A 66,364-nucleotide genomic window follows, 5' to 3' on the forward strand; every position below is an offset into this window, starting at 1 on the left:
AGCAGATGCATGGATGTGTGGCATACATGGGCACATCCTACATTAGCATATGATAGTAAGTAGACTGCCAAATCCATATGGAAAAGCAGCCACAGATGTGCCAACACAGAATCAGACCCAAAATACCAACTTTTTCTACACTATGTAAACAGAAGTGACTGGACTCTGACAGAAAATAGATCAATGAGATTGTATTGATGTCAGTACTTTGTAGATCCACCACGTGCAGATTACTGCAGACACCCTTCTTGGCAAACTGTCCACAACTTCCTGGACAACAGCAGGCGGTATGTTTAGCCATTCTGCCTTAAGTACAATGACCAACTGTGACACTGAAGAAGGTTGAGTCGGCCTAGAATGCACCCGTCGCTCCAATTCGTCCCAGAAGTTCTCAGTGGGTTTAAGATCTGGGGCCATATGTAAAAGGGTGAAAGTTTAAACTCGGCCAATGTAATAGAGTCCGAGAACGTGCAAACTCACATGTTTTTCAGCCTTAAAAAACTCTCATGATTTAAACTCTCATCTAGATGTTTTCCCATTTTGAAATACAACTCGACCAATGTAATAGTGTGAGAGTTTACTCCTAAACTCTCACATTTTCTAAACTCTCACTGTTTACATTTGGCCCCCTGGACTCTGAGCAGGCCAGTCCATCCGGGTTACCACATTCTCTGGTTACCAGTCCAGAGTCGCCCTGGAAACAGGACAGGTGGCACTGTTGTCCTGATAAAAAACATTTGTTGTTTCCATAGAACTGCAAGTGCATTGGCCTCCCTACGTAGTGTTCTTGTTAAACACACCACATTAGTGGCCATTTGGAACTCGTGTGCAATGATATGTATTTCGCTTGCGTGGCGGTGTCCAATCACTTTTGTCTACATAGTGTATAATGTCTGTTTCTTGCATTCTTGAAATGTTTTTTTTTTATTTATTTATTTTTTATAAAAATAAAACAGATAATAAACCGTGTCTGTGTCTGATTGTTGAATCGAATGTGTGGAGCAGTGGTGTAATCTGTACCCATTACAATGCATGACCCAGTCGCTGCCCATGCCAAGTTTTCCGCAGGAGATAACAAAGGCACTGGCACTGGAGAAGTTTACACAAATAAAAGTAATGATTTTTTTATCAGATAAAAACAGAATATCAAATAAACTAAATATTTGTTACTCTCAGTCCTATTCTGAAAAGAAAATCATTACTGTTATTTGAGGAAACAGGATGTAGTTAATAGACCGGCGGACGCAATGCCGCCGGTCTAAATCCCGACACTACCTGCCCGACACGGTACTTAAGATAGGTAGGCATCTTAATCCCGACTCCGGACAATGGCAAATGCAGGATATCTAGAGGGGGGTTTCAAAAGGCCATGAAGAGGGTATAACTAGCACTTCAGCAGCATTAATATGCATCATTCAAAGTGTATTGTGCAGTGGCGTAACTTCATCCCAGGTGTCCGGAGGCAAGATAAATGTTGGTGCCCCCCCCCCCAAACTAAAATGTACCACCCCACAGCACCTATGCCAGCCCCAGCTGCCGCCGCCCCCCTTATGTAGTTCCTTTTATATATGCCCCCAGTAGTGGTCCCCCTATGCAGTGCCCGACTATGTAGTGCTCCCCAGTAATGGTCCCCCTATGCAGTACCTCCAGTAGTGAGCCCCCGGTAGTGAGCCCCCTGTAGTTGCCGCCAGTAGTGAGCCCCTGTAGTTGCCCCCAGTAGTGAGGCCCCTATAGTTGCCCCCAGTAGTGAGCACCCTGTAGTTGCCCCCAGTAGTGATGGCCCCCACCGCGCGCGCACACACACAAAAAAAAAAAACACTTACCTTTATCCCCGCTCCAGTGCTGCTGCCGTCCATCCCCGGCGTCCGCTCCTCGGCACTATGGGAGTGACGTCATTACGTCACCCCCATAGTGCACTGCAGGACCCGGAAGACGGAGCTCACTCCTGAGCTCCGTCCCCGGCGTCCGCTCCTCGGCACTATGGGAGTAACGTTATGACGTCACTCCCATAGTACACTGCGGGACCCGGAAGACGGAGGGAGCTCCGTCCACCGGCTGCCGCCGGGGGTTTGAATAGGAGCCGGGCGCCTGCTGGTAACACACTCAGCAGGCGCCCGGCAAATGCACCCTCCGTAGTTACGCCAATGGAGGTGGAGCGCCGATCAGCGGCGCTCCTTCTCCATGCAGCTCCCGGGGACAATGGAGCCAGGTGCCGCCTTCAGGGCTGACGCCCGGCAGCAAATGACTCCATTGTCTCCGGGAGTTCCGCCACTGGTATTGTGTGTCATAATTCCAGCGTATACAAGACCAGCGATCACAATAAGCCATTATATGCGGTAGGGCCATTCTGCCTGAGCTGAGTGTTTTTATTTCAGATGTGGGCATCATTCCAGAGCATCGGATCAAGTCTGGGAGTCTTGGGGAGCAGCAGAAGAACCTAGCACTGCTCTGGACATATATGTACGTATTGGCCTTGTTATGCACTGGATAGTGTATTATTATATAGTATTAATAATTAGCCCTATTGATGGTCTATTGCAGTGCACCTCTAACTGTGCATGTTTTCCAGATCTCCTAGTTGGAGCACAGGTGTATTTATTACTGACTGACACATGTTAAAAGATCCAGAGGAGGTGCTAATTATTTAATTTGTGATACTGGGAAAAACATGCAGCACTAGTAAAATTCTACTATGTTACTATTTCTATTGTTGTCATGGTGTAGGCTGAGGAGGGGGATTTCCAGGCAACCGGAAACCACCCCTGTGTATGCCTATGCCGGAAGACCGACCCCCGCCATCCCGATCGTTGTGTGCCGGGTAAGTATAACACTTAGCCCGGGGATGGGGGCTTAGGTTTAGGGACCCCCAGGGGGGACTTAGGGTTAGGCTAGGAAATGGGGGGGTTAGGTGCCACTAGGGGGAGGTTAGGTTTAGGCACCCACCCGGAAGGGTTAAGTTTAGGCACCCCTCGGGGGGAGGTTAGGGTTAGGTACTAGGGGGGCAGGTTAGGGTTAGGCACCCCTAAGGGAGGGATAGGGGGCAGGAAGGGATGTTTAGGATACTTACCACCGGGCGTTGGGATCTTCTATTGTCGGCCTTCCACTGTCTGGATTTGAACCGGCAGCTGTTGAGCCATCGTTATTTCAATCCCATTCCGTGGAAACTTGTATATAAATGATATATGAACTTTCTATTCAGAATATCATGTAAAACTCCCTCTGTTGGTGTAACAGTCCGCTTTTATAGGAACCAACAGCACCATCTAGTGGTATATCAGTTTGTTTAACACTATTTTGGTTTTACAACTTGTGTTTTGATTATATCTATGTTTTCTTGTCTGTCACTACAAGTTTTATTTGAAATAATATTATTAACAATTATTAACATACTGTAACACATACATATTCTGTAGTGCTTAATATTAGATAAAAGTATTGAACTGGTGGTGCACCCCTGGGGGCAAAGGCAAGTATTGTAAGAGCGAAGGGAGAGGAGGATGTATACTATCTGGTGGGGGCATTCTTATCTACATAAACTGTAACTTTTAATAATATATCTAAAATAAATAGAGCCAAAATAAGACACACAAACATAAAGCACAAATAATAATGATGACTAACACAGTGACATCGGAATAAGTCAGAGGACCTCATTCAGAGTCGGTCGGAAGCGGCGCTCGGTCGTACGCCGAACGACCGCAAAACTGAAAAAGGAAGCAATCGGCCGGTCGGTCGCAACCAAAGTGACGCCCATACGTGAACAATGCACCTCCTCTAGCTAGCGAGTGATAGCAGCTAGCGATCGAGTCAATCGTTGTCAGTCGCTGTATGTTAATTTTCTTCTGGTGGTTTCGGGCGCTTGTGTTGTGTGCAAATTACACCAAAAATTAACAAAAAACGCATAGAATAAGCCATCCCCATGAAATATATTTATTCTTATTATTCGCTAATGCAAACGCAGCTGAATCAATAACATGCCAATTAGCAGTGTTATTAGCTACAACAAACGATTATTAGCTGCTTGCATTGTGTGGCTCAAAATAGAAACATCAAACATAACATCAGTCACATTCGATAGTATCGATTGTACTCTGGGGCTTGAGAGAGCACGTACCAACCTCAAGCTGTACGATCAGCCAGGCCTCGAACCTGCTCACAGAGTGACGTTTTACTACTTCCTGCCTTCTATGTCGGTCTCGTACGCACAAGCGCACAACTAACCGTATGCATGCGTGCTTTGGAAACATCGGATGCGTACGACCGAGCGGCCGCTTACGACCGACTCTAAATGAGGTCCAGTGTCTCCACTTGTAATGTCTGTACATCAAGCTTGTCACCATCCTATCACTTGATGTTTAAAAAACACTGAAAGAAATGCATATTAAAACATGTATATTGTATTTCCCATTCCTGCATGATTAAAAGAAAAATCTCTGAAAAAGGTGAAATACAGTAAACAACAGAATGAATATCTATTGAAAATTCAAAACATTATGCATACTGGTCCCAAAGTATAATGTGATAATTCAAATATTACATCAAATATTGCTCATTAGATCCTTGTATTTCTTACAAGATAATGGCAGACTTGAGAAGTCACATTGGACATATATAATTTCTCAATAAAGAATAAAATATACATAGTGGGTTTATAAATATAATGAAACTTATGCATGTACAGATAGATACATAGATGGAAAATAAAGTTTGGAAAAGAGCCCGGTCACCAGGACACAACTTCTACTGTGCCCTGTTTGTCCCTAACAATATACATGTTTAAATCATACTACTACTCTCCCAGTCACCCGCAAGAGAGGTCAAGTTTCCCGGACTGGCCGCCACCTGCGCAAAGTTCCCGCAAAAGTCGGCAAGTATGGTTTAATTATGCTTCTTTCAGTGTCTTTTAAACATCAAGTGATACGATGGTGACAAGCTTGATGTACAAACCTTACAAGTGGAGACACTGTCTTATTCCGATGTCACTGTGTTAGTCATCATTATATGTGCTTTATGTTTGTGTGTCTTATTTTGGCTCTATTTATTTTATGTGTATTATTGAAAGCAAAATTTTATGTAGATAAGAATGCCCCCGCCAGAGAGCATACTTTCTCCTCTCCCTTCGCTCTTACATCTATGGCCCTGATTCAGAGCCGGACGCTCTGACAGAGCGCTCGCTCTGAATCAGGGCGTCCCTGCTCCTTTTTGGAGCGACCTCCTGGCCGCTCGCACAGCTATAGCGAGCGGCCAGGAAGATGGTCGCGATGGTCAAGACCATCGTGACCATCGGGCTTGCGACGAGACCCTGCGGTAGGGTCTCGCTGCCGCAAGCCCAGGAGTGCTTTTGGCTCTATCAGAGCCAAAAGCACTCCCACTGACATCACTAGTGATGTCAGTGGGGTCAGACCCAGAGGGTAGACGTTCCCATGGGAACGCCTCCTTCTGGGCAGCCACACCCCGGCATGCACACCAAAGGGGGCGTGCTGTCAATCACCATCGACAGCACGCCCCCTTTGGTGCGAGACCCTTAACGACGGCTTGGCCGTCGTTATTCGGGTCTCGCGCATGCGCACGACAGAGCTGCCTCCGTCGTGGCCATGCGCACTTGGGCACCATCGACCCGCTTGCGAGCGCTCAGCGCTCGTGAGCGGGTCAGAATCAGGCCCAATATCCCCTACCAACTGTACACAAATCCTCAGTGCTGTGAGGCAGCAATGCTAACCATTACATCAACTGTGCTTCCTTAAATAAATGTCATTGCAATCATTCTTAAAATGCATAATTCTGCACTTTATGTTCAATCAAACTTGAATACAATTATTCAATAGGTGTTTCTTCTCTTTATAACACATTTCTTTAATATGACAGTGCTGACTAAATATTTAATTATATTTAAGTGTTGTTTATTTATTACCACTATTAATCTATTAATATGAAAAATTATTTTTGATATGCATATAAGTCTATATTAAAATAGTCATTCACCATGTTATCTATGGTACATATTATGTATTATAGATAACAAAGATAATATTGGTTCCTGAGTCAATAGGAGTTTCTTCCCTTCATTATAACATATTTCTTTAATATGAAAGAAACTCAGTTTTCCTATACATTTATTTACATTCAAGTGTCGTTTATTTACTATCCTATTAATCTATTGATATGGAAAATTGTTCTGGATATACATATAAGTCTATATTAAAATAGCCTTCTACCATATTACTAATTATAGGGATTTTATACACTGTCCTACTATATGTTATTATTGCTTTTTCATTCCATTATATGTTATTATTTATTTACTTGTTTATTATTATCAGGATTTGCACATTAATGTATACATTATTGTTATTTTTAATTTATTGGTTTATACCCTTTCCACATCGCTATAGCCTCTTTCTTTCTTACCTGTTTATAATGACATATGTTATATATAAATGGTTAAATCGTTCTACTCATGTCTTCTATAATTAAGAGAGCTTCTGATTATGTCTGCATCTAATTTATCAATTAAAGTCATTCTGGGGGTTATATAAATCCATCTTAAACCTCAATAGAGACTGTATACCTTCTGATGAAACCGGGAACACCACAAGCCCGGAGAAACGTGTCAAGGAGTTTATCGTATTGGACACGGACACTTTGTTCCTTTTCCCCTGGAAGCCTGTGGCACTTAAGGGGCGGAATTCAATTGTTTCCAGCCCCCATCGTGCCCGATGGAGCTATTCAATTGTTGCTCCTGTCGGGTGCAATCAGCTGCTAGCGCTCCATTTCAGCTCGCAGCCCCAGAGGGGTGAGAGCTGAAATTGGCGAAAAGTGACCTGTTTGGGCACCCAAACAGCACTTGTCGTGATCGCGCCCAGCACTTTGGTCGGGGCTAGACAATTTACGCGGCTAAACCCAACCACTTTGGGCGCGATCAGCGCAAAAAGCTGGCACAATTGAATAGCGGCCCGCGATCTCCCGTCACTTTAGATGGGAGATCCGGGCTGCAAAAGCAATTGAATAACGCCCAAGGAGTGTGAGCAGACAGAGCGATGGAACACAGCTTTGCCGCAAAGGACACAGGCACACACGGAGCTTTCAACCTGTTCAGCCAGACGGAGTTCACCTTCAGCCGCATGGACTTTTAAAAGCGGCCTCCGTTGCTTTGTTAGGAATCAGCTACACCAGCGTGGTACGCCTGGTCCCCGTCTGGCACGGATCCCGGTGTACAACCGGGTTCTAGTCTGACCTATAACACACAACATAACAACTGGCAACTAGAATACAGGAGACATTATACTCCGATGTATGTGGACTTTCATTACATGCTCTATGTCACGGCCAGGGTTTCTCGGCATGGTAGTCACCGGGTATTACCTGTGAGGTCGATATGGCGGGGGGTCTCTGGCAGCGGTGCTGGTGTTTGGCGAGGGGCATTGGCTGCGTGTGGTTCTGTGCGGGCACATTGTCACTAGGCTTGGTGAGGTCTGGCGGTGTTTCCGTTCCGTTGGCATGGGCACCGCCATCTTGCCTGCTGCCATGTGATTCCGGCTGTCCAATCCTGGTAGGTCATGTGCTCATTCCAACCAGTCACAGCGCGTCACTGAGTATTTAGGAAGGTCCAGAGCCTTCCTTCCTTTGCCAGTGCAACGTGTTTATCAGCTGCGGCTGAGAGAGAGTACCTGTACCTTACCTGCCTGTTTGTTATACGCTTCTAGCCTGAACCTTGCCTGCTCCAACCTGCTGGACGTACCCTGCACCCTCCATATACCTTCTTACCTGCCTGAGTACCTGAACCTGCTGTTTCCCTGCACCATGCTTCATTTCACTCCCAGCTGGACTTCACTACCTCTGCCTGCATCAGTTACAGCTCACCAAACCTGCATTCAGTTACAGCTCATCATACCTGCATTCAGTTACAGCTCATCATACCTGCATTCTGTTTTCAGCTCACCATACTTATTTACTGGATTGTTCCTGCCTGTCACTATCTGGACATTTCCCCATTAACCCCCACTACAGTTATCAAGTGCAGTTTAGTGCTATACCTGGACTTTTTCATTTGCCTTTCCCATGTCTTCTAAGTCACTTATTAAAAACTCCACTTTTCCATTTAAGTCTGCTTCTGTGTCTGCTCCTATCACCCGGGTCAACAACAAATTCAGAACCTCACAGTTTGCACTGGCCCCATGGATCCGGCCACGGAACAGGAGTCAGGAGTGGATTTATTTAGCTGTATTGCTGGTCGTTTAGAAAACCTGGAAGCTATGCAACATCAAATGGCCCAGTTACTACAGGAGATGTGTAAACAGTAAACACCAAGATAATCTGCAAACCTTGTTAAATACCCCTGGGGTATCAGCAACTACACCTCCTCCTGTGCCTGGTAATACAGGGACCAGGGTGCCCCCTCGTCTACATCTACCCATGCCAAGCAAGTTTGACGGCAATCCTAAGCTCTGTCGTGGTTTTTTAAATCAGTGTGATATACACTTTACGTTACAGCCTGATAACTTCCCCACCGCTAGAACTAATGTGGCATACATCGTATCCTTGCTGACCGGCTCGGCTTTGGATTGGGCCTCCCCACTCTGGGAGCGTTCAGACTTGCTGCTGGATAACTATACAGATTTTGTATCTTCATTCAGGAGGATTTTCGATGAACCTGGATGCACAGTGTCCGCATCGTCCAGCATCATGACCCTGAGACAAGGAACCCGTCCTGCCAGCCAATATGCCGTACAGTTTCAAATCTTGGCATCAGAGCTTAAGTGGAATGAGGAGGCCCTCACCTCAGCTTTTTGGCATGGTCTGTCCGACCAATTAAAAGATGATCTGATTACCCGTGAGCTTCCTACCAATTTAAATGATATGATCTCACTCTGCAACAAAATTGACCTTCAGAGAATGTCAGGCTGAAAAGCACAGAACTGACTGGCAAAGGTCATTTACGTCTCCCTTGCCTACCCGTCCACCCCATCCTCCTATAGATGAGGAGCCCATGCAGGTGAACCAAACACATCTCTCTAAAGAGGAATGTCAGAGAAGGATGCTAAAAAACCTCTGTCTGTACTGCGGAGATTCGGGTCACCTGGTAGCCTCCTGCATCCGCAAGTCGGGAAACGCCCGTTCCTAACTGACCTTGGGGACATCAACTTAGTAGTTATTTGCCCATCCCCAAACACTAAAGATTTCAAGATTTCCTTAGCTTTAGATCTCAAGCCCAGCCCTGTCTTCATCTCTGCTCTATTAGACTCTGGAGCAGCCGGAAACTTCATGACTTCCAGCCTAGTTGATAAACTACAGATTCCTTGTTCATCTCTCAGCAAGCAATTTCCCTGACTTCTGTAGATGGACGTCCTCTAGCTAAAGGACTGGTCACCAAGGAAACTCAACCAGTATTAGTTCGTGTTGGGGCACTCCACTCTGAGTCTTTAAAGTTCTTAGTGATACCAGAGGCTTCTCAAGAAATCATCTTGGGACTACCCTGGTTACGCCAACATAATCCCAGGATAGACTGGTGCTCAATGCAGATTCTTTCATGGGGAACTGTCTGTCAGAAATCCTGACTTCCCATTATACGACCTGTAAGAAAGACAACTTCGTTACCATCTCCAGCTATACCGGAGGAGTACCAGATGTTCTCTGATGTTTTTTCCAAGCAACAGGCGAACGTTTTACCTCCCCACAGAGAATGGGACTGTCCTATCGAACTGCTGCCTGACAAGATGCCACCCCGTGGTCGCATCTTCTATCCGTGCCTGAGACTCAAGCCATGTCAGAGTACATCCAGGACAACCTAGCAAAGGGGTTTATTCGACTTTCCACCTCTCCCGCTGGAACCGGCTTCTTTTTCGTTGGAAAGAAAGATGGAGGCCTAAGACCTTGTATAGATTACCGGGGCCTCAATGATATAACGATTAAGAATCTGTATCCTCTTCCCCTGATCACAGAATTGTTTGACAGAGTTAAAGGGTCCATCATATTCTCAAAAGTGGATCTGAGGGGGGCTTATAATCTCATCCGCATTCGTGATGGCGATGAATGGAAGACCGTCTTTAATACTATAGATGGACACTTTGAATACCTTGTGATGCCCTTTGGGTTGTGCAATGCCCTTGCCGTGTTTCAGGGCTTTGTTAATGAGATTTTCCTGGACCTGTTGTACGTCTCGGTTGTAGTTTACTTGGACGATATATAGATTTTTTCGTCTTCTGTAACAAAACATCATGAACATGTGAAGGAAGTATTGTCCCGTCTAAGAAAGAACCACCTTTACTGCAAAATGGAGAAATGTGTTTTTGGGGTTCCCAGTGTGCCATTCCTTGGTTACATCATCTCTGGCTCCAGTCTAGAAATGGACCCCAAGAAGGTGCAGGCGATTTTGGATTGGTCCCATCCTCAAACGTTGAAAGCCATCCAGAGATTGCTTGGGTCCGCCAACTACTATAAGTGTTTTATTAAAGGATTTTCATCATTGTTGGCTCCCATTACCGCCTTGACCCGAAAAGACGCTAACCATGCACTATGGCCACCTGAAGCAGAGACTGCCTTCCAACTTTTAAAACAGGCGTTTATTTCAGCTCCAGTCTTATGACAACCAGATCTGGATAGGCTGTTTCTAGTGGAAGTGGATGCGTCTTCAGAGGCCGTGGGTGCAGTTCTCTCCCAGCGTTATGACGATAATCGAGTTCATCCCTGTGGGTTCTTCTTCAAGAAGTTTTCTCCTGCTGAGAGAAACTATGCCATTGGTGAACAAGAACTTTTAGAAGTAAAGTTAGCCTTAAAAGAATGGAGATACCTGCTGGAAGGGGCCAAGTTTCCCTTCACTGTCTTCACGGACCATAGAAATTTGTTCTTCCTCAAGAATCTTCAGTGCATGAGTTCTCGTTTGGCCCGATGGGTGATATTTTTTGCTCGGTTCCAGTTCACCCTGACCTTCCGGTCTGGAGCCCTTAATCAAAAGGAAGATATCCTGTCCAGATCTTTCTGCTGTAAGGACAAATCAGAGAATCAACAAAATACCCCTGTTCTGGAGTCAGTGGTCGATTCAGTGGTCCCGCAATTCATCCCTACATATCCTCTATCTGCTCCTATATGTGGTATAATCCGTTTTCATACATACTGTAGATTTGTGATTTGTATATTTTATTGTTTTTTACTTTTCTGCAATAAATTGCATATTATTAATTAGTGTGACTTGATTGAACTAGTGCTCCACTATTTTCTATTGTTGTTACAATTGTCAAATACTTTACACCACAATATCTGGGCAACAATAGCCCAAGAGACTAGCTTGTGCCCCAAGACTTGTCATTTCTACATAACATCCTAGTGAAATATTTACTAAAAGCAGTGGCAGCACTGACCTTTTTGCCCGAAACATAAAGGGAGTGCAGTTCACAACTATACAATATACTGGAGAGTGGACCTTAAAAAACAAGAGAAAAAAGAATATGCAAAAGGAGCTTTGACAGGGGAGGTGGGCCACACCAGCTTCTATAGTAGTTTGTTCTACCTTAAGTGCACAATATTCTAAAATAAGCCTAAATGTATGTAGGGATGGCCATTCATGGTCACCATTGATAGTGCCATACATTTTTTACATCAATGGCAGCAAACCGTCAACAGTGAACCATGCTTCAATTTAATATAGCTAAATATTAAGCTATGACCCTTATCATCTTTTACAATATTTCTAAATTAATTGCTGTGAAATTTGTCTTTTCATGAAAAACATTCTCTCTCTTACGCTTGGAATTAATCTACCTTTAGTCTACTCGTCTCTTTACCTACTCATCCTGGCCCAGTGACAGAGGGGTACAAGGGAAACACATGTACCAGCTTCCGAGGGTTCCCGGCTACTCAGGGGCCTTCCACTCACCATCACCAGCAGTCACCTAGCAAACCATCACTTCTGGTCAATCAATAGTATAAGAGTTTCTGGCTGCTCCCCCAAGTCCCTGCCTTCATTTGGGAATGCCCTGTAGGCAGATTTCTCAGCATTGTGCATCAGTGCACTATTCAGGAGGCTGCTGCTGGGCCTACCGGCTCCCAGTGTACTGGATGGGATCCAGCATGATGGAATTACATACAGTACTACCATTAGGAGTGTGTGGCCATCCTGTGTGGCCATCCTGTGTGGCCATCCTGGGCTTCTTCCTGTTGTGGGAGAAGTGCAATTCTAGTTGTCATCCATCACATCCAGGTCAGGTTACATCAATACCAATTGCTGACCTTCCCATTCCCCATAATGTAACTCTCTAACACCATAGCTCATCGTTATCTGTTTGTCCCCCACTCATCATAATACTTATAACCCCCACCCAGTGTGCTCAATACCTGTTCCAGTATCGTATATATTGTATTGCTCATTTTCTCTGCATCATCACCCCTTTATCCCCCAAACACATACAATACCTACATTTCAATACCTGTCTTATTACTCTATCTGTGCCCCTCTCAGCACCAGGAGCATCACCCTTAATCCAGTACTCCTGTTACTCTCAGAAGCATCACCCCTTTCCACCAACTGGGGACACAGTTTGGCATACACTGTAAACTGGTGGCCCTGTATGGAATATGATATAATATTGTTTACATGAAATTAAGAAGACTTAATTTGCAATGATGAGTGAGTACTTTCATTAATGTTTGTATTTTGGCTTCTATAACCTTTGTATTTTTCCTGATATCAATTACCTGTACTATTGTGGATGTATGGGGGCCCCAAAAACATGTATGTCACCAGCTCCATCTTCTCTCCCCCAGCACCATCTTCTGTATCCTCAGCTCCATCTCCTTTCCCCAGTGACATCTCCAGTGTCCCCATTTCCATCTCCTCTCCCCCAGTGCCATCTCCTGTATCCTCAGCTCCATCTCCTGTGTTCACAGCTTCACCTCCTGTGTCCCCAGCACCATCTCTTTTCCCCAGCGCTATGTCCTATGTACCCAGTGCTATATCTTCTCACCCAGCGCATCTCCTTTGTCCCCAGTTCCATCTCCTGTGTCCCCAGCTCTATCTCCTGTCTGGCAGTGCCTTCTTCTTTGTCCTCAGCTTCATCTCCTCTATCCCAGCTCCATCTCCTCTCCTCCAGTGTTATCTCCTGTGTCCCCAGCTCCATCTCATCTCTCCAGTATCATCTCCTGTGTCCCCAGCTCCATCTCATCTCCCCCAGTGTCTAATGATGTGTCCCCAGCTCCATTTCTTCTCTTCCAGTTCCATCTCATGTATCCTCAGCTCCATCTCCTTTCCCCAGTGACATCTCCTGTGTCCCCATCTCCTCTCCCCCAGTGCCATCTCCTGTGTCCCCAGTGCCATCTCCTGTGTCCCCAGCTCTATCTCCTCTCTATATTGTGCTAAATGAGAAGAAAAAAAATATCATAGCGAATAATTGAAAACAAGGAATCCAGTATTGCAAGCAGCAATGTATAATCAATACATTGAAAATGTCCCAAAATATATTGCTACTAATGATGATATATAGATATATCTCAGCAATAAGCATTTAAGCGCATATACTGCCATGTGTGGAGCTAGACACAGCCCCTCAATGGCGTGCGGCACATTTTACTACCAACTAAAACCTCCCTGAAACTAGTTTTTCAAAAGTAAGCAAGTATGGGGCGTATTAAAAGAGAAGGACGCCATGCAGCTCATTGAGTGCAGCAGTAGACTCTGGTCGCTAGTAGTCTCTAGTGCTGTGCCAGAGTCTACTGCACATGGGTAGGTCACCGGGGAAATGGTGTGGCAGTCATTTTCCCGGTGATTTCCCTACTGTGCAAGCGCAAAATGCCGGGAAAATGGATGCTGCACCATTTTGGGACTCTGGAGAGGTAAGTGTTGAATAAATGGGTGCAGGGTGTATGGTGTGGGCCCCCTTGGACCTAAGGGGCCGTGTGCACCACACACCCTGCACTCATTCTAGATATGCCACAGAGTATGACTCCTTGTTACCCTGGTGCTCAGCTTATTGTACAGGTATGGCTTGATCGCTGTATCTTGGTCATGGTACCGGAGGGTGAATGAGGCTGCAGAAGCCCAGAACTCATGCTCTGACTACAGGCAGGCTTGATAGTGGTAGGGAGGACTGACCGGGAGGGACTTTACACTACATGTTGCAATGGATAGAAAAGGATTTCAGTACAACCAGTTATTTCTAGACAGCACTAATTTCTCTACAGGAAAGTGACTGCGCACACACAGTTCCTCCTACTCCTCCCTGTATCAACCACCAGGAGACTAGCAGCACCACTTCCCAGAGCCATCCCATACCCCTCAGCTAGCACCACACATAGGCTGCACTAGCAGATCCCTCTGAGACACAGCACCTTTGGGAGCACAGCCTATCCAATGGGGATCACTACCCAGTTAAAGCATGTACTGGGGCTGTGCCAGGCCACAGATCTAAAAATAAAAAGAAATAAAAAAGTCACGGCCCACAGGCACATCGGTCCACCAGGAATCTTCCCAATGAACACTATGGCCAATCCACCTCTGGTGAAAACACAATACAGTGATAAAGCAGTACAAATTAAAAACTCTTTCCATATATTAGCACATCCTACAGCAAGACCCCATCCTTCAAAACATTCATCCACTGTAGCCTGAATTAATTTTCAAGAGAGCGTTTTCCCTTAAGCAGATCCTTACTTAAAACAATCCCTAAAAAGGAAGACACCAAAGAGAAACAATGGTTGGGTCTCAATACAAAATAATTATTTCCATGCATTAACTTCAAGTTGTGCAAATTCAGCACCAAAACAAATACATTGAAATCAAATGTGGATCAGAGGGATTAACCCATTATCTATACGTCACTAGATTTGTGACTACGTAATCTACTTACTGGAGTGCCCATGCGGCCTCCAGCATGTAGGGAAAACATCAATATACCTACACAATCTGGGATTACTTACAGAACAGAATCTGGGAATACTTACTGAACACTCAAATAGGTGTTATCACACGCAGTCTATCTAATGGTGCATACACATGGTCAGACTCGCTAGATCAACGATGAACGATTTGACCAACTATTTCATGAACGATTAACAATTTCTGACAGTATTAAAATGAATGAAATCGTCCAAATCTGTCTGCAAACACAGACGATGTCAGATATGGTTATCTGACATGTGGGAACGCGCATTGTTGGTCAAAGATATCAAGGTTTGAACAATTTTTACAATCGTTATCATTCATATCTGATAAGAAATCTGACCATGTGTATGCACCATAAGTATTTCCCTGACTCGCCCAATAAAGATACCACAGGGCTAAAAATAATAGATATATAAAGAATCTCCAGAGGAGGGGACAGATCAAAAAGACTATCACAAAAGGAGACATACTGGATTTACAAACAAAAGCGTTGTCCCCCAGAATAAACATTGATATAGATCAATCTTTTCTATAGATCAATGAAACTTCTGTCCACAGGGACTCTTCATTATACAACTATGTTCCTGTATAATCATTTGTTTTGTGCAGACACGGAAAATGTTCTACATGAATCACAATGAGTATGCACTATGCAGTATGTGTTAGTCACACTATTCATTAATATAAAATATACATGTACTACTTATATAAATATGTGGTAATCATCAATATGAAACATACATGCACTGTGTGTATATCTATAACTATGCATTGATGTATACGTTAGTTCCAAAAAGTATCAATATGATATCCCAATGTACATATCCATTCCTTGCTTTATTTCACATTATACTGCTTACCTCCCAACATTTTATGTGCCACGTTGTGACTCCTTGAAAAGGGGTGTGGCTTTGTACCGAGGGCATGCCCCCAGGTGTATGACGTTTTGGGGATGTGACCGTGTGTCATGCCCCTGTTTCTCATCATGCTGGGGGCTTGGTCAGTGCTTCGGGGCTGCCCAGCCTCTCTCTGCACTGTATGGATGATGCATACAAATGTACGTCATTCATTCATTGCTGCTCTGCTATGAAGAGCAGTGTGTGACAGAATATCCCCCAAAACCACATTGGGACAATGCCCGAAAAGTGTGACTGTCCTGTTGAAATTGGGAAGGTTGGGATGCATGATATTGTTTTATTATCTAATATCATATATATATATATATTTATAATAATTTTTTCCATATTTAATATTATTTATCAATTTGCTTCACTATATTGTATATATTATATTTTACAGTTGAAATGCTTTCAGGTCTGTTATCGTTTTATTTAATTCCCCTATACACCTATCTTCAATTTAATACACCACTTTTTTCTGTAAATCTTTATGTGACCTGATGACCTCAACTCGACACCCGATCCCAGATTGGGTTTCGATCCCCACTTAAACTTGGGGTATCAGGGATTCCCGTTTACTGTCAGTAACCCCGCCTGTTACTGACTCCGCTCACTGCGCCGTAGGCATGTAACGTTGCTACCACCACCAAACACTACCATCGCTGTTTGGAACCACTTCTTACATACAAGCAGGCTCCTACCCCCGGCACCAGGAACCGATTCTGCTGCGTATGCGTTGACGAGCTGCGGCCGTACCTCCTGGTTGGTGTCGGCTGATTCCTCCTGATGCATCACAATGGATTAGGCTCTGCACGGTAGCTGGCAGAGGACTTGAGCTTGGAGGCACCTTGGTTCAATTCAGAACAGCCGGAGAATGGAATAGCATTTTGGGGGTCTGGGGAGCTGGCTCTACACTCTACCCACACTCCCGTGGGTCGGGCTGCGGCATATAAAACGTTAAAAGCACACTTATTAACACTCGGCACCTAGCTCAGAGTAGACATTTACAATTGGCGCCTAGCGCCTATACATTTCAAATATGGTGCTGCAGCACAAGGTTAACCCCTTCAGTGTCATGGTCGCCTTTAACTACGTGTGGCCGGCCCCCAAATACACCACACACCCAGGGGTATATTTACTAAAGTGCAGGTTTATAGAAGTGGAGATGTTACCCATAGCAACCAATCAGATTCTAGCGATTATCTTCTAGAAGGTGCCAGATAAATGTTAATTAGAATCTGATTGGTTGCTATGGGCAACATGTCCACTTCTAAAAGCTCTCACTACCCCCCCAGAGTTTTATCACTTAAACTATGCCTATATCGTAAGTTTACCCCTCTGCTCTTGGTTGTTACAATAGATTTATCCAGCCCCCACTCACATTTTTGCTCATCTCATAACTCTCCCTTTTCCTTTTTTTTACAGTTCACAATTTCATACAGAGCTGGAGCACACACAGCACACATCACGGATTCAGAGTCTCTGCTTTGGTTACACATTGCTGAGCAACCAGCCATTGTGATGCGATGACTGGACCGGCGATTCCATCACAACTCACAGCTACTCAGCTTGTTACCAACGATTGCAAGCTCTCACATTCTATCCAAGGGAAAGGTAAGATTTTTCCATCTTACCTCTTTTATAATTTATGTATATTCAAATATTTAATTTACACATTGTTCTCTATGCATTCTACTTTTATCTAAAGCTGGGTACACACTACAACGACTGACCGATCCACCGTCCGAGCGGCCGATTGGTAAGCTATACACAATTACATCGGCCACACTATGGACCTCATTCAGAGTCGGTCGAAGCGGCCGCGCGGTCGTATGGGAAAAGGGGCTGGATATTCAAATGATTCCCTCGCAAGTTGCGTCCCTAAGTTCGGATCGGTAGCTGGCCGACCAAGGGGAGGAAGCGGTCGGAATTCAAAAAAATACGCCCCCTTCTCGTATGCATTGCACGACATCTCCAGGCATATAAGTATAAGGATTAATCGAGACCATCGGGAACCATCGAAACTGGTCGTAGAGCTTAAGGTTGACCATACCCTCTCTTAAGCTCTACGATCATGTCAGTGTACCGTATGCACTCCCATAAAACGCCGTTTGCATAATTAGGCACGCCTGCGTTCGGATCTCCACTCCCCCGTTTTCAAGCACCTTCCCCTGTTACCACCCACAAACGCCTCATTCTGTCACTCAAACTACCGACCTGGCTGTGTTCCAGGAGAGAGAAATTTCTGATCGTAGCGGCTAGTTTGCGCACGCGCATTGCGAACTTTACGCATGCGCAGTATAGCGAACATCGGTGGCGTACGACCGTGCGGCCGCAAGACCGACTCTGAATGAGGTCCTATATGTCTGGCTTGACATCACAACTGGAAGGGCATTTAAATTTGCCTGCCCAGTTGAGATATCAGTGTCTGCGGACCCTGTAGCAAGTGTATGGGCTGTTGTTGAATCGTCCATACATACACACATGCAGATGTACAGCTATACAGTATTTTTCAGATATATTGGCATCGGCTGTGATGCAGGGCCGACCTGATATGTCTGTACGACGTTATTCACTTACATATAGTCTTTACACACCTGCCGATGCACACACAATATATTGTTCATCGATCAACGAACGATATATCGACAAGTGTCTACCCAGAATAATGATGATTGAGAACTGTACTGTAAAATATAGAAACATTTTGTTCTTCCCCCACAAGCAGCGCCTTGCCAGGAAGATTTTAGATTGATTGTAAAGTCTGCCACAGTCTGGATGTATCAAATGCTGATTGAAGCGGCTCATGAGCCTGCATCCCTGCTGCTAAGATACCCCCAGGACAAACTGACTGTCCAGGATATGCAACAATAGAATCAAACAGTTATGCTGCACATCCACTTGCCGACTGTGAAACAAGTGCACGATTACAACATTGTAATTGTGCAGTTGTGTCACAGTCTGTGATGTGCCTACACTGAACGTTCAGTCGTTCGGTGCAGGCATATCAATCATTACCCGTACATGCTCAACCTGACATTACCGTCAGGTTGACCAGCAGGTTCGGGTGATGATAGATGTCAAAAAGACCAGTGGGCGCGGGCATCGCTGGTCGTTTTTACATTAATGTCTGCGATTTGTGCCAGATTACTGAGCGATTGCACGACATTACACTTTAACTGTGATTTGCTCAAGGATTTGCCACTAACTATATCAGCAGCAGAGATTATGGGGCAGATTAAATTAGCTGCGGGACTTACCCTGCGACTAATTGCTGGCCTAAATTCCCATGGTGCGGGGAAAAGCTATTCAATTAAATAGCCTTTTTCCCGCGCCGTAAAATCGGGACTCACGCACGGAAACACACTGATTCTACGTAAACTGCGGAATCAATGTGTTTTTTCCTCGCGAGCGAGGCCGATTTGGTCGATTTGACATGGATTTTACCTTACACCTACATGAGGTGCAAGGTAAAGTCCGACTGCAGGGACTCGCACATGGGGTCCCGGGGACTTCCGCGCGAGGAATCCCCGCTAGTTGAATAGGTCCAGCGTGGCAAGTAGCCGCCGGGTAAATCCTGCTGCTAATTGAATCTGCCCATATGTGTAGCGCTGCTACATGCTGTTCTCACTGCAGTTTATTTTCCAAGTCATGCTCCAGCACATTTGTGGTGCATAGTGGAAGAATATGCAGGAGAATGCAACTTTTACAAACAGTGTTGGACTAAATCAGTAGTTCTCAAACTAGGTCCTCAGGACCCCACACAGTTCACATTTTCCAGGTCACCCAGCAGGAGCACAGGTGTATTCGTTACTCATTGACACATTTTTTCAAAGATCCACAGGTGGAGATAATTATTTAACTTTTGATTCTGTGAGGAGACCTGGAAAACATGCACTGTTTGGTGTCATGAGGCCCGAGTTTGAGAACCTGTGGACTAAATGGATGGTTCCAGCAATGAAGTAGCAAATATGCATATACAGTATATGTGCAGAATCTCGGCACTCCTGCAATTCAATAAATAATATGCAGCCTGGGTGCCCTCCCCAGTGGTTTATCCAAATAGACAGCGTAGTGAGTGGCACTCTCAGTGTAGTTCCACTTTTCAATTGTATTAAAATTTTTGTCAGGAACAATTATACAAAAACAAAGTCTTTCCTTATATACCAGTGTACCCCATCAGACCTGATCCACGCCTGTACTCGGACTTCCGCTGACGTCACTGGTCCGCACTGCTGTTGCGGGAATGATGTCACACGCTGGACATTCCGTTGCTAAGCAACCCAACTCATGTGTATACTTCTCCGTGGCAACATCTATAGATATACACAAAACATTAGTGCATGCATCTCAAAGATGAATAATTATACTTATTCAACTTTGAGATACATGCGCAACAAGTTAAATAGCAAGTTAAATAAATGTAAATACACATTGCGTTGTCTCATTTAGTACAATGATTTTTATTTTCACTTCTATTCATATGCGCTTGTTTTGCATTAAAAATACATCTTATTCTGGGCATACATGGCCAGATAAAATGACTGACAGCCCGCAGATGTCGGTGGCAAACACTGTGAGATATCTCACAGTGTATTAGCCCTGACATCTGCGCTCCGCCCCCGGGGGAGGAGACATTTCCCTGTTCCTTCCATGGGAAGGAACACAGGAAATGTCTGTCTGTCGGCCATGGCTGGGCATACACTGCCTAATGCGGCCGACATTTTAACTCACAAATAGCGCATCGGACGGGCATGCTGGTTGATCCGGCATGCCCGACCGAGCAATATTTAACTCTCGGTTGCCCGCACACATACTACAAATATCGGGGCGATCATGTATGCCCAGCTTAACACTTAGGCCCTGATTCAGAGCCGGACGCTCTGACCAGAGCGCTCGCTCTGAATCAGGGCCCACCTCCATAATTATGGAGCGTCCTCCTGGACGCTCGTATAGCTGTGGGTCACCACCCACAGCCTATACGAGCGTGCAGGATGATGGTCGCGATGGTCTTGACCATCGCGACCATCGCCACTGCGAGCCGAAGCCTGCGGTTGAGTTTCTCAACCGCAAGGCCCGGAGTGATTTTGGCTCTATCAGAGCCAAAATCACTCCCACTGACATCACTAGTGATGTCAGTGGGGCCGGCTTCTGACGGTAGGCGTTCCCTTGGGAACGCCCCCGTCTGGGAGGCACGCCCCTGGCACGCCCACCAAAGGGGGCGTGCTGTCAATCAACATCGACAGCACGCCCCCTTTGATCAGACACAACGAGCGAAGGAAAGTCCTTTGCTCATCGCGTCTCGCGCATGCGCACGACGGAGCTCCCTCCGTCGTGCGCATGCGCAGTGCACACCATAGACCCACTTGCGAGCGGACAGCCGCTCGCGAGTGGGTCTGAATCAGGCCCTTAGTTTTTACACAGTCATGTCTACAGCCTATAATTCATACATGCCTACCCTCCCGGTTTTCGCGGGAGGCTCCTGATTTTTCGGGTATCCCCCCGCACCCCCGGAAGGGTAGGCATTTCTCCCGCATTCTGCCCACTTCCTAGTGAAGTGGGCAGAATGAGGAGAATACCCGCCGTGATCGCGGGTCTCCGTGAAGGGGGCGGGGCTTAAGATGTGATTCTGCATGAATCACAGCATTTGGCCCCGCCCCCTATGTAAATTTTACCCAAACGAGGCAGTTTTGCCATGAGGGGGCGGGGCTTAATGACGCGAATCGTTAGGCCCCGTCCCCATCGGCCCCCTGCTGCTTCTCTTACCCGGGCTTCTCCCGGGAAGAGATTTTTAAAGGTAGGTAAGTATGCTATAATTATCCAGACAGGTGCCTTTTTTGACTGTTTAGATCATTTTGTATCAAAATAGTTGCTGGTGTTGCCCCCAAAATTATTTTCCAAAATACAATTGTATCAGTGATTGATTGATCTGGATGCAAAATTCTATCAGTCAATGACTGGATGGGCTTTTGTATTTTTTTTGTGAGACTTTTGTCCTGCAGGTAACATGCATCCATGTGTTTGGCAATTGGGATGAACTAATGCAGGGGTGGCCAACCCACGGCTCTCGACCCGCATGCGGCTCTTTCTTTGTTGTGATGCGGCTCAGCAGTCCGTAGATCCTGCAGTGGCTTGCGGGCGCCAGGGGCCGGTGTGCTACGCCACCGCAACTGTAAATGCTGCCCTCTGAAGAGATCAGGGTTAAAGAAGTCTCTGATCGCTTCAGAGGCCAGCGTTCCCAGGGATGCCGATGATTTGAGGAGCCTGCGCGCCTGCTAGATTGAATTAGATGCACTCAGCGACAGCGGGAGCCCTGACGGCGTAGAGCCAGGGATGCCCAGCGTGGTCAGGTTAGTACTGGGGTCACTACTTTAGGGGGCACTGCATAAGGGGCACTACCACAGGAAGCACTGCATAAGGGGCACAACTACAGAGGGCACAGCATATAGGGCACAACTTCAGGAGGCACTGCATAAGGGGCACAACTACAGGGGGCACTGCTTATGGGGCACAACTACAGGGGGTACAGCATATGGGGCACAACTACAGGGGGTTCAGCATATGGGGCACAATTACAGGGGGCACTGCATAAGGGGCACAACTACAAAAGGCACTGCATATGGGACATAACTACAGGGGGCATTGCATATGGGGAACAACTACAGGGGACAATGCATATGGGGCAATGTATATGGGGCACAATGACAGTGGGCACTGCATAAGGGGTACAACTACAGAGGGCAATGCATATGGGGCACAACTAAAGGGGGCATTGCATAAGGGGCACAACTACAGAGGGCACTGCATAAAAGGCACAACTACAGGGACATTGCATAAGGGGCACTACTATAGGAAGCACTGCATAATGGGCACTACTACAGGGGGAATTGCATAAGAGGCACTATTACAGGGGTGTGACACAAAGTCATGCCCTTGCAAGTTTCATACCAAAGGCGTTCGCACAAAAATGTGACAGCTAGGCCACACCCCATTTTTTGCACGCATGCCTTAGGCATGCGTGATATCGGCTCTTTAACTTGACTACAAATATTTTTTGCCTGATTGCCTCTGATTGGTTGGCCACCCCTGAACTAAAGGATCATCATGTTCAATTTTACCACTACATTGGCATAAACCTGCACTGTCTGCATTACGCCAGAGCAGCAAGTACTGGGTATGAAAAATAAGTCACCCAACCCCACTCCCACATAACTGGGCCAACATCAGTGGATATAAACTGTATGGCACAAATAGCTAATAAAAATCAACATGTTGTTTATTCTAGAAAGCTATAAAAAATATTTATTCCTTTAAACCAGTTAGTTAATTAAAGATTAATATAAAACTCAATTCCTACTGTGCATGAATCAGCGGCGTCACTAGGGGGGTGCGGAACTCATTGGGTGACACCACCCCTAGTTACATAGTAGTGTAGTGATGTGCAGGGCCTATAGGAGATGCCTACATCCATGCTTTCAAAAATCTACCTATTAGTTTACATAAGACCAATTAGGCAAAGGGTAGATCTTCTTTAAAAAGGATTGGTCCCTCATTCAGCAACACTTTGCCTGAGGAAGCGATCCTTTGAACCGAGAAACGCATGCAGAGACACAAGCATTTTCTTTCATGTAAGAAATACATTTTTATTTTTTTATTTTATGATTTATTTCAACATTTTTTTATTGCCTATATTGTTTTAGAATATTTTTTTGTGCTGTTATATATATTTTATTGGTTCACAAGCATTTTAACATACCAGTTTTTTTTTTTAAATACTTGCATTGTATTGTCCATTACCCATATACTATTTATTTATTTATATATAGTCGCCTTTAAAATGTGGCTGTGGTGTGATAGTTTCGCCTAAAATCGCATTGCGAACTTAGGAAATATCACATGAATGTATTAAAATTCACATGCAGGGACAGAATACCCTGAGACTGTTCCGGCACATGCGCTGCCGGCTACCTGCTCCCCATACCTACAACATCAGCTTACACTTACCTATGTTCAGGTGATCGGTGATCTGGTGAGCTCCTCTGTAACCAGGACAGCTGATCGCTGGGCTCCTGCTCTGTGACCACAGGCTGCTGATCTGTGCAATAAACTTGGATGCCGGACGGGACTTCACTACATCTCAGTTCACAGCACAGAGCAGATGACCAGGTCATAGCGATCAGCTAACCAGGTCACAGAGGAGCTCTTCGATCACTGCCCCCTGGTGCAGGTAAATGTAATTTTTTTTTTTATTCTATCATTTTTTTTTCTTTGTGATCAGCCTGTGGTCTATCAGACACACATGGCTGATCACATAAGCCTGCTCCGGGCTCTGCTTTCCCTGTCAGCAGGCAGGGACAGCTGAGCTGGTGTAGGGGAATGACGCCATTTCCAGATAGAGTTATTATTGCATGGCTCCCTCCTGGTATTATTTTTTCAATTTCTTTAAATAAATCTGAAACAGATCACATATCGCATTACAAATATGGGAAATGCGATCTGCTTACTAAGAAAGAAAATTTAAGGGCTTGGAGTATTTTTTTTTATTTTTTACGAAAACTGGTCCAATAGCCCTTTGATACATTTTAGTGATGAAATAGTGATAAGACTAACATTTTATATATATCTTGCTATATGTACCCTTATAAACTATTTGATCCTGAGAGTGAAGGAATGAACACCCAAGACATATGTGCTTTAATTATTTGATTTAATAAAATGCATTTCACGAACCACTTGGCTGATATTTTCTATATATCAGTTTCTTATTATTATATGAGTAAGAGATTAGATCTCTACTATATGGGAATAACTCTGCCTGCACTTAGGGCCTGATTCAGACCCGCTCGTGAGCGCTATGCGCTCGCAAGAGTGTCGATGGTGGCCCAGTGCGCATGCGCACGACAGAGCCGGCTCCGTCGTGCGCATGTGCGAGACCCGGATAGCGACAGGCAAACCGTCGCTACTGCCATATTATGTGAACCACTTAGTAAGGAATGACTGTACAGTCTTGCCACTAATTACAGAATTACAAAAGGGGTGTTGCTATTCATAATTATTTATCTGTATTGATAATTTTTGATAATCTGTGTAAAGAATTGCAGACCTCTTATAAAAAGGCAGGACCTTATTTCCTAAGCACAAAATGAGCTGGGCACAGAGCAAAGTTGGCTTCGATGGTATGATGTGCAAACAGTGGCGTAAGTTCATCCCAGATGCCTGGAGGCAATTTATCATTTAGTACCCCCCCTATCCCCCATATTTGCAGCCCTAAATGGGGTGAATATATTGTGGGTGAGGGAGGTAAGTGCCCCTTCAGTACTGGCGCCCGGCGGCAGGCGCCTCCATTGTCTCCCATACTTCTGCCCCTGCGTGCAACTAGATTTCTTCCCAAGTAAAAGATGAGATGTGATGGAACAAGAGCTAGCAACATTCAATGGTGAAAGTTGGTTAGTATGAAGGCATTCCTAGCAATGTACATAGGTATTGGGTTGGGAATCGCAATTGCAACCAGGATCATCAAGAGTTTGGTTACTGGGGGTGTGGTCAAATCCTGGAGGCCTGGCCATACCTCCTCCAAAAAATACTATTAGTATTAGTACAATAAAATACTATGTGCTCAGCACATGGGCTGCTCCAGGGGGGAAGGGGTGATCAATACAATTGTGCCCCCCTCCCCTTCCACACACATCATGCAGATAATGCAGGCAGAGAGAGAAAATTGCAGTTATTCAGCAGCAACGGCCTCCCTGGACCCTCTGCAGCCCAGCACACAGAATTTTGCTCATTCCAGTTGCTCCCCCATGCAGAGTCCCGTTCCTAAACACATTTTACCCAATTACAAAAAAGATTACAACGTGCCACATTTATGTCTCATTTACTCTCATAATCAATTTAGGACATAATTTAGGCTAAACCAAGAAGTATTTCTATGTTATGTTTTATTTAATGGAAGGGGTGGTTATAAAGAGGAAGGAGGTTGGATTTTTGATGTGAATGTTATACTTTTACATTGTGTTTCTGTTGAAATGTTTCTGTCTCCCCAGAATATAAGGCGCACTACAAGTATTCTGGGGTGTCTCCCAAGACCAAGCGTGAAGAGTAGGTTTTCTACTTGAAGCTCCTGGGCAGACTATGTATTACCACTTTTACACCTAAATTCCGGGTCTGACTCGGAGTTGGAACAGGGTTCCAATACGGATCAGACCCGGAATTTAGCCGGCGCCGACCCAGGATATTCCCGAGTCGGCGCCGTTCACACCAGAGTCGGGTCTGCACAGACCCGGCTTTTCCGGCGTTGAAGTGGACGCTTGGAGATGAAGTCATCTCCAATCGTCACTGAAGCCGGACCAATCGGCTGGCATGCGGCGTGCTCCAGGTCATTGTGACCCGGAGATCGCCTTTCACACTGCATGGTTTCACGGCTTACTCCCGTGTTAAACTCTGCAAGTTACCTGGGTTCGATTGCCGGGTCACTCCCCTTTTATACCAAGGAGCTACCCGGTATAACCCTGCAATAACCTGGGTTTTAGCGCCGGTGTAAAAGGGGTATCAGTCATGTATGCAAAACCAAGATATTATGTGGTGCACATTTCATAAGTAACTCCCGCAAATGCATTTCCAAATGTATGGCTGTAAAAATAGGTTAATTGTCATGGCCCGTGGTATTCTGCTGTCGCTAGACAAAGCGGACACAAGTGCTAAGCTAGAAATCACATTATTATTTATTTCATTTAATCAATTACTTTTTTTTATATAACAAATGATGCAACTGATGTCAGTTACTTTTGTAACTTGAATGTAAGTCTAAAAAAAAAAAGATTTGGAACAGTTTTGAAAGCACTTGTCCATTCATCAATAAGCAGGTACAATATGTAATCACATTCTGCCTTGTTTTTAAATCGCGCTGTTTTATTGTGGCAAGTTATCTACTGGACTTTTCCCTTTTTTGCATTTTCAGTTGTGATAGCAGTCACCTGAGCAACAGGAGGTGTGTGCAGTTCTTGCACTGACCCGCTAGGTGGCGCCTGACAGCAATCGTTCCCCGAGATTGTACAGTGGAAACTGTAATGAATGACAGTTCGCTGCATGCCGGCAACCTCTCCTAATACACACACAGAAGGAACGGCAATGGAAGGAAAAAGATCAGCTGGTCTCCAGCCCGGGGGCGATCACTTCTATTACTTTGCTTATGGAAGCAACCTGCTAAAGGAGCGAATCCTTCTAGACAACCCGTCTGCTGCATTCCACTCCATAGCGATGCTCAAGGTGCCAGTAAAATTGTATATACAGCTCTTCTGCATGCATGCACTGCACTATACTTATTACAATGTTATAGTGGCCTGTGCAGCCCTTTGTCCCGAATGAGCTGATGTAGATTGCTGTATACTGTATGCTTTATTTGCTGCCATCTGGTGCAGTTATTGTATCTCTGACTCTGCATGCTGAGGAAGGAAGTGACTGTGCTTCACAATGAGTCAGCAGTTGCTATTTATTTTTACCTTTTAAATACGGCAGCATGATTTGCATATATTACCATAATTTTCCATAATTACCATAATTTGATAGTTTGTCTCCTAAACGTAACATTGTTATTTAGTTTCTGTACTGTGATTATAGAGAGTGTGCCACACCTGGGAGCAGAATTTCACATTTCCAGCAGTTACCTGTGGTTCATTCACACCAGTAAAGTTTGTGGGAGCAGCACCTTTTTTGGCACACTTCGATTTGATGTATCCAGCACTCATCAAATCGATTCCCCCCTCCAGTCTGATTTTCATAATAAGCCCTGAATTAATTTCCCTGTAGAGCAAAAATTATCCTATCCTTAATACCTCCCAAATTGGTATGTAGTCATTATGTCTATAGTCAGTATGAGTAATACCCCTTTTCCACCAAAATTCCGGGTCTGACCCAGAGTTGGAACAGAGGGCCTGATTCAGACCCGGTTGCAAGTGCTGTGCGCTCGCAATTGGGTCGATGGTGGGCCAGTGAGCATGCGCACGACGGAGCCTGCTCCGTCGTGCGCATGCACGAGACCCGGATAGCGACGGGCACTCCGTCGCTCCGGGTCTCGCAACAAAGGGGGCGCGCTGTCGATGTTGAGTGACAGCTCGCTCCCTTTGGTGGGCAGGCCAGGGGAGTGGCTGCCCAAACGGAGGCGTTCCCCATGTTTGGGGGCGGCCCCACTGACATCACGAGTGATGTCAGTGGGAGAGATTTCGGCTCTGTTAGAGCCGAAATCTCTCTGGGGCTTACGGCAACAAGACCCTACCACAAGGGTCTCGTCGCAAGCCTGATGGTCGCAATGGTCTTGACCATCGCGACCATCTTCCTGGCCGCTCGCTATAGCTGTGGGTGGTCACCCACAGCTATGCGAGCGGCCAGGAGGCCGTTCTAAAAAAAAAAAAAGACCGGCCCTGATTCAGAGCGAGCGCTCTGTCAGAGCGACCGGCTCTGAATCAGGGCCAGAGTTCCTATCCGGATCAGACCCGGAATTTAGCTGGCGCCGACTCGGGATATTCCTGAGTTGGCACCGCTCACACCGGAGTCTGGTCTGCATAGACCCGACTTTCCCGGCGTGAAAGTGGACGCTTGGAGATGACGTCATCTCCAAGCGCCACAGAAGCCGGACCAATCAGCGGCTTGCGGCGCACTCCAGGTCATCGTGACCCGGAGTGCGCTGTACTCACAGCAGGGTTTCACGGGCTACGCCCGTGTTAAACCCTGCTGTTTACCTGGGTTGGATTGCCGGGCCACTCGACCTGGCGATCCAACCCTCCCCCTTTTACACCAGGGAGCTGCCCGGGTTAACCTTGCAATAACCCGGGTTTTAGCTCCGGTGTAAAAGGGGTATAATTGAGAGATCATAGCTACAATCACACTAGACTAGTCCAGAGGTTCCCAAACGCGATCCTCAAGGCACCCCAATAGTTCAGGTTTAAAGGGCCCCATACATCTGCGATGGATTGGCGTGATCCTGCAATGCTGCAACCTGGCATCGCAGGATCGCAGAAACCCAACATGTTGGATTTCACCGATATGACAATCACAATCAAAAAATGAACGTGATTGTCAAATCAAGAGAAATTTTTGCATGTGAAATTTCAGCGATCCTGCGACGGATTGCTGAACATCGATGGTCCCCGGTCGGTCTTTCTGACCGGCGGATCGGCGTTTCTGCTTCCATCACTACATTGCGACGATCTGTCGCAGATGTATGGGGACCTTAAGAGATATCCATGGTTGAGCACAGGTGGTTAATTCAAATTGACTGAGGTACTAATTAAGTCACCTGTGATCAAGCATGGATATCCTTAAAACCTGGACTGTTAGGGTGCCTTGAGGACTGAGTTTGGGAACCTCTGCACTAGTCACTTCCTTATACTAAACAAATTTTTACTTACAACTCAAATATGTTAATTTTTAGTTTCTTGGCAGAACAGGCATTTCACATGGGTGCAAAGTCCTGTAGATAGAATCATCTGCTTTTGTTTTGCCATTATACAGTTTGTGGAATTGACAGTCTCTGGAGAAATTGTGTTTGGCATAAGACTAGGAACATTTTATGTCAAAGATCAAAACACTTTCCCTGACATTATTAATTTGTAGAACCTGTGGCAAGTAGAGAAGTCATTCTTCTTTTTTGAACAAAATAATATAAAATAATACAGTAAAGCTAATCTTTGAGCATAAGATTTAGGGCTTGATTAATAACGAGTGTTATCATTTGTAACTAATCTTAAATGGTGCTTAAACCAATCAGCTCCTAACTGTCATTTTACAGGCTATTTTTGAAAAATGACAGGAGCTTATTGGTTGGAGCACTATTTAAGATGAGTTACAGTAAAAATTCTAATAAGCATATCACTCGTTATTAAATCAAGCCCTTATTGCCCAAATAAACATTGGAACCATGTCTGCTGAATAGATTGTAAGCTGCTGTTGTCCATTCAGAGGCGTAGCATGGAGTCATGGCACCTAGAGCAGGCTCATGTCACAGCGCCCCCCCATACACACATACACCATATTGTAGCACATTGAAGGGAAGAAAAAAAGTGGCAGGTTTTTGGGGACCCCCTATCCCCGGCAGGTACGGGCCCCTTTTCATCACTATTGGGGGCGTGCCTGGCACTTACGGACATGCCGGGCTGCTCCCAAACGCTCATGTTTCTGTGAATAGATGCGGGTTGCAAGCGCTCGGCATCCATTCGCCCACGGTAATCGCTATACCGCAATTTTACCACTATACCGCAATTTAATCACTATATCACAATTTAGAGGGACGCTGCTAAAACAGCCTAGCGGGAACGCTATGTAGCTTCTCTGCAATGGGGAACCTCTGAAGAACTTGGTCCGGAAGACGCTTGTTTGCATCATATATCAGAGGTTCATCCAGATAATACATAGTAACAGAAGTTTTGGTGCAGGGCAAAATATAAACTTCCCTGATCAAAAATTTTAATTTAATTTAATTTTATTAAACTGTATTTGCTCATGTCAATGTTTCTTTAGAATTGGTGTCTTAATGAAGATTACTGTCCTGACCCTTTTCCTTCTAATTCTGCCAGTTGTGGATAATCTCCAGCCACTTCCTCCAGTTCTCTTCAGCCTCACCCAAGCCCTTGGGACTTTCTAGCCCTGTGTGTCTCTCCATTCTCATTTCACTGTGTCTCTCCAGCTCTAGCCCCCCGTGTCTCTCCAGCAACCCAGTGTCTCTCCAGCCTCCCAGTGTCTCTCCAGTTCCTGTGTCTCTCCAGCCTCATTCACCCATTCTCTGCAGCACCAGCCCCCTGTGTCTCTCCAGCACCCCAGTATATCTCCAGCTCCAGTCTCCCAGTGTCTCTCCAGCCTCATTCCCCCATGTCTCTACAGCTCCAGCCCTCCTGTGTCTAACCAGCACCCCCAGTATCTCTCCAGCTCCAATCTCCCAGTGTCTTTTCAGCTCCCATGTCTCTCCAGCATCATTCCCCCATGTCTCTGCCACTTCCTCCAGTTCTCTTCAGCCTCACCCCCCTTGGGTCTTTCTAGCCCCCTGTGTCTCTCCAGTCTCATTTCCCTGTGTCTCTCCAGCTCTAGCCCTCCTGTGTCTCTCCAGCACCCCAGTATCTCTCCAGCTCCAATCTCCCAGTGTCTCTTCAGCTCCCGTGTCTCTCCAGCATCTTTCCCCCATGTCTCTGCAGCTTCAGCCCCATGTCTCTCCAACATGCCAGTGTCTCCCAGGCCTCCCAGTGTCTCTCCAGCATGTGTCTCTCAATCCTCATTTCCACGTGGTTATGCAACTCCAGCCTCCTTCTGTCTCTTCAGCTCTGTAGTGTCTTTCCAGCCCCCGTATCTTCCTCTTATGTGGCTTCTCTGGCTGCTGCTCCTCTTCACATCACGGCTCCTCTGCCTTTCAGCACAGCGCTCTGGGGTGACCTTATGATGTCACATGTGCTGCACCGCAATAAACAAAAAAACTTGATTGCACCCGCTAGCTCTTGTACATGCCTGTGCCCTGCAAATCACTGCAGCAGAGCAGGCCTGCCATGCCACCCCCAGTGGCGCAGTCTGTCCCCGCCGGCGTCTGGAGCTCACTCTCCACTTGCTACGACCCTGTGTCCGTTGAGGAGTGTCATCCACTATTTGCATACTATGGTGGAATCAAAATTTCACACATCTAACATTTGTATTTCAGGATTTCAAGCTTGCATTTGGCAACCACAATGGCAACCGAAACTCTCGATGGCATGGAGGAGCAGCTACCATCATTGAGAGTAAGGGAGATGAAGTCTGGGGAGTTGTGTGGAAAATGGACATTTCCAGTTTGGATTCTTTGGACATGTAAGTGACCAAGGACATGTCACCCATTTAAAACATGTGGAGATAAACACTTAAATATAAAGGACTGATAATGTTATATTTACATGACTGCACCAGAACTCAAAACAGTATACTTTTTTAAAGTATTTTTTTATTGAAACATATGCATCAACACAACATTCACAGTAAATAATCCACATGCATAACTGATAATAAAAATAATGGACATTACAGTATGTCTGAGGACTCAAGTAGCAATACAAACCACAAAAGGCATCACATGTAATACATTATAGCAGACAATCCCATAAAAGACATGAGAGAACTAAAAGTACAGTAGAAAAACATATAACAATTTTCTAAATTTTCCTAACCAGAACTGAAAGGATGAGAGCTGCGCTCGCAGCCCGCATGCTGAAAATAAACTACATAATAACAACGATAAACACATTTATAAAATAACAATATTAAAGAACCACAAAAAGAGAAAAGGCTAAACAAAAAAAGAGATACAGTGGTGTTTGAAAGTCTGTGAACACTACAGAATTTTCTATATTTCTGCTGAAATATGGCATAAAACTACCTCATATTTTCGCACAAGTAATAAAAGTAGATAAAGCGAACCAAATCAAACAAATGAGACAAAAAAAATGAGAAATGCTAATTTTTTTGAGGAAAATGATCCAGTATCACATATCTGTGAGTGGCAAAGTATGTGAAGCTTTAGGCTTAGCAGATATTTTGAAGGTGAAATTAGAGTCAGGTATTTTCAATCTATGGGATGACAATCAGGTGTGAGTGGACAAACTGTATTTTTAAAAGAACAGGGATCAATCAAAGTCTGATGTTCACAACACGTTTGTGGAAGTGTATCATGCCACGAACAAAGGAGAGTGTCTGAGGACCTCAAAAGAAAAGTTGTTGATGCTCATCAGGCTAGAAAAGGTTGCAAAACCATCTCTAAAGAGTTTGGACTCCACCAATCAGCAGTCAGACAGATTGTGTACAAATGGAGGCAATTCTAGATCATTATTACCCTCCCCAGGAGTGGTCGACCAACAAAGATCTCGCCAAGAGCAAGGCGTCTAATAGTTCGTAAGATCATAAAAGGAACCCAATATAACATCTAAGCAAGTGAAAGCCTTTCTCGCATTAGCTAATGTTAATGTTCATAAGTACACCATCAGGAGGACACTGAACAACAATGGTGTGCATGGCAGGATTGCAAGTAGAAAGCCACTGCTCTTCAAAAAGAACATTGCTGCCCATCTGCAGATTGCTAATGATCACCTGGACAAGCCAGAAGACTAATGGAACAATGTTTTGTGGACATATGAATCCAAAATAGAGATTGGTTTAAATGAGAAGCGTTATGTTTGGAGAAAGGAGAACACTGCATTCCATCACAAAAACCTCATACCATCTGTGAAACACGGTGGTGGTGGTATCATGGTTTGATACTGTTTTGCTGCATCTGGCCCAGGACGACTTGCCATCATTGATGGGACAATGAATTCTAAATTATACCAGAATATTCTAAAGGAAAATTTCAGGATATCTGTCCATGAGATGCATCTCAAGAGAACGTGGGTCATGCAGCAAGACAATGAACCAAAGCACATTCGACCACAGAATGGTTAATGAAGAATAAATTTAAAGTTTTGGAATGGCCAAGTCAAAGTCCTGATCTTAATCCAATCGAACTGTTGTGGAAGGACCTGATGTGAACAGTTCATGGGAGGAAACCTGCCAACATAACAGAGATGAAGCTGTTTTGTACGGAGGTATGGGGTAAAATTCCTCCAAGCCGATGTTCAGGACTAATCAACAAGTACAGGAAACGTTTAGAAGCAGTTATTGCTGCACAAAGGGGTCATACCAGATACTAATTCACATACTTTTGCCACTCACAGATACAGTATGTGATATTGGATCATTTTCCTCAAAATAAATATTAGCATGTCTATTTTTTTTGCCTAATTTGATTCTCTTTATCTACTTTTAGGACTTGTGTGAAAAGCTGAGGTAATTTTAGGCCAAATTTCAGCAGAAATATAGAAAATTCTGAAGGGTTCACAATCTTTCAAGCACCACTGTATGTTGTTTAAGGAGCCGTACCCAAAAAGGTGCAAAACCATAATCATATAATGACACATGTGGGGGTGAATAATACGTTTATGTCAAACTTGATGGGCCTTAAAACAGAGATGACACATGAACAGAACAGAACCTATTGTTGAAGAAGTAATACCTAGAAGATGTAAATCAGTAGAATAGGATAAAATGTTCATGGATAAGAGAATACAGCCAATCAGCTCCCAGCTGTCATCTCACAGGCTGTGTTTGAAAAATGACAGTTGGGAGCTGATTGGCTGGCACCTTTCTTATCACTTTTCACTCTGTCTCCCAGGGGCTGGCTGGCAACTTTCAGCCTGGGGGGCAAACAAGGGCAAGTGGCCCAGCTTTTCTACCAGCGAATGCAATTTTAAAATGGGCATGACAATAATGTTGGGGTTTGCGTAATGTGGCGCTGCAGAACAGAAAATATTGTTGTTGTTTTTTTGCAGGGGTCCTATCTATATGTGATAGCTATTTATGGGATGGGATGAAATATATTGCAGCTGTTCCGTGTGTTTGTTACTTATGTATCATGCACATTGACATTTATGTAGGGGGCAAATGTAGTAATTATTTAGGTGACATGCACATGTGCAAGTACAATCTACATAAATATCAATGTGCATGATATATAAGTAACAAAAACATAAGACAACTACACTATATATCATTCCATCGCCTAAATAATTACATATAATATAGGAGGACCCCTGCAATATATAATAGTGAGGTGTCCTATGTGTTTGTTACGAATATAAAATATGCTGGCAGTGGCACTTGCGTTTTTAGTAATTGTTTAGGTGACATTCACATGTACATGTCACCTAAATAAATACATGTGCAAGTACAACATAAATGCATGATATTTTATATAATTAGTAAACACATAGGACCCCAGCAGTATTTATAATACATACAATATGCACAGGGCTGGCAACAGAAACCTTGGGGCCCAGTACACTGATATCTCTGGGGCCCCCAACCCCCCCCATCCTCGGGATCCCAGCGGTCAGAATCCCGACGCCGGCTTCCTGACAGGGTTAGTATATCGATACCTGTCGGTCGGTATCCTAACCCTCCCCTACTCACTACTCCTCCTTCCCTGATGCCTAAACCTTTCCGTCCCCCCTAATGCCTAACCCTAAACCCCCCAATTGATGCCTAACCCCCCCCCATCGTGGTTTCTAAAGCAAACCCTCCCTGCCCGCGACTTACAACTAAGGCACCCTGCTATACCTACAGGATTCCAGGGTCGACATTTAAACTGGCGTCTGAATTTCGACGCCTATGTTTAGTCCCAGGTCGGGATTTCGACACTGGGATTTATCAGCTAGCATCCCGTCTGCTGGCAAACTGACTGTATCCTCTCTATCTAGCTCATGTATGGGTTAGTGTAAAAAAATAAAAAAATAGTGTATATATATATATCAATCACACACAAACGTATATACATTCACATACATACATGCACACACACAGCAAGAAAGAATGGCGGCGTCAGAATACTTCTGAAGACGCTGAGTGCCGCCATTCCTTCTTGCTGTGTGTGTGTACGTATGTGTATAAATATATATATATATATATTAGAGATGTGCAGGCTCGGTTCTACTCGGTTCCGTTCGTTTTTTTTTACCGAATCTTATTGGCTATCCAAAACTCGTGACAGCTGAAACCTAATAAGATTCGGGAAAAAAATCCGAACGGAACCGAGTAGAACCGAGCCTGCACATCCCTAATATATATATAGACGGTGGTGTGGCACTCAAGGCAGCGAAAAATGATTCAATCAGAGGCAGTTGGCAACTTCAACGTTTCAGTTTTTATAAACTGTCGTCAGGAAAAACTGAAACGTTGAAATTGCCAACTGCCTCTGATTGAATAATTTTTCGATGCCTTGAGTGCCACACCACCGTCTTGTATGTATCCCTTTCTGTGTGGGCACTGGCACCAGTTGTTTACTCATTGTTTGTAGTGCCTAACCGTGGTTTTATATATATATATATATATATATTCATATATACATACAAACACACAGCAAGAAGGGCGGCACTCGTTGTCTTCAGAAATACTCTAATATATATATATATATATATATATATATGTTAGGGGTGTGCACCGGCCACTTTTCGTGTTTTGTGTTTTGGTTTTGGATCTGGATCTTTCTTCGCGTTTTGGATCTGGATTGGTTTTGCCAAAACCACCCTTCCGTGTTTTGGGTTCTGGGTTTTGTGTTTTGGATCTGTATTTTTTTGAAAAAAAAGCATAAAAACAGCTAACATCACAGAATTTGTGGGTTTTTCTGCTCCTATGCTATTATTAACCACAATAACCTTCATTTCCACTCATTTCCAGTCTATTCTGAACACCTCACAATATTGTTTTTATGGCCAAAAGGTTGCACCGAGGTAGCTGGATGACTATGCTAAGCGACACGAGTGGGTGGCACAAACACGTGGCCTATCTAGGAGTGACACTGCAGTGGCAGACAGGATGGCAGTTTGAAAAACTAGGCCCCAAACAGTACATAATGCAAAGAAAAAAAAGAGGTGCAAGATGGAATTGTGCTTGGGCCCTCCCAGCCACCCTTATGTTGTATAAATAGGACATGCACACTTAACAAACCAATCATTTCAGCGCCAGGGTCTGCCACATGACTGTGGCTGAAATGATTGGTTTGTTTGGGCCCCCACAAAACAAGTTGGCAATTAATCTGTCCCTGCACAAATTGGCTCTACGGAGGCAAGATGTCTTCCTCATCCTCCTCATCCACCGATTCCTTGGATAAAACAGGAAAAAGGGATTTAGGTGTCCCTGGACTGCTTACGGTCTTAGCCAAAGTTTCTGAACTTGACAGTAACTTTTTATGAACGCGCTGCAGGTGCCGTATAAGGGAGGATGTTCCTAGGTGGTTAACGTCCCTACCCCTACTTATTTCACCTTTACATATGGTACATATGGCAAGACAGTTGTTGTCCGGATTTGGATAGAAATATTGCCAGACCAAAGAGGTTGAATGTTTGGTCTTCTGCCCAGGCATGACCTTGATGGGCTTTTTCATCCCACGGACAACAACTGTCTCCCCCGGAGCCTGATTTAAACAAACCACATCACCATCAGAATCCTCCTCGCCAACTTCCTCCTCAGCGCCAGCTACACCAGTATCCTCATCTTGTTGTACTTCAACAGTGACATCTTCAATTTGCATATCAGCAAGTGGACTGTGGATGCTCCTTTCAGCACTTGCAGGGGGCGTGCAAATGGTGGAAAGAGCCACCTCTTCCCGTCCAGTGCTGGGAAGGTCAGGCATCGCAACCGCCACCACACTTGGACTCTCCTTGGGGATTTGTGATATCTTCTTAGAACGCACAGTTCTTCGCTGTGCTTTTGCCAGCTTAACTCGTTTGATTTTTTTAGAGGGAGGAGGGCTTCCATCGTCATGTGAAGCTGAACCACTAGTCATGAACATAGGGAAAGACCTTAGATATTCCTTGCCACTCCGTGTCGTAAATGGCATATTGGCAAGTTTACGTTTCTCTTCAGATGATTTAAATATTTATTTCAAGGTCATTTTCCTGAACTTTGTCATTTGGGATTGTATGTGCCCTCTACTATGACATTGGGCATCGGCCTTGGCAGACGACGTTGATGGCATGTTATCGTCTATGTCATGACTAGTGGCAGCAGCTTCAGCACTAGGAGGAAGTGGTTCATGATCTTTCCCTATTTTATTTTTATCGGAGAAAGTTTGGTCCTCCATTTATGTTTTATTGATATATACGTGCGGCTAAGGCGCACACAAACACAGAAATTTTTTTTTTATTTTTGTTGGAGACTAGTGCACTTTGTGGGTTACACCACCCTTTAAGAAATGAGCCAGCCGGCCCTTTACTTATGGGACACAGGCGCACGCTTGGCGCTGCTCCTTTGTTGATGCACGTGCAGCTACAGCCCACACAATTCACAAACACAGAAAATATTTTTTTATTTTGTTTGGAGTGCCCTTTGGGGGTTACAGCACCCTTTAACGGACAAGCCAGCCGGCCTTTTACTTATGGGACACAGGCGCACGCTTGGCACTACTTTGTTGATGCATGTGCGGCTACTACGCACACAATTCACAAACACAAAAAAATATATTTTTTTATTTTGTTTGGAGTGCCCTTTGGGGGTTACAGCACCCTTTAGCGGTCAATCCAGCCGGCCCTTTATTTATGGGACACAGGCGCACGCTTGGCACTACTTTGTTGATGCACGTGCGGCTACTGCGCACACAATTCACAAACACAGAAAATATTTTTTTATTTTGTTTGGAGTGTACTTTGGGGTTACAGCACCCTTTAACGGTCAAGCCAGCTGGCCCTTTACTTATGACACAGACGCACGCTTGGCACTACTTTGTTGATGCACGTGCGGCTACTGTGCACACAATTCACAAACACAAAAAAATGTATTTTTTTATTTTGTTTGGAGTGCCCTTTGGGGGTTACAGCATCCTTTAACAGACAAGCCAGCCGGCCTTTTACTTATGGGATACAGGCGCACGCTTGGCACTACTTTGTTGATGCACGTGCGGCTACTGCGCACACAATTCACAAACACAAACAAATATATTTTTTTATTTTGTTTGGAGTGCCCTTTGGGGGTTACAGCACCCTTTAGCGGTTTAATACAGCCGGCCTTTTACTTATGGGACACAGGCACACGCTTGGCACTACTTTGTTGATGCACGTGCGGCTACTGCGCACACAATTCACAAACGCAAAAAAATATAGTTTTTTATTTTGTTTGGAGTGCCCTTTGGGGGTTACAGCACCCTTTAATGGACAAGCCAGCCAGCCTTTTACTTATGGGACACAGGCGCACGCTTGGCGCTGCTCCTTTGTTGATGCACGTGCAGCCACAGTGCACACAATTCACAAACACAGAAAAAATATTATTTTTTTTTAGCACTTGGGGGGAGCACCCCTGACGGATAGAGCACCCCCTGGACAACACTACAGCACCCCTTTAGGACTGGGACACTGCACAGGACTTTGGAGTGGACACAGCCCCTATGGACAACTGACTGCACAACACAGTCCAGCCAGCCCCTATGGACTTTGTAGTAGTGGACACAGCCCCTATGGACAACAGCAGCACAGCGCAGCACAGCACAGCACAACACTACACTGCACTACACTACACTACAACACTACACTACACAGCCCAGCCAGCCCTAACTCCCACCCTCCCTCTTCACTGTCCACTGCCGAGTGAGAAAATGGCGCCGATGCGGGTACCTTATATAGGATCCAAAACCCGCGAGACCCGGAAGGCGGGATGATGACGTTTTGCCTCGATTTCAGATCCGAGTCAGGCGGGAAAAGTCGAGCCTGACTCGGATCGGGGGGGTTCGGATTTCAGAAATCCGAACCCGCTTACCCCTAATATATATATATATATGTATATATATATATATACATACACATACATACACACACTTATATATGTATATATACACATACTAGATATATATACACACACATATATATATGTAAATATATATGTATGTATATGCATACATATATACACACACATATATACACATATGTATACACACACATACATACATATATATGATAAAAAAAATTACAATGACAATTACTTACCTGGCCTGAGAGACTTTACCACTTAAAGAAGAGGACTTGTGTGGGTGAGGAAGATCGGGGGAGGGGGGGCAATGCAGCCCATTGCCATTATATAAAATAAATGTGTGACAGTGACACACTCAAGTGCCGCTGCCCTTACCTGTTTGCTGCGCATGGACGCCCTGGAGATGCTGGAGTCCACCGGACATGGATGGTGGTGGAGCCGTGAGTTGTGGCTCACGAGCTCCGCAAAGGCCCATGGGAGGAGCTGCTGTGGCTGGGCATGCGCGGAAGCCCTCCCGCGGTCATTTTAGTATAGGGAAGCCTGGATCCAGGACTCTGATGCCCGATCGCAGGTCCGCTCGGGGTAGCTGCGGTGTCATGCGGCCGGGTAGGTAGTGTGGGCCGGCCCGGCATAGGGGGGACATGGGACCGGCCCAGCGCCGGTGGCCCAATCTTCTCTCTAGCTGGGCAGGGAGCAGGAGCATCCGCTGCCTGCCTGCTGGAGCCTGGCGGCCCTGGAATACTAACATTGTACCGGCCTGGGGGGCAGATGGCACCCCCGGCCCAGCCCGCCACTGCTGTCTCCTAACACCAGAGCCGGATTTAGACCTCATGGGGCCCTAGGCAAGCCATTGTTTAGGGCCCCCCTCCATCAAACAATCCTGTGCATATATTACAGTAGGTGTCACTGGAGCAAGACACACACATCATATTATATATACGCATCATTATATATGTATATAGACGGGAGGAAAGGTGGAAGAACAGAGGGAGACAGGAGAAGGTGAGGGAACAGAAAATAAGCTAAAAACACCTACATAATAGGTAGTAACTCAGCAAATAAATATATGTATACACATACATACACAATAGAAGCTGGTCCGGCACTCACATAACATAAGGCATATCCTTGCTTGGTGCCTTTGCTGAGCCAGAAGCTGCAAACATGTCCAAATAGCACGGCACTCAAGACTGATAGAAATCAAAGTCAGCACAAATAGTCGTTTTCAACGTTTCATTCAGATTAGAATTTCCTGACGAAATTCTAATCTGAATGAAACGGTGAAAACGATTATTTGTGCTGACTTTGATTTCTATCAGTCTTGAGTGCCGTGCTATTTGGATATATATATATATATATATATATATATATATATACATACATACATATATACATATACGATCCAATGCTCCGGCATATAGTGACATTGTAACATTGTCACACTGACAGCCTGGCCCCTTCACTGCCCATTTGACAGCACCACATGCCCTCTTACATAGAACCCATCATTCCCACCCCACTCCCCTCACAGACCCCTCTCAGCAGCCATAGACCCTCTCCTCTCACAGCACGGATCCACCCTCCCCTCACAGACCCCTCTCAGTCTCACCAGCCATAGACTCCCTCACGGCACAGACCCCCCTCCCCTCACAGAGTCCTCTCCCCTCACAGTACAGACACACCCTCCCCTCACAGACCCCTCTCAGCAGCCATAGACCTTACCCTGACAGCACAGATCCCCCCTCTCAGAGACTCTTGTCCCCTCACAGTACATACACCCCCTCCCATCAGCAACCTCTGTCAGCAGCCATAGACCCTCTCCGCTCACGGCACAGACCTCCCTCCCCTCACAGACCCCCTCCCAGCCCAGCAGAGACACCTGTCCCCTCACAGTTCCGCGCCTTTCTCCCCTCCTCACCAACTCCAGCAAATGTACCTGCCTATGACCTCCATATGCACCGCGCCTGCATGGCTTCCCTCTTCACGTAGCTCCAGCCTTAACAGCAGCACAGCGGGGGAGTGAGACAGTGAATCACTGTCACTGTCTGTCTGCGGGCGCAGCGGCATCCTCCTCACCGTGGCACTCCATTCAGCAGCATCCCCGAGCCCGCCCCTTCCTGCTTAATGATAGGGCCGGCCAGCCCTGTCCTCAACTCCGCGTCCTCCCCCAGCTTAGTAGCAGCCGGTCTTCCGACGTGCTGCTACTACACTGCACCGGTACGTTATGTGTGTCCTGTCTCCCGGCTGGTGGTAGTAGCAGCATGTCATAAACAGCGCTGCAGGTTCTCCCCAGGCCCAGGGACAGTTTTTGGGAGGCCTGGTCACAAGCCCCTTGGGACCCGCCGGATCCAAGGCGGCCGCTTAGGTTGCCTAGCGGCAAATCCGGCCCTGCCTAACACTGCTTAGTAAACTAGACCCCACAGTCATAAGATAATAGGGTCTGGTTATCCTTCTGTGTGTCACACTAAAACATTACATTCAAGGACAAACAGAGTATAGGGTCATATGCATCCCGTATAGCCCCCTAAAATATTGAAAGAGTAGCATAGGAAATCCAGTTGAAAAGCGAAGGCAAACTATCCTTACACCAACACCAGGAAAGGTGAAAAATAAAAAGGCATGGTCATAATCATAGAAAAGAAATATGTCTAGTAGGGGGAAAGCAATAGAATGAGAATAGCTCCCTTCATGTGACAGCCCCACAAAGTCCTAAGGACAGAGGTAAACTAGATGCAGTGGGGCTGTCAAGGACATAACCAGGATTACAATTGGCCATTAGTCACCTCTGAGGCAACCAGTGAGGAACCTGCATCAAGATCCTCTCCCATGTAATTATGGGGCCCATTTATTAATGATCGCATTTTGCAATGCGATCAGGGCATCCGGTATCGCCCATGATCGCATTGCAAAATGCGATCATACCGGCTGAATGTATGTACCGGCACATGCAGGGAGACAGGCTCCGAAAGGAGCCCGTCCCTGCGATGTGGCCGGAGTGCATGTGGACTGCTGCACATGCGCAGTCCCGCGGACAGCACATGAGCGGCGCCCATTGCCGGCGGAGGGATCTGGGAGATCCCTCCGCCGGCTGAAATGCGGTAAGTCCCCATAGAATACATTTAGCAGCATCGCATCCCCCATAGAAACCTATCGGAGATACCTGCTGCGGTCCCTCTTTCATACATCTGGGAGATACTTAATATTTGAGGTAAACCCCCGAAAACAGGTGTTTTTGGGGAATTTACCTCAAATTAACTTTGAAAAATGGGCCCCCTATGTATGGCTTATACCAGGTAGAAAGGAATTGCCATATAATCCAATTGTTCAGAAACCGAAACAAAGGCCATGCAAGTATTAGGACATGGATCATCCTGGCGGAGAGGTAGGTTGGACGTAAGGAAATTAACCCCTTCCAGTTGCTGGGAACACAGAGCTATAGGGTTTGGCACCACAGCAGGTGGGCAAACCATTGTGGTGGAAACATCTGCGGTCCTAGATATGGGGTCATTAGGATCCACAATGGGATCCGGGCAAGACAGTAAACAGTTAAAGCGGTCATCCAAGTATGACAATAGGAGATCGTTCAGCTCCTGCACCAGGCGGGGAACAAACTCAACATTTGAACATTGCAAAATAGAAGTTGTCATAAGCATTCTACAGAATGCAAGTAAAATATTGTCCACTAGATGGCAATATGAAGCCTTACTTGTAAATGTTAGTACACAATTGAAGAGCACTGAGCTACAAAACAGAGAGACTCATGCAGTAATCAGTAAAAAACAGATCAAAATATAGAATAGTGATATAAACAAATAACAGTAGTACGGTAAGCAAAGTTCTTGCTAGAGGTATTAATTTCCTCACTGTGGTCCTGGAACCTCAGCTACTGCTGACTGTCTCTCCGGTAACTGAAGCAGCTCAAGCCCAGTCCAGACAGATGGGGTGTAGCAGTCCCGGCAGCAGACCAAGCCAAAAGCAGCCACAGAAGAGATGTCTTCACAAAAGCAGGGTGGAAGATGATACAGAAAAACAGTAGTGTTCGGGAGTGGGCAGCGAGTGGTTACTTCAAAGGATGCCACAGAGGAACAGGTCTGTATAAATGGATAGCAGGACTATCCACAGGAAGGCGCCCAGTTTCCCCTTTGCCCCCGGAGACTGCTGTCAGAGCAGGAGATCAGCGTCGCTGTGGGTTTCCCAGGGGAGCACCTTCAGAGATAACTTGCAGGTGGCTCAGTCAGAGGCAGGGGACCCAGGCAAGACTCAACTCAGCAGACACACCAAAGTCAGATTTGACATTTGATGGTTAGGGGGAGATGTATTAACGGCAAAATGCGGTAAAACCCCCGAAAATGCAGTTTTCGGGGGTTTTACCGCATTCCCCGTATGTATTAAGCAGCAGAATGCAGCGCTGCTTCGCGTCGCTAGATAACGCCACCTTCAGGTGGCGTTACCCAATAGAAGCCTATGGGCTTCTTAGCGCAACGCTCGGGGCTGGGAGGGATCCGATCGGATCCCTCCCATGAGCCCCCGTGGCCCGCGGCCTTCTGCGCATGCGCAGAAGGACTTCTGGGTGTTCAACCCGGAAGTCCCTCTGCCCGGCAGCATCGCAAAGGACAGCTCTCATCGAGAGAGCTGTCCTTTGCAAAATCCTTGGTACATACCGCGGTAATGAACCGCGGTATGTACGCGAAGTCGGGGGGGATGTACCGCAACGGCAATGTCGCCGTTAATACATCTCCCCCTTAGAAAGGAAACTCCAAACAGGATCAACATCTCTGGAGTTGACTCCAGCAACATACTGTAGATAGAACAAGGGGGGCTCAGTCTCAGACCCTCTAAGATTTGTCGGTTAGGGAAAGAGCAGATTCACAACAAGAGACGCTCTCTCTCCCAGTTTTCGCACCCTTAGATGGCCAGGGCAGGTCATAAACGCCTGTACCCTTATAGGCTTGACTCCGGGGTAGATAAAGCGTCTCCAGACTCTGTGTGTGGATCCAAAACCCCACCAAGTTGTTGAAGCAGCTGTATCCCACAATTAGGGGTATTCAATATGAGTGTTTTTTGCGTTAATATAGCACTTTTTACCGTTTCTGCGTTAATATCACTGATTTTACTTTTACACCGTATTCAATATCAAAGACTTATCGCATTTTTGAAAGTCGAAGTTAAAAAACGGGGATAAGTTTTCACCATTGAATAGGTGTCGAAAAAAAGTGCAGAATTGGGGTTTAGGGGTGCAGGCCCAAAAAGAATAGCCTGCACCCTTCAGAATGACCCCTTGAAACGATCTGTGTCAAAAAAAAAAAATCGGGACACCCCAAAAAAAGCACTTTGAATTTGGGGGCCAAAAAAAAAAATGTTGGGGAACAAAGTTAAAAAATAGCGAACTTGACTCTGGGGGGTCCCCAAGTATGCCCCAGGTGTTTTTTTCATTGCAGCTCCTTGCGCAAGTGGGTTTTTCACGATTTTTTCAAGTATGTTTAGCAACTTTATGGTATGCTGACCCCCATTTTCAAGTACCCCAAATTTGCTGGGCATAGTTATTTTTCCCCCAAAAAAATTGTAAATGCTCTTCTGCACCACTTTCTTCAAAGTTGCATTTATGCACTTGCCGCGGCTATTAGAAACCCCGACTTCAGGACTTCAGGAGTTAAAAATGAGGGTACCCATAGTGATCCCCCATGTCTACACATCATTAGGGGGGTTCCTAGAATATTTCCCGAAAATTCCCGTTTTTGTTAACCTGTTAAAAAATGTGTAAAAGTTTAGAAAAAAAATGACGTAAGGTTCCCCCCCCCAAAAGCCAAACCAGCCCCAGGCTAGCCAGCCAGTGGTGGTTTCTAAAAATACGGGGAACAAAATGTGTAGGGTTCCACCGTATTTTAGAAACCAACACCAGGCTGCAGGGACTAGTGCTGGTTTTAAATATAGGGGGCAAAACCAACGTGGGGTACCCCTATATTTAAGACCAGCACCAGACCCAACCGACCGGGGTGCAATTCCACAGCCCGGAGACCCAATCACCGGGGCTCCAGGTCCAAAGCATTACACCCCAAGTCGGTCAGCGCAAGCCGGTGATCTCGGGGGAGTCGGGGACCCCCCAAAAAAGGGTCCCCCCTCTCCCGAGCACCACAGGCTTACGCTGAAGCCTGGGGCTCATCCCCATACCCCTGGAGCGGTGGGTATGGGGGTAATAGGGGGGCCAAATAATGTAAGACTATTGTACTTTACAGTGGAACTACAAGTGCCAGCATGCCTAGCATTTTGCACTTGTGGAACTACAAGTGCCAGCAGACATGCGGCACCTGTAATTTCACTGTAAAATAAATAGTTAAAAAAAGACAAAGCACACACACCGTGCCCAGTATAAGTTTATTACATACACCTACCCATTCACACATACTTACCTATACCAGATGAATCTGTCCCCTTCTCCACGTAGAGATCCATGGTAGCTGGCCCTGCAAGAAAGATTTCATACTCACATCCAGCGCTGGTCTCCGCAGTAATCCATGGCTGTTTTAAAACAAAAAAAAAGTGTTACCCGCTCCACGCTACTAGCTATGTGTATGTGTGTTGTCACACATACTGTACACATAGCTCCCGAATGGCCGCTGCCGGGACTTCACGGGGCATTGCAGTCCCATCAGCCAATCAGCGGCAGCATTGACTGTAGCGCGGCCGCTGATAGGCTCCGGCAACTGACAGTTCCCACGTGGGTGAGTAAGCCCACGTGGGAACTGTCAGTTGCTGGAGCCTATCAGCGGCCGCGCTACAGTGAGCGCTGCCGCTGATTGGCTGATGGGACTGCAATGCCCCGTGAAGTCCCGGCAGCTGCCATTCGGGAGCTATGTGTATGTGTGACAACACACATACACATAGCTAGTAGCGTGGATCGGGTAACACGTTTTTTTGTTTTAAAACACCCATGGATTACTGCGGAGACCAGCGCTGGATGTAGGTGAGTATGAAATCTTTCTTGCAGGGCCAGCTACCATGGATCTCTACGTGGAGAAGGGGACAGATTCATCTGGTATAGGTAAGTATGTGTGAATGGGTAGGTGTATGTAATAAACTTATACTGGGCACGGTGTGTGTGTTTTGTCTTTTTTTAACTATTTATTTTACAGTGAAATTACAGGTGCCGCATGTCTGCTGGCACTTGTAGTTCCACAAGTGCAAAATGGCAGGCATGCTGGCACTTGTAGTTCCACTGAAAAGTACAATAGTCTTACATTATTTGGCCCCCCTATTACCCCCATACCCACCACTCCAGGGGTATGGGGATGAGCCCCAGGCTTCAGCGTAAGCCTGTGGTGCTCGGGAGAGGGGGGACCATTTTTTGGGGGTCCCCGACTCCCCCGAGATCACCGGCTTGCGCTGACCGACTTGGGGTGTAATGCTTTGGACCTGGAGCCCTGGTGATTGGGTCTCCGGGCTGTGGCATTACACCCTGGTCGGTTGGGTCTGGTGCTGGTCTTAAATATAGGGGGTACCCCACGTCGTTTTTGCCCCCTATATTTAAAACCAGCACTAGTCCCTGCAGCCTGGTGTTGGTTTCTAAAATACGGTGGAACCCCACACGTTTTGTTCCCCGTATTTTTAGAAACCACCACTGGCTGGCTAGCCTGGGGCTGGTTTGGCTTTTGGGGGGGGACCTTATGTCATTTTTTTTCTAAATTTTTACACATTTTTTTAACAGGTTAACAAAAATGGGAATTTTCGGGAAATATTCTAGGGACCCCCTAATGATGTCTAGATATGGGGGATCACTTAGGGTACCCCCATTTTTAACTACTGAAGGAAGTTGGGGTTTCTAATAGCCACGGCAGGAAAAAACACCTGGCAAAGCTATTTAAAAACACGACTTTCTTTTGCAGGCGAAAACGGGGTTACCCATAGTGATCCCCCATGTCTGGACATCATTAGGGGGGTCCCAGGCATATTTCCCGAAAATTCCCGTTTTTTTCCTTAAATGGGGTCAAGGGGCATTTTTAAAAAAACAGGAATAATTTTTCATATCACTATAGCAAGTGAAAAAAATGCAGAATAGGGGTTTGGGGGTGTAGGCTTATAAAAAATAGCCTGTAGTTTTGGGAATGTCCCCTTAAATGGAAATGTTAAAAAAAAATGTCCCCATAAAATCGGGACACCATTAAAAAAAAATAAAAAAAAAAAATTTTGGGGTTAAAAAAAAAAATTATGTAAAAAAAGTACCAAACTAACGAAATTATTTCTGGTGGGGTCCCCAAGTATGGGGCAGGTGTTTTATTCATTGCGCAAAGTAGCGGCAGGTGCACAAATGCAGAATTTTTTAAAACTTATTTTAGGGACATCAAAATATGCTAGTACCCATTTTCATGTACCCCAAATTTGATGGGACCACTTAAAAAAACTAAAAAAATAACCTAAGTGCTCTTCTGCAACACTTCTTCAATGTCGGGAAAAAAACACCTGCTGCGGATATTTAAATCCCCGACTTTCATTTAAAGGCTAAAACGGGGGTACCCATAGTGATCCCCCATGTTTTTACAACTTTAGGGGGGTCTTACAAATTTTTTATGGAAAAAATCGTAACTTTACGCAAATCCAACTTCGGAGGTTCCCGTTTTCGATAATTTTATATTGAATACGGGGATAAGCGGGAGCGCGCCCGATACTTTAACGCAGAAAAAACTCCGATATGAAACGTTAGCTTCGGCAGTGAAGTTAACGTTTCATATTGAATACCCCTCAATGAAGGGTAAGTCCAAGGGTTAAGGCCCAGTTACAAAGCAAATGTGATGAACAAAGCCTGGAGCCCATGTAAAATGCGGCCACGCTGGGTGCCCCACCCACCGGAAGTGAACAGTATACTTTTATTCATTGAGCTGTATAAACAGTGATATTAAGAGTATTTTATATTAGACATAAACATAACATAACCTATCCATTCCTTTTCCATGTATCGTCCATGACAACATCCACAAATGGCTAACCACTTTAGTCAGCTCAGTAAAGACAAGAAAATGAAACGCCCCCAAAAGATGATCACCGGATCCCTCCGCCGGCAATGGGCGCCGCTCATATGCAGTCCGCGGGACTGTGCATGCGCAGAAGCCCCGACTGCCCTCCGGAGACATCGCAGGGACGGGCTTTTTTCGGAGCCCGTCTCCCTGCATGTCCCAGATAATACATCCGGCAGATAGGATCGCATTTTGCAATGCGATCAGGGGCGGTACTGCATGCCCTGATCGCATTGCAAAATGCGATCATTAATAAATGGGCCCCTAAGGATAAAGGATATTACTCCAAAACTAAGCATATACAGAAGATCTCACATCCAGAATATAATGGGGTAGATGTACGAAGCCCAGAAGCGGTATCAGTGCACGTTATGTGCGCTGATACCGCTTCTCCCTGATGTATGATCGGGGGTCTGGGCGGTAATTGACAGGGGCGCTATGTCATTATCCCTGTCCCCTGTCATTATCGGCGCTGCTATCTACAAGATAGCAGCGCCGATAGCCTGGGCTATGTACGAACGGTCATAACGTCTGACCGTTCGGCCGGCTTTAGCTGTCGTTATCGACAGCTACAGCCTGGCGCTAGCCTATCTCCACAGCAGGGACAGCGCTGTCCCTGCTGCGGTTGCTGCCGGCTCCAAGCGGGGATCTCGCGATACTTGCGAGATCCCACGCATGCTCAGTGGAGCCGGCCGGGAAGAGACACAGCGCATCAGCACACTAGGCTGATGCGCTGCTGTCTCTAGCGGGTAGCGCCGGAGGGGGGAGTTAACGCTCCCTCTCTCCGGCCGATGAGATGTTTATACATCTCATCGGTAGTGCTTCCTGCTTCGCCTCGGTACAGAGGCGAAGCGGGTAGCGTTATAGCGGCACGGTAAGTGCCGCTATAATACATCTACCCCAATGTCTGGTAAAGTTATGAAGAGGTGACCACCTTGCTGCTCTGCATAAATCACCTGCTCAGAGCCGGATTTCCCACAAGGCAACTGAGGCGCTCGCCTAGGGCCCCACGAGTCTCAAGGGGCCCATTGATGGGCCCCCTTTCCCTGAGAAATCTGGCTGGTCAAAACGCACCCAGAGGAGCACTACGCAAGTAGCGCGTGCTGTCATGATGCCATGCAGACCCGTCTATACTCCCAGAGTCCTGCTGTGGCGGCGCTATCACAGACTGACTGTGCATATGAGAGGGGAGGAGGGTCCTCCGCCCAACCCCATCCAGCTCCAGCCCACCTCCAGCACAGCAGCTTCTGCCACTGACTGCCAGGCTTGCAGCTTGCCACCAGCGGCACGCAGTGGCAGTACCCAGCGAGGAGCAGAGGGACAGGCAGGGGCAGAGCTGCAGAGTCTGGCTGAGTGAGACAGTGACCGAGGATCCGGACCTCAGGGAACCACAACAGCCAGGCAGATAGGGTAAACTATTATTCTCACTAATATAGATTGAATTATGTAGGATTTATTTTTTTCATAGTAGGTGGGGTCTGGGAGGTGGACAGAACTGCCTTATATTACAAGCATATAGTAATATACATTATGATGATCATGATATTATTAGTTTTTTTAGTACATCAATCCAGGACAATTGTATTTTCATGTTAGGTACTTGTAGAATACTATACTATAATGCAGTCCTGTCCACTCCCCACCTACCATAAAAAATAAATCCTATGGTGTACGTTAAAAAAAAGGGGAGGGGTGTAATGGTGATCACTCATTCCCATTATTGTACTTAGCTGAGCACAGTCACACACAATACTGGGCATGGCAACACCACAGCCCCCACTGCAGATGCCACCTCGCAGCCACCTTCTAATCCTTAGCCCTCCTCAGGCTTATGTGTTGTATTTAATGGGTAATGGGGAGAGGGCCCCCCTCCTTTAAAGTACTAAGAGGGACAACTTTAGGGTATTAGGTTTAGTTTGGGTTATGGTATTAGGGATAGGGTATTAGAGTTGGTGTATCAGTTTGGGTTAGGGTATTAGGGTCAGATTAGGTGTTTGGGTTGGGATATTAGGGATAGAGTATTCGGGATGGTGTAGGGTTTAGCAGGTTAGGGTATTAGAGTTAGAGGTTATGGTGAGGTTGAGCTTAGGGTTGAGTTAGGGTCAGTATTAGGGTAGGGATGCTTTGCATGATTCAGGAACTCAAATATAGTGCTATGGATTGTTTGAGGGAGGGGGTGCCCCAAACTGCTATCTTGCCTAGGGCCCCATGAGGTCTAAATCCGGCTCTGCACCTGCTCCATGCCCAGGAGGTTGCCACCACTCTTGCTGAATGCACCTTTGTTACTTATGGTACCTTACATCGGTTCTCCTTGTAGCCCAGACAAGGACATCCTTTCATTCCTCTGTTCTGATGGAAGATAAAACAACTGATCAATTTACCTGATTTCTTTTGTTCTGGAAACCTATACAGAGATATAAAGTATAATATACTAATTAATATGTAAAGTAGAAACTACCTTTGGTAGAAAAGTTTTGTTAGTTTGTTATCCATATAAATGTTTTAAAATGGATCTTTACACCATAGAGTATGTCGTTCTCCCCCTCAATACGTAGACCTGATTGGAATAACACTTTAATTATTAATCACTTAAGAAAGACATCTTGTAAAGGCAAAATATGTTATAGCTTTCTAAATTAAGGTGCCAAACTGCAAAAAAAAAAGCTTTATATGAGACCTTAATTTCTTTACTGCCTCAAATAACTATATTATATTATACTATATATACTGTCTAAGTTCATCTAAAGCCTAATTATTCCAGAAAAACACTACTCTATTTAGTAAACGTAAAAAAGGTTTTTCTCCAAAAAATTGCATCTCCATATTTAGTAAAGTGAAAAGTGCAGAGAAATCACAGCTTTCTATATCCTTTTCTCTTCCGTGTCAGGTACTTGCAGCCCCTATAATATAGGTAGCAATGGGGGCTTTGCAGGAATTATATAATATAAAGTAGAGAAGCAAATTTTTAGTTCAAAACATAAACCATTTCTGGATGGCGTTCTGTCTGCTGGCACTGGAGAAAAGTGTGGCAGAGATAGATCTCTTCCTGCTTTCTCCGACAAGCGGCAATGCAGCGGCTCTGTGGGTCCCTTGGGACCCGCTCTGTAGATGCGCCGGCTACAGACATATGCTGCTGACGGGAAAAAAAAAATAGTCCATACAGCCCATATTTCTTCTTGCAGCCCTATGTCACATCAGCTGTCCCGTCAGATATTTTCATTAAAATACAGCAAAATTACATTTGTGACAAACGGCGATTTTTATCACATTGTGATTTTTATTTTACTAAATAGACCACTAAGGGACAGATTCAATTAGAATTTCGCCGCGGCTAATTACCGCGCTAGCCCAATTCAATTGCCGGGGATTCCTCGCGCAGGAGTGCCCGAGACCCCACGTGCGCGAGTCCCCGCAGTCGGACTTTACCTCGCAGCTCATGGAGGTGCGAGGTAAAATCCACGTTAAAACAACCAAATCAGCCTCACGCGTAGGGAAAAACACATTGATTCCGCAGTTTACGCGGAATCAATGTGTTTACACACGTGAGTCCGGATTTTACTGCGTGGGAAGAAGGCTATTTAATTGAACAGCTTTTCCCTGCGTCGCGGGGATTTTGGATGGCAATTAGTCACGGGGAGAACCCCGTGGCTAATTGAATCTGCCCCTAAGTGTACTTTCAGGGTAGTGAGAGAAAGGCTCTTGTCTAATTTGTCCTTAAGAAAATCCCAAATCTGTGAAATGGTAACAGAATCAGGATTTAACAATTTATATTTGCACTGGAAAAGATACAGCTACAGCTCCAGTCCTGCACATAAAAATAGGCCCATCATCAGCATGATAATGACCAACTGCCTATCTGGCCACAGTCAGCCATTAATTATAAGTACTAAACTTGTATTTCTAGTTTTCTCACAAAATTATAGCATTTTAAAATTTTTATGTATTTGAGGCAGTGGTCGCCAACCTGTAGCTTGCAAGCTCGCGGTCTTAATTTTGGTTGCTCACCTAGCTGCAGTACTGCTGAGTCAACTAGGAGGAAGTGACCTCTGATGTGTGATCCCCGTGGTTTCAACGCCATGAGTGGAGCCACAGAGAAACATGTCAGGTGATTTCCGCAGCCTCTACAGCAATCACCTGACGTGCTTCCCCGTGGTTCCACCCACAGCGTCTACGCTACGACGGAGCAAGTTACTCCCGCCCAGCCCTGCCTATATCTTTAGGTCCTCTACTGCACGTACCTCCTTGGAGCTGGTATTTAACAGTGAAATGTGCCTGGGCTTACATTTTATTTACAAACTACAACAATATCACTGTAATAATTAAATGCATAGTTATTTTCTATGAAACATTTTTTTCATTTTCATTAAATGACCTTCAATTGTTCGGTTATTAACCAGATTTGTTTTTCTACAATTTTAGTAGCTCTTCAGGAGGTTTCATTTTTCTAAAGTAGCTCACACCTCAATTAAGGTTGGAGACCACTGATTTAGGGAGACCGTGGGGCTGATAGTATAGGTGATATGAAATGCGTTAGTCAAAGCGGCGGTTGGGATGCCGGTGCTTACATTACCAGCGCCGGAATCTCGATCCTGGTTAGAATCTCGGTGCCGGCATCTCGACTGCTGGGATGCCGAAGGTAAGAAGCGGGGTTGGGGGGAGGGTTAGGTTTAGGGGTTAGGGTTGGGCACTAGGGGGAGGGTTAGGCACTAAGGGGGGAGGGTTAGGCAATAGGAGAGAGGGTTACGTTAAGGGTGCGGGGAGGGGGAGATTAGATTCAGGCACTAGGGGGGAAGGTTAGGGTTAGGCACCAAAGAGGGAGGGTTAGGGTAGGGAGAGGGGGAGTGTTAGCATACCTACCAACAAGTGTCAGTATGTTAACCCTGTCAGGATCCCGCATGGGGATTCTGACCGCAGGGATCCCGACTGTCGGCATATCATACCCAACACATGGGGGTGTACACGCCAACATGGCTCTGGTCTCACTCACACAGCACTGGTTGCAACTCCTCCCCTTCTCAGTATAGGCCCTTAAACATTTTCAGCCCCTTGCCCACGTGGCCTTTAATCTTGCCCTGTTGAGACTCTTTTATTTTTTAGCACCACTCTCGCAATCTTCACACCACAAAGACAGAATATTTGGATTATGATTCAGCATTGGCTCCTAATACCAGGTACACACTACACTAGACCACAGGTTCTCAAACTCAGTCCTCAGGACCCCAAACAGTGCATGTTTTCCATGTCTCCTCACAGAATCACAAGTGAAATACTTCACCTGTGGATCTTTTAAAATGTGTCAGTGAGTAATGAGTACACCTGTGCACCTGCTGTGTGACCTGCAAAATGTGAACTGTGTGGGGTCCTGAGGACCGAGTTTGAGAACCACTGCACTAGATGATATGTGTACTCGGCTAATGCACGATGCAATGAACAACACCGCACGCAGTGGCGGCTCCAGGCACGGGCAAGCCGGTCCGTTGCCCAGAGCGCCATTGTTTCCGGCGGGTGCAGCAAAAGCCCACCCTCCTGGCGCTAGTCTGATAATATAAGGTCAGGGGGAGGGAGCGAAGGAGGGAAGGGGTGGCAACACAGGACGGCGTTGGGGGCAGCAAAGTCTAGCGCCGGCCCAGACCGCACGATCTGGTGAATGACCACACATTATGTCATTCACCAGCCGGCTCCATGAGCATAGGGACATTCATCAAATTGACAGATTGAACAGCATGTAGGATGTAGGCATCCTATACCTCACAACAATGTGCAGTCCTGGATACTGAGCTATGCTCTCCACTTTTCTACCTATGTGGCAGGGACTGAGCTCAATGTTTTCCTGCTCTAGACAGTGAGACACAGTAAATATAGTTGGTGAATACTTCATTATCTACTTCCAGCCGAACCATTGCCACCCAGTGACTTTTACATTTGGAGTCATAACCTAGTGTCAGCGCTGTCCAGGAGATTTTTAAATCCAACTCACATTCTCACGGCAGTATGAGATCTGCTGCCTGTGTATAGAGGCAATGGTCAGGATATGTACTAACTACTAAGGGCACTATGTGCTAAGTCTTGGAGAGAGATAAAGTGGACGGAGATAAAAGTACCAACCAATCAGCTCCTAACTGTTACTTTGCAGGCTGTGTTTGAAAAATTACAGTTAGGTGCTGATTGGTTGGTACTTTCAGGGAGATGTACTAAGCCTTGGAAAGAGAGTGGAGAGTGATAAAGTACCAACCAATCAACTCCCAACTGTAACTTTACAGGCTATATGGGGTCTATTTACTAAGCCTTAGATGGAGATAGAGTAAACGGAGATAATGTACCAGCCAATCAGCTCCTAACTGCCATGTCACAGACTGTGTTTGAAAAATGACAGTTAGGAGCTGCAGTTAGCAGCTGGTTGGCTGGTACTTTCTCTGTCCACTTTATCTCCATCCAAGGCTTAGTAAATAAACCCGAATGTTTGAAAAATTACAGGAGCAGATTGTGGTACTTTATCACTCTAAGGCCACACTGTGATACCAGCACTTTGCTGAATGTTCTTGGTTAATTGGAAGGTCTCACACAGGGCCCTCTCCTCAGCTCCTTGCTGAACCTTCTGAGCCCTAAAGTGCTGGTGGGTGTGATCACACACTTTTTCAATCTTGTGGAGTATTCCAGGGCTTGAATGGTGGCAGACTAGTGCCACCTAATCCACGACCACCAACACATATCACGCTCTGGAAAATAAATCTTTAAGCAGAAACAACCAAGAACCTAAGGAAAAAAAGCTAAAATGTAACTTCACGTCAATATTCAGATCTTCTGTTGCTTCCCACTAGTGGGACTAGAACAGAAAGTCAAAATGTCTTCACCTACTCTGACCTAACCAGTTACCATGGATGGTGATGAATATGCAATGTATTAGCTATTTCTCATGCAGCACTTGGAGACACACCAGAGCTGGGCCACTATGGGGAAAACTATTCTCCCCTTATTTCAGAACTACTTGGGTTATTGATACTACTGATGTCCTAAAATTGCTATATAGAACAGTTTTTCATCTTTTAGTGCTCTACTGATCTATTCTCTGGTCTACAATTAATCTTGGATTACGTTACGTAAGTATATTATTGCTTTAAACATATTGCCTCTATTGAGCCTACATTACAATTTTTATTTGTGATATCTTCTAGCCAGGAGGGTGTTGGAGATGGTGTTTATCAACCGATAGAGATCAACGTTCAGACATCAGAAGGGGATCTAATCTGCCGGTGTTATCAGATGAATAAATATGTTTATGGACTGACATCTCCTCAGTACAAGCAGGTAATCACCACATTACATTCTAGTAAAGTAGCTATAAGAGTTAGAGCTTTCTATTAAATTAGAAATGTAGTACAAGTGGCATGAACCCTTCAACATAGCCCAATCCATCTAGTACAAGATCCTCTGCTCCTGAAATTTCCACCTAATTTCCTGTTGTTAGGTTCTGAGAAAATTAGTTTCTATATAGGAGTTTCCATTTTTCACTGGTTGTTTTTGGGGAATTAATTATTAGATTTGTTTTTTTACATGCATGAAATCAATGTATTTTATTTGTAAGCTAATTTAATTTTGCTGCATTGCTAAGAATCCAACCTGCTTCAACTGGTCACATGAACCATTGAACACCGGTGTTTACAGCAGATTGTAGTGTTCCCACTAGGCTGTTTTAGTAGGACACCGTGCCCTGCCCAATTTTAAAAAGCTAAAATGTGACCTGCCCTTATGGTGGTGCCCCGCTGAAACAGGTGGCTGGGTGCTGTCCCCACACGTGGGCCGCAGTGTCCTGTGGGGGAGAAAATTTGCGGTGAAACAATCACCATCGGGTGAATAGATGCCACTCGCACTGCAGCTGTTCACGTGGCAGGGAGAGCGTTGGGGCTGCCCTGCATCTTCATGAGTGCTGGGCATGCCCCTACAGTGATGAAAAGGGACACTCCCCTTTTAGAGTGACCATGCCCCACTGTCAGACGCGCGTACCTTTGGCTCACGCAATAGTGTCTTTTTTCACCAACAGACACCCTGCCCCACTCCAGGCCTAGAGTGGTCAATAGCAAATTCTTATTATAGAATTAGAATTTACAACATTTTTGTTCCTTGATATACAGATTAATATACTGTATAATTTACTTTTAAGCTAAAAGATCACCCTTTTTAATGCATAATATACTGTATACAGTCATCTAGTGAGATGTTCTGATATTATGATAATATATGTGATGTGGTATATTATTTGAGTATATGGAAATATTTCATTGTAGTGACAATGTGGCAACTTTTACTAAATACAGTTATTAAGGCCCAGAGACACTTGAGGCTTGCAGATCCTCTCCAGGAGAGGTACAGTACAGTGGAACATGAAGGGGTCCTATATATACAAGCGCGGTGAAGTTCTAGCGCTCATTTGCCGTTCTCACAGCCTTCTTCAAGCTTCATTTCAGTAGTCGGATGTCTTGTTTTATGTTTTAAATGGAAAATACCACAAAACCTTCATTTGGAGTTTTATGGTTAAAACCAGATTTCCTAACTATTAACACAGAACAGAAACAACAGAAATCATTGCTGATAGCACATTTCTCTTGATGAATAACACTACTGTACTTATTTATAGATATTGACAGATCATAAAATACTATATTATTTTTCTTTTATTTGCAAGTAAATGTTATTTATTCGTTTTGGTGTTGATTCCTTCTAAAGCACTGTGGGTGGCCTCACAAATCATTTAGTAATTATTATTATTAATGAACTTATTATTCAACTGTAGAGGTGTCATTTGCAGATTCTTGCTGCGGCTGCAGTGATCAGCAGCGATGTTTCTTTTCTAATTATTCATTTGTTTAAAATATTATGGGGCCCTATTAATGATGTTAATTATCGGGGTCCAAACGGACCCCGATAATTAACATTCTAATTCGCCGCAGCCACCGGAGCAATTCAGCATTGCTCCTGTGCGGTGACAGCTTATGTGAAATCAGCTGCCCCCACGAGCGGCTTCAATGCTCCTTTTCTGAGCAGTGAATCTTTTCACTGCTCCTGTCGGAGCAGTGACGGAGGTGCGCATATCCGACCTAATGGTCACGAATGCGCACAAGATCCCCGACGTCCAGCGGAAGGAGCCGGACAGGGGCGGAGGGATCCGAAAGGATCCCTTCTCGCAACCCGGACCTACTTCCCATAGGGAAGAGCGGGTTGCGAACCCCAAGCGGGGGTATTCGCCATCTGAAGATGGCGAATGCCCCCGCATTCAAGCTCCGAAAATATAATATTTTCGGAGCTTGATAAATTCTGTCCCCATACTAGTGTATGGGGACAGCGGGCCATTCCGAAAACAGAAGGTAAGTAGGAGATATCTGTGATATCTTTGCTTCACCTTTTTAATGAATGGCCCAAATACTTAATTGTCACAATTGCAGGTGAAAATGTGCTTATTCACCTGCTTCTGTGACAATTAAGTGATGATGAATAGGCCCCTATATACTGTATATTTATTTTTAATTGCTGACTCTGTTCTTGGTAAATAGATGTAGATGGACATAGGCTAATTTGTTTTGTTTATCCACAGGTGATGTGCATGGGAGCAAAGCAGAACAAATTACCTCTTCAGTATCAGAAGATGTTAGGAGACCTAGAAACCAATAGTTACTCAGGCCCAATCCCAATCATGAACAGATTAAAAGATGCTCTACAAAAATTACAAGATGATGCATAAATTGCAGTTTCTCTGATGTTTCATCTCAGGGTAGTTTTAACATATGTATTTATTCCAGCATATATATTTTTTGGAAAGTGTAAAATATAAAATAAAGATAAGGTTTGTATTTAAATATAAAGGTTTCTTATATAATATTCCTCCTACCATAAAGTGTTCACTTTCGAAACTTGGCAGCTACAATGGAGAAACAGAAACACTGTATCAGGATCCATTGTTATTTTTAGTTGGGGCACTTAAAGGACCACTGAACATGAAAAGAAAGTTGCTTTATATAAAATATGTACTTATAACTAATTAACTATGAATGTAATATATAGTGAATTTAATGTCTAGGCTGCAAGTCTTCAGAAACGTTTCTGCTGCGTACTGCATGCAGCCATACTGTAAAGGTGGTTGTTTATTGGGCATACTGGCCCAGATAAACCCAAAAACCCACAGAGTACATGTAGCGACATCCCTGCACATTGTAGTGGATTCATACTGCTATTACACAACTGCTGAGCCTACATCATGCATTGCATCATTAAAAGGATAACAAAAATGTTTTTGGTAGGGAAACTTAACCGAGCAACTGGTGGTGAGTTTGACATTTAAACCCTTCCAATTTCTATTCCTCAAATTTGAACTTTGATTCACAAAGTTGACTTTTAGACATAGAGGTGGATGTAAACAGGTTCGGACTGGCCCACGGGCGTTGAGGGGAAATCCCCGGTGGGCCCTACTACCTGAGGGCACTAGCCTCTCCTCTGTGGAGGTCAAGCTCCAGAATGTGCACTGAAATTACAAATTCTAACTCTATTATACCGCTTTTCCACCAAAATGCCAGTTCCGAACAGGGTAACAGCTGGGTCAGTCCCCTTTCACACTGCACCTTGCACCTGAGTTATTCTTGGGTAGACTCCATTCACACTGAACCCGTCTACCCTGCAAAACTTGTGTATGTCATTTGAAATGAACGTTTTTCAGCCTCACAAAGTTGAGGTCATAAAAAGTGGGTGGTGACTGCTCACTGCATTGCATTAATCATGGCCGATGAGTTACCACAGTGTAGCGCGGAGTTCCTAAGTTTTTGTGGATTACTGTTGTTTGAAACAGGAAGTGAGAGCATTTTTGACAGTACCTGTCATTTGTTTGTGGATCTCCTCCCGCCCCCTTTTATGCCAGCAGCTTCCTGACTTCTGCATCCGCCCAATTAGGCATGCTGTGTGCTCTGCGGGGCGCTTGAAGATTACACTATTATTATTATTATTAACAGTTTCTTATATAGCGCAGCATATTCCGTTGCACTTTACAAATAGAAATAACATTAATAGAACCAAACTGGGTAGTAACAGACAGACAGAAAGGTAAGAGAGCCCTCCCGCAAGCTTACAATTTAAACAGAGTTTTTTGACACAATGCTAAAACAGCAGCAGAAGCTAGCGATAGATAGAAAGTGACCAAGGTTTTCTGTGTGTGTAGAAGTGTGTCTCTGGCCACTAGTAAAGGGTTGCTATACAACCAAGTTTTCCCGGGATTGTACCAGAATTGGGGTCTGTGTCCCGGCATCCCGAAATCAGTATTCAGGACACCCAAATGTCTCGATTTTGTGGGGCGGACTGAGTGGCGGCTGCTGTCACTGAGGGCGGTCTTGTGGTCCCCTGCGCCCAGTCACAGTGTCCAGGCATGCCCCCCACCATCCCTCTGTCTGTTCTGTATCCTAGCATGGTAAAGTTTTGTGTCTTGTCACATTGTGTATCCAGCTGCTGTATGGGCTGTACAGGGAGTTGTGCCTGTGCTGGGCAGACAGTAAACTGGACAATGCATCTGAGGTACAGAGCTGTAATGTGTCCATCCTGCAGCTCCCTTCTTTCAGCATTATACTGAAGTGGGTAATGTAACAGTAACAGCAAATAGTCACAGCTGTGATGTTTAACCTTCTTACTGTATGCTACAAATTTCTTATGTGTTTTTTAAATGTGGGATTAATTATATATATATATGCATTGAATATATTTACTGTATACAACGCATGTTGTATCTAGAGATGAGCGGGTCCAGTTCTCTGAAAAACCGAACCCACCCGAACATAGGGGATCTGAGTAGGAACCGAGTCAGGCTCGGGCTTTCCCACCTGACCTGGCAAAACGTCATCATCCCGCTGTTGAATTCTCGTGGGATTTGGATTGTATATAAGTCCCTCCCCGGGGTGATAGGCGCCATTTGCTTGCTGAGTCCCGGGCTGTCAGGCTGTGCTTCGTCCAAAGGGGGCTGTGTTGTTCAATACAGGGGTGTGCTGTGTGTGCTCTGTCCAGGGGGCTGTGAAGGGGTTTGCTGTGCTGGGCTGTGCTGTCCACTCCAGGCAGGGTGTGATGTGCTTTGCCCAGGGGGCTGTGTTATTATTGCTTTGCTAATCCAGGGGTGTGCTGTGCTGTCCATAGAGGGGTGTACTGTCCAGGGTTGTGCTGTCCATCTAGTGTGCTGACCATCCACGAAAAAAAAAGTAACTAAAAGTTTTTAAAAAATGTAAAAAATAAGTTTAAAAAAAAGTTAAAAATATATTTTTTGTGCTGTACCCCACACTGTGACGCTGTATGCGTACCCCTTCCTCAGTGTATCCAAAACACTGTTATGCTGCTGGCCATATTGTGAGTGTCGCTGTAGGTTCATCATACTCCAGTGTATGATTCGTAAAGTATTGTGAGTGATAGTATATATCAGTAATACCGCAGTGTAATATATTCATAAAAAAAAAATATTGTTACACTGTAAGTGGTAGCGCAGTGTATTATTCATAAAAAATATTGTGACACTGTAAGTGGTAGCGCAGTGTATTCATAAAAAATAATGTGACACTGTAAGTGGTAGTGCAGTGTATTTATAAAAAATATTGTGACACTAAGTGAAACCACAGTGTATTCATAAAAATATTGTGACACTGTAAGTGCCAGTGGTAGCGCAGTGTATTATTCATAAAAATTATTTTGACACTCTAAGTGGAACCGCAGCATATTATTCATAAAAAATATTGTGACACTGTAAGTTGTAGCGCAGTGTATTCATAAAAAATAAAAAAATATTGTGACACTTAGTGGTAGCGCAATGTATTATTCATATTAAATATTGTGACACTAAGTGGTAGAGCACTGTATTCATAAAAAATATTGTGACACTGTAAGGGATAGCGCAGTGTATTATTCATAAAAAATATTGTGACACTGTAAGTTGTAGCGCAGTGTATTCATAAAAAATAAAAAAATATTGTGACACTTAGTAGTAGCGCAATGTATTATTCATATTAAATATTGTGACACTAAGTGGTAGAGCACTGTATTCATAAAAAATATTGTGACACTGTAAGGGATAGCGCAGTGTATTATTCATAAAAAATATTGTGACACTGTAAGGGATAGCACGCTATTATTCATAAAATATATTGTGACACTCTAAGTGGAACTGCAGTATATTATTCATAAAACATATTGTGACACTGTAAATGGTAGCGCAGTGTATTCATAAAAAATATTGTGACACTAAGTGGCATGGCAGTGTACACATAAAAATGGTAGCACAGTGTATTATTCATAAAAAAATATTGTGACACTGTAGGTCATTGATACCGCAGTGTAATATTTAAAATTGGTACAAATCGAAGTGTGCGCTGTACCCCAATTTGTTCGTGTTTGTTGATATGGAGAACGATCAGTTGAGAGGAGAGCAGGAACCACATACTAGTGCTGGTGCTGTCTTCATCAACAATATCCTCAATAATGATCGGAACTAGTCCTGCATCCAATTTGATAAGGCTAACTCAGTCCTCCCCTATCTTGGATTCCTTGGAAGAATCCTTGAGCGCTATGCCTGCTGTTGCTGGGAGTGGATCTTCATCCCAGAATGGGACCAGGAAGACTACTAGTAGTAGTTCAAAAAAACAATTGTCGGGGGCGTGGCCTGGTAGGCATCGGATGCAGACGTGCCTTTACAGATCTCCCGACTGGCACCCACAAACCCTCACACCTGACCCTGCTGACTCCCTGTCCCGAGTGTTGTGACCCTCAGAATCGGGGGGCATATCCTGTGCCCCTGCCGGGTTGAGGCCCTCACATCCTTTTGAAGCCGGGGCCTCTGGGACCGGCGTGTCCCCAGCCGCCGCCGCCACTTCCGAGACCTCTACCGGACATCCGCTGCAGCAGATCCTCCAGCTGCAGCAGATCCTCCAGCTGGACTCTGGCTTCCTGTGCATAGCAGCGCTCCGTCCCCATACACGCGGCCGTAAGTGTGGAACCGCCGCCAGCCTCACTATACACACTGCCGCAGGATTACCCTCCTGAGAGCCCGATCACCTGCTCTCTGGGTCCTCTCCTGTCAAGGCTCCTGCACCTGCCTGGCCCCTGCTCGGTGTATGCTCTCCACCTGATAAACTGTGGCCGACTAGCTGCCCTATAAGATGTGAGTGGCGAGTCCTCTGCACAGTGGGGACATTCCCTTTCATCTGCCCACTATTTTTCTCCTATACGGAATATTTTATTTTATTATTTTATATATATATATATATATATATATATATATTGTGATAGGATCACTGGTAAAGTGGTCTGTGGCAGGTACATTTGTCCCAGATTCCTGTCTTATGTGTTCTAAACCCCCAGGAGAAAGTCTGCAGTGTAGCAGGCTTGAGTCTCGGCTTTTTGAAAAGCCGGTTTGGGACCTGGGGGTTGTGGGTGAGAGGAGAGGGAGGGCTCCACCCACGGCCACTCCAGGTTTTGGTTCTCGCAGCCTGGTAACAGGTTTGTTAGGGTTTCCACCTGAGAGTGGCCAATATAAGCCTAGTGTGTTTAGGGCTGGGTGTCTCACCTGGGAGAGCAGGCAGGGAGTTTGCTCAGAGACACTTGGAAAACCTATTTGTGAGTACTGTGCTGTGCCTTGTTGCTGGTGAGGGCATTAGGCTCTGCCAGGTTCTTGTAGTGAGGGAACCACCTGTAAAGTTAGAGCCCAGCCAGGGCTAGGATTTACGTTTATGATTTCTTTATGTTATTTCTGTTTTGCACAATAAAGACTGGCGCCGACCAGCTTGTACTCGAATCCAGTCTGGCGTACTATTTCCCAGCTGCTGTGTGTGTAAGGAAGGAGTCCTCTACCCAGGAGAGGAACCCCTAATCTGACTGTGTCACAATATGGTGGAGAATGCGGGCAACCACACACACTGAAGTTGCAGCGAGAGGAAAACTTTCCGTTTAAAAAGTAAAGGGACAGACACCCAATTTGTGAGTGTGGAAATAACACTGTGTCTTTGGAGTCCCATAGAGGAGGCGTCAGCCAATGCTCAGAGAGGCAAGGTTCAGCTTCCAACCTACACCCCAGGACAAAATGGAGGACATTATTAAGGCCTTGCTCCAAGCTACAACAGCTCAGCAGGAATCTACCAGAGCTCAGCAGGAGGCGAACAAACTTCAGCAGGAATCTACCTGGGCTCAGCAGGAATCCACCAGGGTGCAACTGTTGGCCTTGGAGACAGCCCAGAGGCAACAACAGGTCGCCATCGAGGAAACCTGCCAGGCCATAAAAGAGGTGGTACAGCACCTGGTCGCCCGGCCCAGAGATGTTGCTACTGGTCCTCCCACCACCACTCACTCCGTACGAGCCAGTCACTTCCTCCAAAAGATGACTTCGGGCGATGATGTGGAGGCCTATCTCGCCGCATTTGAAAGAACGGCCGAAAGGGAGAGTTGGCCCAAGGAGCAGTGGGCAAGTCTGGTGGCACCTTTTTTGTCTGGGGAGCCACAAAAAGCATATTTCGACTTATGCCTGGCTGATGCCAAGGACTATAAAAAACTAAAACAGGAGATCCTAACTCGCTTGGGAGTCACCACCTTTGTTCGTGCCCAACGGATCCACCGCTGGGAGTTCCATATGGACAAGCCTCCATGTTCACAGATGCACGACCTCGTCCATCTGTCCTCAAAATGGCTACAGCCCGAGACGCTGACGGGACCACAGATCGTGGAAAGGGTCGTGATGGACCGGTACCTGCGATCATTACCTGTGACTCTGCGCAAGTGGGTGAGCCATGCAGACCCTAAGTCCGCGGACCAGTTGGTCGAGCTGGCGGAGAGGTATGTGGCGGCTGAGGAGCTGAGGAGTATGCCCCACCGAGCCCCGATGGTGCACCGGCGAACTCCCACAGACACTGGTAAGACTGTTCCAGGGGAGAAGGGTGCTGGGCGGTGGAATGTACCTAAGACTGAGGGTGTAGAACCTGGAGACAGGCCTGCCAGGCCAGGAAGGTTCTTGCCCCGTAAACGACTAGACATTAATATGATTCAGTGTTTCCGGTGTGGTGACTTCGGCCATATTGCCGCTAATTGTTCACTTACAACTGAACCTATGCAATGTGATACTGCTCATGTCTACCGCAGGGCGTCTTTCTTTGCACAGACAGCCTGTACGGCTGACCGGCAGGCTGAGACTGATAAGCACATGTGTGTAGTCACTGTAGATGGCAACCGAGTAGAGGCACTGTTAGACTCTGGTAGCTTGGTGACACTTATGAAAGCTGAGCTGGTGAACCTCTTGAGGCATAAGGGGAAAACTGTTGGTGTGACCTGCATACATGGGGATACTCGATGTTATGTTACTGCCGAGGTGAACATCGAGACACCATGTGGTTCAGCTGTAGTTTCTGTGGGTTTGGTGCATGGACTGATGTGCGATGCAATATTGGGGAGAGACTTTGCTCACTTCTGGAAGTTGTGGGAAAGCCGTTTTGTTCCAAAAGTGAACAACCCCGATCCATTTGAGAAGGTTGTCGATGTAGTGGAGAAGGGAGTTTCTTCTGAGTCAGAGTTATTCCCTTTTTCTACTATGATTGGCGAACTAGAGAATGCGGAGCGTGACGGTGGCCCGCCAACTGATGTGCCTCCCACTGAGATGGGAAGTGTTGTTGGGCCAGTGGATCATCTGCCTGATTTAGAGGTCAGAAGAGAGGTCTTTGCCGTGGAGCAGTTGAATTACCCTACTTTGGTAAAAGCCAGGGAGAATGTAAAAGTAGTTGATGGTAAACCCCTAGACCCTGATAGTCCTTTGTCCTATCCCCACATGGCAATGTGTCAGGATTTGTTATATCAGGTGACTAAGAAGGGGGAAGATGTTGTGGAACAACTAATAGTTCCCAAAGCCTACAGAAGAACAGTGTTGGATCTGGCCCATGGTCATATAACGGCAGGCCATCTAGGGATAGAGAAAACCACTGAGCGAATAATGCAGAGGTTTTTCTGGCCCGGGCTTCATAAAGAGGTATCTGACTTTTGCGCATCCTGCCCTGAGTGTCAGTATCATGCTCCCAGACCACATTTTAAGGATCCACTAGTTCCATTGCCTATTATAGAGGTGCCGATAGTGAGAGAGCACCTGGAACAGGCTCAACAGGCACAGCAGAGGGTATACAACCGCAATGCTCGGTTACGCAGCTTTGCTCCTGGGGACAGAGTGTTAGTGTTGGTTCCCACTGTGGAAAATAAACTTTTGACTAAATGGCAAGGGCCCTTTGAAATCTTAGAAAGAGTGGGACAGGTCAATTACAAAGTTTACCAGCCGGGGAAAAGAAAGCCGGAACAGATATACCATATAAATCTGTTAAAGCCCTGGAAAGATAGAACGGTACTGTCGGCTGTCCGAGCCCCTCCAGTACATCCAGGGCCCTTAGTTCCCGAAGTGACAGTGGCAAAAACCCTGTCGGCAATTCAACAACAAGAGGTCAAGGAGTTTCTGATCAGAAATAGGGTGCTGTTCTCTGACGTACCTGGGAAAACCTCGGTCGTTAAACATGACATCATCACTGACCCAGGGGTTAAAGTTAATCTAAAGCCCTATAGGTTACCAGTAGCACAAAGAGAATCGGTGTCGAAAGAATTTAAAAATATGCTAGAGTTAGGGGTTATTGAAGAATCACATAGTGAATGGTCAAGTCCCATTGTGTTGATTCCAAAGCCCGACGGGAGTGTGCGTTTCTGCAATGACTTCCGAAAGTTGAACAGTGTTTCAAAATTCGATGCCTACCCAATGCCACAGTGGAGAAGGAGGCGTTGGCCATAAAGTGGGCGTTAGAGGCTCTCAGGTACTACTTGGTTGGAAGAAAGTTCAAATTGATCACTGACCATGCCCCTTTGAAGTGGATGTCCGAAAATAAGGACAGTAATGTGAGAATTACGAGATGGTTCTTGGCGTTACAAACTTTTCAATTTTCAGTGGAACGCAGGCCAGAAAGCCAGCTGGCCAATGCAGATGCGTTGTCACGCGTTCATTGTTTGGGGGCTTCAGTTGTTCCGGCCCACAGGTCGAAACAAAGGGGGGGATATGTGATAAAGTGGTCTGTGGCAGGTACATTTGTCCCAGATTCCTGTCTTATGTGTTCTAAACCCCCAGGAGAAAGTCTGCAGTGTAGCAGGCTTGAGTCTCGGCTTTTTGAAAAGCCGGTTTGGGACCTGGGGGTTGTGGGTGAGAGGAGAGGGAGGGCTCCACCCACGGCCACTCCAGGTTTTGGTTCTCGCAG

General features: G+C 45.5%; 1 protein-coding gene across 3 annotated transcripts; it reads left to right on the forward strand.

Annotated features, from left to right (window-relative positions):
- Positions 1–17,317: 17,317 nt before the first annotated feature.
- On the forward strand, positions 17,318–57,931 carry GGCT (gamma-glutamylcyclotransferase). Of its 3 annotated transcripts, none has more exons than XM_088463732.1 (5): positions 17,318–17,382; positions 26,726–27,033; positions 31,442–31,587; positions 55,274–55,406; positions 57,688–57,931. In XM_088463732.1, exons 2-5 carry the CDS (start codon positions 26,839–26,841, stop codon positions 57,832–57,834), a joined length of 621 nt encoding a protein of 206 aa, XP_088319858.1. In that variant the 5' UTR covers positions 17,318–17,382; positions 26,726–26,838; the 3' UTR covers positions 57,835–57,931. The 3 variants fall into 3 exon arrangements, with proteins under 3 accessions (XP_088319858.1, XP_088319864.1, XP_088319874.1); XM_088463738.1 differs by lacking the exon at positions 17,318–17,382 and adding an exon at positions 17,494–17,527; XM_088463748.1 differs by lacking the exon at positions 17,318–17,382 and adding an exon at positions 25,848–25,866.
- The last annotated feature ends 8,433 nt before the right edge of the window (positions 57,932–66,364 follow it).

This window comes from Taudactylus pleione, unplaced genomic scaffold, assembly GCF_031769625.1.
Source record: "Taudactylus pleione unplaced genomic scaffold, aTauple2 ptg000053l, whole genome shotgun sequence".
Taxonomy (NCBI): Eukaryota; Metazoa; Chordata; class Amphibia; order Anura; family Myobatrachidae; genus Taudactylus; species Taudactylus pleione.

What these genes read in the sequence shown, in the direction of transcription:
- GGCT (XM_088463732.1), top strand. Translation starts at nt 26,839, where the DNA reads ATGACAGTTCGCTGCATGCCGGCAACCTCTCCTAATACACACACAGAA. An exon ending in ACTCCATAGCGATGCTCAAG is followed by an intron (nt 27,034 to 31,441) that starts GTGCCAGTAAAA and finishes TTTGTATTTCAG; the next exon opens with GATTTCAAGCTTGCATTTGG. An exon ending in AGTTTGGATTCTTTGGACAT is followed by an intron (nt 31,588 to 55,273) that starts GTAAGTGACCAA and finishes GATATCTTCTAG; the next exon opens with CCAGGAGGGTGTTGGAGATG.